A 72089-nucleotide genomic window follows, 5' to 3' on the forward strand; every position below is an offset into this window, starting at 1 on the left:
GAAGTACTGAGAGAAGAACAATACTTCATTTCTTCTTTTTAATCAAAATGTCATGTCCTTGAAAGGAATTCTCCTTTAAAAGTTGACAGTCCACTCTTAACTTGCTTTGGGATGTATTTAGATATATTTGGGGAAGTCTAGCACAAACTCAAAATTCTGGAAAGAAATAAACTCTCATTCTTAGTCTCTTTTCACTCAAAACAGCAAACTCACACAGCAACAATAGCTTAATCTTACTCAATTTCTAGGCATTTACTTCTAATCCTTGAAGAGCTCCTAAATTAGCATTATGTGTGCCATGTTAGATTACTTGATATCTTAAATAAGAAGATGGATGCCATATAAGGGCAGAGCCTATTGCTTAAATTATTTGAGCCTAGTATAATAAGTGTTGTATTACGATCATATTGGAGGTTCCTTAGTTAATCTAGGCACAATATGGGATAAACACTTCCGTGACTCTCTGATTTATATATTCAAATGGGGATTCTGTAGATTCTGTCACAAAAACAGACATGCAAGAGTACAGATTTGGAGCCAAGCCCCAAAAGGTGTTTGGGGCTCTAGGTATTGATCATGAAGCAAAACACAGTTCCTTGCATGTGGTCGGTGCTCTGTAAATTTATGTTAACTTAATGACTGGGTTGAGACCAGGCTATGAAGGCTATACCACAGTAAATTATGTGTCAATTGAAATTTTGTGAATCAAATACCATCTTTTTATTTTATTATTATTATTTTTTTGTGGTACGCGGGCCTCTCACTGTTGTGGCCTCTCCCGTTGCGGAGCACAGGCTCCGGACGCGCAAGCTCAGCGGCCATGGCTCACGGGCCCAGCCGCTTCGAGGCACGCGGGATCCTCCCGGACCGGGGCACGAACCTGCGTCCCCTGCATTGGCTGGCGGACACTCAACCAGTGTGCCACCAGGGAAGCCCGTAGATGTAGTTTTGATGTATTTGTGGGGAGGAAGGTGATCTCTACGTCTTACTCCTCCGCCATCCTGAAGCTACGTCTAATAGAGATTTTTGGCGTTTCTGCCTATAGACTTATTTTCAAGAATTTGTTTCTTTGAAGTATAATTTGTTTATGTTGGTAGAATCATTCAGAGTGATTCTCTGGCATCAGTATTTTTTAGTCATCATGTCACAGGTGAAACTAATACATGGCCAAGGCTGTGAATCATTTTTCAGGCCAGTGGTTCTCAGATTTTTTGTGCATCAGGATCACCTGGAAGACTTGTTAGATTGGTGAGCCGGACCCCTGGAATTTCTGATTTAGTGGCTCGGGGTGAAGCCCCCCAGATTTCTAACAATTTCGCAGGTGATGCTGCTGTTGCTGCTGCTGGTCCGGGAGCCATCCTTTGAGAACTTGTGATTTAGGTTATAGAGATCCCTTGTCCTGAAGGAGGCTTTTTGACTCCTGAGATCTAGGTAAACATCTGCTTAAGGTTATCAAAATTCCATGCCCATAATTTTGACAAATTCTGGGGTGGGATTTATGTGCTCATGTTCCCTCCTGTCTTCTCTTGCCTCCTGGGCTCTTCCTCACTTTCACATGATCAGTGTTACCTCAGCCTCTTCTTCTAGTTCATTTGTGAGCAAAACAGACTTCAGCAGAAATGTTTCAGGTACCCTAGGAAGGGCTTATAGCACTTTCACAAGTTCTTCCACTGGCTCCCCAGCAGCCTTCTCACCTTGAGGGGTCCAGCCTCTCTCCATTTTTCTGTCGTCTCTCTTCTCTCCACTGTCTTCCTTATTCACTTTTCAGGAGGAAGAAAAATCCATCCTTGTCTATGAAAATTGGCAGAACTATTACATGTTATTCTGCAGATTCTTTTCTCTTGCAAGAGTCTATCAACGTATTACCCCAGGGACTTCCGTGGTGGTCCAGTGGTTAAGAATCTGCCTTCCAATGCAGGGGATGCGGGTTTGATCCCTGGTCAGGGAACTACGATCCCACATGCCACGGGGCAACTAAGTCTGTGTGCCACAACTACTGAGCTTGCGCACCTCAACTAGAGCCCGCATGCCACAAACTACGGAGCCCATGCGCCACAAACTACAGAGCCCACGGGCTCTAGAGCTTGTGCACCACAAGTAGAGAAGAGAAAACCCTCTCGCCACAACTAGAGAGAAGCCCGCACAACACAACGAAGAGCCCGCATGCCACAACTAAGACCCGATGCAGCCAAAAATGAATAAAGATAAATAATAAATAAATAAATCTTTTTTTTTTTTTTTTTAAATAAAGGTATTATCCCAAACTAAGATGGTTCCCTTCTGGGAGTAACTCTGGTGCCAGATGTTAAGATAATGATTACTTTTACCTCATTATTATTAAATACACATCAAAATGATAACACTGTAACAATTATCTGGATTTATCTACTTTTACCATTTTTCTCAGAATCTCAGAATGAAACTCTGACATCTTTAAATCTTTGCCCCTGTCATGTTTACTTTTTTACTTTATTTTTATGGTCTGGAAATTGTATTAGGTGTGTTCATCGTGTGTGTTTCTGGAAGGTCCATTTGTAGCCTCAGCCTGGTTGGGAAGGCGGGACCAGTAGGTGAGGAGCGATAGGGTGGGGTTAGTGGATATGCAGGGCCAAGGTAAATTTGAGGGTTGAATTTTTGTAAACTTTGTAAAAAGCGCATTTCACAATCTATTCCAATAACCTTTTGTCCTCTTCCTTCTTTCCAGGGTTTGCTCATTGGCTAATTATTGTCATATTAGTTTGGAATGTGTGAAATTCAGTTTCTGCAAGAATGTCACCCTGGATGTGGTTAAAAAACTTTGTAAAAACTGTCAATGGTAAGACAATGTTGATTTCGCTCACTTGTGTCTCTTTCAGTCCCAAATGCCATTATGAAGTGAAGAGGAAACGTGATATTAGCTGTGCGTTGGTTTGTGCCTTTATAAATCCTTGTGGTTGTTTCCATTTTATTAACAGAGTTCTAGCAATCATTAAAAATTTCTCAGAAAATAGCTTCTGGTAACTTTATTTAAGACTAAACCAAGGTGACTCATAGCAGACCGCTGTGGCTTCCCCTCCCTTGGTCCTAGCTCCCACTTGCCTCCTTCCTGGGCTGCTCATGTTATATGGGGTGTGTAGGCTCGGCTGCTGCCCTGGAGGAACACAGTGGCTAGGATGGGGTTGGGCTCAGTAAATTTTGTAAACAAACAAATAAATGTACCTAGGCCCTGAATAAAAGACAAAAAAAAAAAAAAAAAAGACGAAACCAAGCTTTCATGACATCTCAGATGTACTTTGGAATTCATAGAAAAGTTCAGAAAAAATATTTGGAAAACTTAAATGAAATACCTTTCAGTTATTTTGGCCTCTGTCCTTGGAACACCATTTACGAGAATTATACAAGCTAAGGAAATAAAAAGGTTTCAGGAGTCACCAGAGTTGAAGCTACCATTTCAAGTGTTCCATATTTCAAGAATTATTTTATTAGTCCTAGTCTACTCTCTGAAATCTGAGCTCTTTGAATGAAATCTAAGAATTGTGTAATAATCTTTCATGAAATGGGGGAATCCATAGAACAAATAGGGGAATACATAGAACAAATACTTGTATATGGGGCCCTGGAACTTTTTAGGTTTCAAAACAAACAACATATTGGAATAGTCTGGAATATTGGAAATCCCTTTCGCCAATTGTAAATATCTTATAAAAATTAACTAATAATTTGTTTATTACTGGAAGATGTGAATTGAGAGCTTAAAAGACAATGAAATATACATTATTTTAAAAAATCATCTCTAAAGGTATTGCATTGTCAACAAATGTGTTGGTAGGCAAGAATTCTATCTCATTGTACGGTGCAAATGTGACCTCTTTTTCTTTTTATAAAGCTAACTTTTCATTTTATTCACTCATCTTCTATAACATTAAAGACTTACAAATTAAGGAATACATGTAACATTAGAAATTCTGATTCTGTATTTCTAATTACTACATTAGTAAAAGATGAGTATCTTAGTTCATTGCTAAGCTGAGGCTCTTGGGTATTGGTGAAAAGAGCCTTATTTGAATATCTCATCCTTTGAATTCTGAATTATATAATGCTTTCCAGAGGAATAGGAATGGTTTTAGAATTTTATAGATCTCTTTCTGACTGATCTTTCGTCTAATTTTGTACTTCTGGAAATAGGAGCTTTAATCTTTTTTGGTCTAAAAAAAGGGATTAATATTTTAATATCTTATATAGAATTGGGAACAACTTTCATGTCACACAGAAATGTATATTTCTCCATTATTTTGCATGAATATAAATGTATCTCTGATATAACAATGCACACACTGCATTCCCTAGAGCTAAAAGTAATTTTTGAGTATTTGAGATAAAATTCATAGGCTTCCCTAGGAAAAAATTCATTGTGGTCTTAGAACATGATCTGCCTACTGTTAGAATACAAGTTTTGGAAAAAGTTGAGTGTGTCCTGAGCAGCTCTAAAATAATTAGTAAATTGCTAACAAGGAAATATTGACATAATTATCATTCCAATATTACCGATATTAAAATGAACATAGCTTCCTAATAGCTGTTTATAATTATTTATAATTTATAAATTCTGCCTACTGTCAAAAAGGCTTTGGGACATTTTATGGTTAAACACACACACACACATACACACACACACACACACACACACACACATACATACAGCTGAGCAATTCACAATTATACTAAAAAAAAAATTTGATCAGAAACCAACTAGAGAAAGAGCAGAAATGGAACCAAGGTCAAACTGAGTCCCTCAGTTTAACACTAAACATAAGCTGAAATCACTGGCAGGGAAATAAGATGGGAAACATCATGAAACCTTGGTCCTTTTTGCCTTCTAAAAGGAGGCTTGGCAATTCTTCATTAAAGGGAAAATTAATACATTCTAAGCAGAATTTATCATAGGATTCTTCTAAATTGCTGAGGAACCGAAAAACTTAACAACCAGACAAAATTGCACAAGGTTCTGGTCGGTTGGTATTTTCTTATTTTAAAAAATGTTAAATAAGTTACCATTAATAAAATTTGTGCATTCTTCCTTTATCCTATCACCATTCCCTTGTGATGACTTTAATTCTTCTCCTGTAAGTTGAATTATTATGTTTTTATTGGGTTTGAAGAATTTTTAGAGGCACCGAAGCTACCAGCTGTACCATCACTTCTGACCTGTGCAAAATAAAAGCTTATGAAAGAGTCAAAGTATTTCACAACACGTCTGCCCTTACCTGCTAATGTTTTCAGGAAAATAGCATTTCTAGCAACAAAGACTTTGAAAATATACTTAGTTAAATATGCCCAGAAATTTTCCCAATTAAAATAAGATACAAGATTTTTTGAAGTAACCTTACTTTATTCAGTATTTTGAGTCATAGATTGATCAATAATACAGACATCACTTTAAGTTCTGCCAGCTGTAGATATAAATTATTTTAAAATTTAGATGGAGATAGGTAAGCAAGAGGTAACTGCACATGAAATTTTGACATCTCATACAAAAATAATGCATTTTGCATGCCAAACATCTCTGCCCTCTCCACCCCTCTAAATAATGATAAAGTTAAAAAGTACAGAATTTTAAGTGTTTGTATTTTCTTGCTTGCTTGTAATGCATTTAAATTTTTACCTGAGATTACTATGGTACATTGCAATCTACTTTTTTTCAGTCACTCAATGTATTATGAGACAAGAATAAGTTGGATAACTCTGAAAGGAATATTTTCTCTCTTATAACTCACAAATATTTAATTGTATACACTCTGGTTTTATATGTACTACAGTGTACTACAGCAATGTCAGATGTGTTGATTTCAGCAGGACTTGTGTCAGGGCATTGCAGTGTCTTCTAGGTAGCCCATGTATTCCATAGGGCCCTTTCACAAACTGCAGACAATGCCACACCCTTAGACTTGAGTTACTGTGGAGAATATTCCATGCCAAGGAAATAGTTGTGCACTGCCTTTAGCTGTTTCTGGATGCTAAAATAGAAAATAAATGCCTCCTATTTCTTTTTTCTCCTCTCTTTCCTCTAATTTTTCAAAGTAGCAAAGATAGATTATGTAATCTTTGCCTTCCCCTGAGTATATTTCTAGGGGTATTCAAAAGCATTCCTTAGTACCTTGTGAGGTACTTTAAATACTTAAAAAGACGAAAAGCAACCCAATAGGACTCCTTTAAGAATCTTTTTATAAGCTGAAGAGTCCTTTCAAAATGTGAGTGATTCCTCAATAGAACAGACTACAAAGTCCAGAAATAAACTCAAATACGTACAGGAATTTATTATATGCTAAAGGTGGTATTTAAATCCATGGCGAAGAGATTGTTGTATAAATGGTGTTGAGACAACTAGGCGGAAATTCAGAAAAAAATAAAGTTGAATCTACAACTCACACCTGACCCAAAATAAATTCCAGATGAATCAGAGTTTTAACATGAAAAATAAAGCTGTGAAAAAGACTAAAAAAGAAAAGAAAAAAGCATTCCTGTGGCCTGAGCTGACATAGTACATGCTAAGCAATGTCCTTGTAAGCGACAGGTCATAATGAAATTGTGGAAACTTTGGTCGGAAAAGCAGGATCCAACTCTTCCCCTAAGGCTGGGAAACGGTTTGGTTAGGGAGAAGTGAAAAAAGCTAAAGGATGTTTAGTATTTATATTTTGTCATGACAATAGGGAGCTATCAAGTTAGTCATGTAATCAAGTGTGGCATATTTGGGGGATAGGAGGAGCCCTGATGGAGACTAAAGCAGAAATGTTTGTATATACAGTATAAGGTGGGACCAGATTGAGAGGATTTTGGATGCCCAGATGAAGAGCTTCTCTTTTTACTGGGACACCTCTAGGGGTTGATGAGCTTGGGTGCAGGCTTTCTCAACCTCAGGACTACTGACATTTTTGACCAGATAATTTTTCTTGTTATGGGTGGCTGGGCCTGTGCATCATAGGATGTTTAGCAGCATCCCTGGCCTCTACCTACTAGATACTAGCATCTCCCCCTTTTCAAATTGTGACAACCAAAAATGTCTCCAGATATTGCCAAATGTCTCCTGGGGAACAAAATTACCACTGACTGAGAAACACTAAGCTCCAAAATGACAGAATAATTGGTGTTTAAGAAGGACTGTCCAGCTGTGGTTGTGTAGAACGAACAGCAGGTTGGCAGGACAGGAGCCTGAGAGAATGTGTTAGAGGCTAAGTATGGTATATTATTATAGTAAGGGCCTCCAATAAAGTACATCTCCCTGTATTCATGACCTTGTATAATCCCCTCCTCCATTGACTTAGAGCTTGGCCATGTGACTTCCTTTGATCCATGGAATAGCAACAAACATGACACAAGCTGAGGTTTGAAAAGCATTTGTGCATTGGTCCTAAACCTCTTGGAACACTGCCACCATGTGACAAAGCTGGTGGGAGCCTACTGAAGACACATGTCCAGCTAACAGCCAGCACCAACTTCCAGACGTATGGGTGAGGCGCTCTTAAGACCACACAGCCACAGTAAAGCTACCATGACTATATGATCCCAGGCAAGCCAGCAGAAAAACCACCTACCTGAGTCCTGCCCAAGTTGATGGCAGTGAGATTATGCAAATAAAATGGCTGCTATTTTAAATCACTAGGTGTTTGTTGTGTTGTTATGATAACTGTTGTGATAAATGGAGTAGATTAAAATCAGTGGAAATGAGAAGGTGTGTACACAGACTTTTGGAATAATCCATGTTTCTTGACGACTCCTCAGTGAAGGGGCTTATTGAAAGGACAAAGCAGGTCAAAGAATATAAGAATTTAGAATTGAGTGCAAAGGTCAGTGTGAGTTAAGGAAGGAAGTTGCAAGAGCAGTCTTCAAGAAAGCATTTCTGGCAAAGCAGTTAAAAATATTAACTTATCTATTTTGAAAAATACAGATATTTATTAATTGCTAACAGAATGATAATAATATTTCAAAGATTCAGTTTAATAAGTATATCTGAAAAGCTTTAAAGGCATTACCGAGGTAATAAGTGGCATTACCGAGGCCACTTTTTACTTTATATGGAAAAATCAGTCTTTAGAATAAACAGGAAAACACATAAACCCAAAATCAATAACAATTTTTATTGCACTAATAATAAAATTCATTCCAGTGTATTAGCTATCTACTTGAGCAGAACTATATTCACTTAGCAATTAGATTGCTAAGACCAGGGCTTCTTAATAGAATGCCTCTCATAATTGACTAGTTAAATTTACAGATGGCGAATATCAGTGGCATTTACAGCTTGACGGATGCTGTGAGTGTTGACCTTATTTATTGTACTATTCAAGAAGAAACAGTTCTTCGGATGTTTAGCATTTAGCTTCCTGTTTAAGAACATCAGCGTGAAGAAATGTGTCAGTCAAATCCTCTATTTTTATGACACTGAAAACAATAAAGTAATAAGCAATAGAGAGAATTCAGAATGAGAATAAATGGAATACAGAGCCATTACTAAAAGAAATGGAAATAAAAAAGTCTAAAAAGTGGAGGGAACTGATGTGATAAAGTAAAAATAACCCAAATGCATTTTCACAAGCTATGAGAATCACCAAAGGGAGCATAAGTCATAGGACAAAGTGAGGGTCTCTTGAAAATAAGACGAGATTTTTAAAAAAAAGAATAAAAATGGATGAATTTTAAAGATCTTATACCCATTAAGCAGCCAGTATTAAAGAAACAATAATAGCACTGTTGAAATTAAGATCAAAGGGTAACATACATCTGCACATATAATTTCCATAAGATTTGTTTAAAAGCTACCTCAGTCCTTGTTTAAATATTGCTGCCTGTCAAGGATTTTGGTTATTAATTTTCTCAGGTTTTGGAGACAAGAACTGTGAAAAATTATTTGGATTTGAGGATCTGGAAGATCTATGTGATTCCTAACGTGCATTAACTAGTTGGATCTTAATGTTGGACGGACATGCATTAAAGAAAACCAGTAAAATCAGAGAATGGGGGTCTTCTGGTAAATCTTGTATATACAGAAGTTTACCAATTTTCCGGAATCAGAAAAGAATAAAATACACATAACGTTAACCAATTTGGAATCCTACCCCTACTTTCCTTTCCCCTTTCTGTCCAGTTAGCTCTCTACGCTCCTGCCAGCTCTAGACTGACCCGAGTAAACACTGTTTACGCCGAAGAGCCTACTGCTTCACTCTCAGCTCCGGCCGGACCCCCCAACTCCAAGAGCCCCAAACTCAGGCTCCAGAGCTCCGCACGGGAAGCACAGCCGGGATCCCGGAGGCGTGGGAACCGGAGCTGGGCGCTCCTCCTCCCCGCCGGGAAGGCGCGTGCGGCCGCGCCGGGGTCTCAGTCGCGGGCGGGCATTTTTGCGCGGGGTCAGGGGCGCGCTGGCACCGCTCCAGGGCTGGCAGAACGCGAAGCGGCGTCGGAGCGCGCCGTCCCGACCCACCCAGGCGCCTCGCCCCGCCCGGAGGTTCCCGCCAGTAGTCAAACCAGCCCGACTCGCCGAATTTGCGGCGGCTCCCGGGGTTCAGCAGGTGGCTCCGGACTCCCCGCTGTCGCCACAGCCGGGGCGGACCGCGTGCCCAGTCGCGCCCCGGAGCCCCTTCGGTTGGCCCCACCAGGCGGGACGGAGGCGGACGGGGACCTGGAAGAGCTAGCCGGGCTGCGCTCCGTCTTCGTCGCCTGCGAACCGCTCAGGGAAGCTGGAGCGCGAGAAATTCAGCGCGCTGTGGGCGGAGCTGCGCGTGCTCCCGGCCGACGCCGAGGCCGGCTCCGGAGGCTGGAAGCCGACCGCGACTGCGCCTCACCTTTCAGGAGTTTGCGCTCGGCTTCCGCTGGGCGGGCCGCGGGGGACGGCGCCTTGGCTGGGGGCCGCGAGAACCAGACGGGGTCCGACCCCGGGGACAGCGAGGAGGACGAGGGCGACAAGGACGCGGCGGCGGCTCTGGCCGCCTCCTGGGACGCAGCGAGCCCTGGCTAGGCTTGGCAGGACTTCCAGGCACGACTGTGGGACGAGGCCAAGTTCATCCCCAGGTGCGTGTGTAGTTTGGAGGGCGGGAGGTGGCGGTGGTGTTTCCTGTCCTCCCAGGGGCGCTGCCATCTCTTCCTCTTACACTGCGGAGCGTGCAGCCCTCCTAGTCTCTATCTGAGTTCCTTTTTCTCCATTCACCGACTCGCTTTAACTTACCCAGGACGAGATGCCCTAGCGTTAAGGAAAGGGAATGCGTTCAGAGAGTTTGGGGAGAAAGTTTTACTTGCTCATATCTGAGCCCTGCAAAGGGCACTTTGTTAGTTATACAGGCCAAAGTGAAATCCGCAGCGTCCGGAGAATCTTCCCAGACACTGATTTAGGAGCGCTCCCACTTCTCAACGACTTGATTACGGCACCTTCTACTCCAGGCCTTCTACTCCAGGCCTGGATGCACCTGAGCGGCACCTGAGCCATGACCCGAGCTGTTAGCCAGTTTGGCTTTCTCTATAGCAGTTTTTGTACTCCCTGTTTTCCTGCTACTACATAGAAAACAAGACATTGTTGTGCATTTATATTGCTGCACACAAATATTCATTGATGCCTACAATTTTACAAGCTCATTTGTTTGATTTTCAGAATTAAACAGGGTCGTAGACTTTCTTATCTCTGATTGATGGAGAAATTTAGACCTAAAGACGTTAAGGGACTTGCCCAGTTAATAAAAGAGCAGCGTTTAATCCCAGATGTTGTAAACTGAGAGTGAAAACTCTCGCTTTTTATATCACAGAATAAAATGATAAAATCATGAAAAATAAACTCTCTACTCTTATGGCTCCGACAGAAATAACATAACATCAGGTTACTTAATTCTCAGGCGAAAGGGGATGGCTGCAGGTTTAGGGCATAGAGGGAAAGATAGCCGGGTTTTATTGAGATTAATTTCCATCTATCTCTGCCAGGAGTCTTGGTATGTCTTGAGCTATTTTCACTTCTTCCTCAGGCGCTACAGGCATGTTAATACTATAAAATGGTTTTCTGCTCTCTGGATTTCCGTTGAAATTTTATGGATCTCTGGCTGTCATTATTAGGAAGGTCTGAAAGGCATCATTTTGGTTGGCAGTTCACATATTTGAGACATGTGACTCAGAAAAGGAAATAGCCCTGGAAGGCAGCAGTGGCCTGGCTCACCCATTCACCGCTTAGACCTACAGGGCTGGGAGTCCTCACTTCCTCCTCCGGACAGCCTCTCCCCGCAGTTTGGAGAGTTCGAGAATACTGGGCATAGAAAGTGGCTCATTGCAGTACAAGATGGATTGTGTGGACAAAGTGTGTGTGATACCCATCTTTTCTATTATTTACAAATGAGTGAAAATGCAGTGTCTCCACCAAGGAAGTAGAAAAATTTAAACTTTGCTATAAGCCATATATACTTCGAATCATCTTTCATGTGTAACTTGGTTTAGGTCCAGCTAGTTAAAAAGGTAACAATATTAAGAATAAGGAAAGGTAAGCCCACACCACATTTTACACACACACACACACACACACACACACACACACACACACACTGAACTACTTTTCAGAGTTGTCAAGTCTCAGCAGCAAATATATGACACAACCTTTAAATGATCAAAATGACCTTCTTAGGATCAGCATACAAACCAGGACTTAATATCATTGGTGACATTATTATTATCACAATGCTTTTCCAACTCTTCAGAAGTTATTAAATTTAATAGCACCAATGTCATCTGGTAGACTTGTGTTCTAAGCCCCACCCCCATCTTCTGCGAGATTAACAGGTACAATATTTGCCTTCCTGTACTTGTTCAAGTGGAAAAGAAATAAACTGAGTTGCTTCATCTGATTGTTCACATGGCAGCCATCAGCTGTTTGGTAAATTGGGTTGCTTCTATTCCATGTCCTCATACAGCTGTTCACCTTCCCTTCCTCCCATTCAAATGTGATAAAAAATCTTTTGTTATTGACAGTGCTGTTGCCATTATTTCAGCCAAATTAATCCTGCAAACGTCAGAGTGCCTGTTTTGTGCCAGGCACTGTCTTATGTACTGTCCTAGGTCCCCGGAGACAAAGAGAAAGAGGAGACATAGTTCATGCCCTCAGGAAGTTCATAGGGTGGGTTAAACATTTCTCAAAACTTTCATCGAAGAAGTTGTAAAGGCAAGAGAGTAATTTGCAGGAAACACCGTGGATTGTGGGCATAGCCTGACAGACTGCCCACAAGCAGGAGCTTTCTTTGAAGTCTTGAGTTTTTATCTTAAAAAAAATCATGCATTTGTTCATTTTACTCTATAATATATTGGGGCTTGTTTTAATCTAAAATGTTATATTTCCTTTCAAGGGGAAAATTGTCTCTCTGGGAAGGTGTGCCATTTCATCTGGTGGCTTAGTTTCCCACCTGGCACTCCATCTTCCCCCATGTGACCCTGTCCCATGCCTATCCTAGGAGGATTCATGTACAGTTTGAGGAGAACAGATATCAGATAGTATAAGAATGTTTGGTTCCTGTAGAGGCAAAACGTGGTGGTGGTTTCCATTTCAAAGATCATTCAAAAAAAAATCAAACAAAAACAAACCCAAAAAACAAACAAACAAAAAAGATCATTCAAGCTCTTAGATCAAAATATTAAGCAAATTTGGGTTAAATTCCTCAGTTATCAATAATTGCGATATTAGAGAGAAAATAACATTGCATTGGGAAAGAATAAAAATGGTCTCTGGGATGTGTTAACACATTCTTAAGTTCGTTTTCTCTTATAATACTGAGGGACTCCTTTCCTTAAAGGCTGGGGACGGGAGTGTCCGAGTGACCTGTTGAGTTGGGCAGGTGTGAATGGTCCAGCGGGTCAGGATGGGCCGTCACCACTTCCTAGTAAGCTAGAACAAGGTCAGCCAGCAGGTGAAACCAGAATGGGCAAGGTGATGTAGCTGTGTAAGAGAATTCTGGAAGGAGGATTGTATCAGGCCAAGAAAAATCCATAACGTGGGGAGAGGATGTCTGGGGAGAAGCAGAGAGCAGACTTGTAATAACCTAGTCTAGCCAGTTTCTGGTGCCAGGGACATTCGCTTGGTGAAAGCAAGGTTTGTACCCAGTAAAATAAGTGTACTCAATAAATGTTTGCTGAATGAATCAAATAAGTCCGTGTTCTTTGATTCCTTGCTTCGTATACTGAGAATGCAGTTAGTTCATGCTGTGTGTGATCCCTTCATTTCTTTTGTTGGTTCCCTCCCTATACTTTCAAGTTCCTAGTGAGCGCTGGTGTGTTGTGAGATTGGCAAGGAGAGAAGGGTATAGGGTGTGTGTGTGTGTGTGTGTGTATGTATGTGTGTGTGCATGCACACGCACACGCACACATTGAGCATTTGACTGAGGCAAGGGCATAACAGGAATTCATCTCTCTCCTCTAATCAGAGCTGAAGCTTTTCAGAGTTTTCTCAGTTCCATTTGTAGTGATAGCGATTGTCATCTGTTGACTGATTCACGTTGATAAATTAACTTGGAACCCCGCATTCTTAGAAACAGAAACACAAGGGTCCAGCTGGCACTGGAACCACAATGGGTTTGTGCACGGGCACTGGTTGTGCCACAATAGCCAGACCAGGGACAGACCCAGGGTGGGTGCATCTAGTGTAACAGGGGTTAGTGTGATTGGTGACCTGCCAGACAGGGCTAGGGTGGGATTCATTCAGGTGCCAAAATTGGACCCATGCTGTCAGCTGTTTCACGTGATTTGCACCTTTTCTACACACACAATGTTGAAGAGGACTCTTTTGCTGAATAATTTAGAAGCAAGAAACTTAATGGAGAAGGAACCAAAACTACCCATGTGTGACCTGTATATGGGTTGTCAAAATGGTTTACTTCAGCATGTCTGTACAACTATAAAGATGATGACTAAAATAGAGAGGAAAAGAGCAACAGTTGAACACCAGTCCCACTTCACTAGATTTTTTAAAACACATAGCTGCAAGTACACAGAGGCGTGGTTTCAGCATCGGTCAGCGTTTCCTTTACATTTCCCTTTCTTGGGTTCCACTTTAGGGCTTTTCCCTCTAATCATCTTCTTTTGCAATAGTGTAGTTGCTTCATAAACCCACTTTACCTACATGATGTGGTGCTTTGCAAGATGAGAACGGAAGAGAGGAGAGGTGGACGCAAAGAGAGAAATAAACACAGAGAGTGACCTGGAGACACAGAGGGAGAGGGACAGGGTGAGAGGGGGCAGAAGACAAGCAGACGGATGGAGAGACACTGACTGATTGATTAGATAGTGCCTCAGTTTCCCTTCTCTTCCCACTCAATGAGAATGGCCCCGAGGCAGCTTGAGATGCGAGAGTTAAATCAGCTCTTCTCTGGTTGATCTCAGCTCTTGAGTATCTTCCAAATGTGAGCATCTGGGTGCTTTGGACTGTGTTTGTAGTGTTTGAAGATAAATATTTTTTTTTCACTCGTATGGCCAGTAATATCTTGTGCTCTCCAAGGAGATAAAGATTTGTTTCAGCCTTGAGGCATGATGGTGGGTTGAGCCTCGGTCCTGGGAGAGTGTTTGTTTTTTTTTTTAATACAGTATTTATTTATTTAAAAAGTGTATTTATTTAAATTTATTTATTTTTGACTGCATTGCATCTTTGTTGCTGCGCTCGGGCTTTCTCTAGTTGCGGCAAGAGGGAGCTAATCTTCGTTGTGATGCACAGACTTCTCCTTGTGGTGGCTTCTCATTGTCATGGCTTCTGTTGTTGCAGAGCACAGGCTCTAGAGCACAGGCTCAGTAGCTGTGGCACGCGGGCTCAGTAGTTGTGGCTCATGGGCTCTAGAGCGCAGGCTCAGTAGTTGTGGTGCTCCGTGGCATGTGGGATCTTCCCGGGCCAGGGCTTGAACCCCTGTTCCCTGCATTGGCAGGCAGATTCTTAACCACTGCACCACCGAGTGTTTTTGACTGTGTGTAATGCTTTCCTTTGGCCCTGGCTTTGGGGCCTATCAGTGTGCTAGCCACAGGCTTTCCAGAGATTCTTTGCCTTTTATGCATTCAGAACTGGAGATATATAGAGACAGATGCATAAAGATCTATCTATCTATCTATATCTTTATCTGTATCTCTCTCTCTATATCTTTATTTTCTAATTGTTGCTGGCTTGTTGCTTTTTGTTTTTTCCCTTCAATATATCCTCTGTCACAATTATGTGTGTCGTTACTGCTGAGTGGGAGAAGCCTACCTGTCTATGAAAACCACAGCCTACCTTGAACCTTCCAAACCTTGCGCCTGGGCCTGGCAGGAATCTGTGTGGCTTAGTTTTTCTGAGCTCTGCTTGCTGGTGGTGACCCCTTCTCGTTCTGATATTTGAGTTTCATCTCAAGATAGTAATTTCTTTTTGGCCTCCTGGCCCCAGAAAGGTATTCTGGCCTGCTCTGACCCTCAGATCTCACTGTTTGTTCTGAGCTTTGCTGTCAGATTTTGATGAGAGCTTGTTTACTCTGCCTTATGGTGTGGACAAAAAAAGAAAAGCTTAGGGGCTTCCCTGGTGGCGCAGTGGTTGAGAGTCCGCCTGCCAATGCAGGGGCACGGGTTCGTGCCCCGGTCCGGGAAGATCCCACATGCCGCGGAGCGGCTGGACCCGTGAGCCATGGCCACTGAGCATGCGCGTCCGGAGCCTGTGCTTCGCAACGGGAGAGGCCACGGCAGTGAGAGGCCTGCGTACCGCAAAAAAAAAAAAAAAAAAAAAAAAAAGAGAGAAAGGCTTAAAATGAGGTATCATTGGAAGACTATGCTCTAAGAGTCACAGACTCTTCTCTGGCTTGGCTTTTAACCTGAAGTTTTCATTTACTCCTATCCTGAATCACTGTTCAAATTCACAGTCGTACTACTCCTGTCACTTTGAGCATGTAAACATCTTTACCTGTTTCTTAGTTACTTCCCAGGTTACATGATCTTATTTCATTTGTAAAATGGAAGTAGTTGAAACAGGCTAATGTGCTGTGAATGGAAGCTTAGAGGCTGATGGCGGAGAGAGCTTTTAGATGATGGGGAAGGTTAGGATGCTGTAGTGATTCAGATGTCTGCTTTCTTCTCCTAAGAGGGTATATACAATATACCTTCTTCTTCATGTGTAGCTTGGTAAAGCTTAGGTAGGGCCTGACTGCGGTATATTGCTGGAAGGAAGAAATGGGAAGAGATTATTTATCATGGTACTCGGGCTTCTCCTATCTGACTATTAGTCTCATACTGTGTTGTAAAATGGGAAGTAAACACCGTTTCCCAGAGGAAAGTTGTAATGGTGGAATGACACATATGATTTCATTGAAATTAGTTCTTCAAAAAAACAGTTTCATGGGACTTCCCTGGTGGTCCAGTGGTTAAGACTCCGTGCTTCCAGTGCAGGGGGCAGGGTTCAATTCCTGGTTGGGGAACTAAGATCCGACATGCCGCACGGCCCAGCCAAAAATTTAAAAAACAAACAAAAAAACAAGAAAAACAGTTTCATTGCTTCAACTGGTAAGTGTTTGGCGTCTTCCAAATTATAATTGCTTTTGTCAGAGTAATTATAAAAAGAGGAAAGTGAATTTAAACTTTAAGGCCTTCATTTGTATGTCTTACAAAGATATATAGATGCAGTAGCTCAGACATGTTTCTTTAATTCCCTCAGTGTTCATGTGCCTGCCAGTGTCCCAGGCACTAGAGTGACCCTGACCTTCAAGAAGCTTATTGTTTCACCTTTTAAAATATCTAGGAGTTTCTAACACCTGAAGGACCTGGGATGCAGTATAATAAATGGAAAAATACCTCTGGTCACATCCTCGGACTATGGACATTTCATGTCAAGAATGTTTCTCCAATCAGGGGCCCTTTGGGTCTTGTATGCTTGGGAGTCTTAGAAGACTAAACATTTTTGTTTTCATTTTATGTTATCATTATATGATAATATAAAACAAATTATTTGGAGCACATTTGCAATCACCTGGATGACACTTGCATGACAGATTTGGCTACAGCATTTCAAAACCTGCCTCTTTGTTTCAGACTGGTTATGTGGCACCCACAGCCCCACTTGTCATGGGCTGATGAGGAAGGCACAGCAGTGGGCTTAGTAAGTGATGTGTCCATGTAAAATGAAACTGATTGACAACATAGGGTGTTGGAGTCTCTGTGTTCTCAATGGAAAAGTGATGGGGAATGGGGTTTTGATCTTGTAAATGTAACTGAAAAGTGCAGCACACAAGCTGTGTGTCAGTGCCTACTGACATTAGCTGTGGGGATGTAGTTTCAGTGGAAGTGCATCCCTTGTTGGATTAAATGAATGTTGTTAATTATCATTCCATTGATTTTCAAACGTGTGTTGGGCACATTAATGTTTTGGAACTATAAGTATAATTAGTTTATATCTGTTTATGTTTGTTCATAGTTCGTAACATGATATAGACAATATTTACGTCAACTCTGCAATCCATAGGGGATATTTTCTTTAATAAGGTCTACATGTTAGTCAAGTGTGAGAAATACTGTTCTAAAAGGACTTGAACTCCTCAAGAACTATAAAAGATTGAAAACATTAGTTTCTCCATTTTTCATTACTTATTGATCTTGTCCATCATTTAAATTGAGGGCAAAAATATTGTGGAAGAAGTTCATCTTAAATCGGTCCCAGTCTTAAGGATCATGTTTGTCATTTGCCCACAGAAGAAACTCTTCGTGCTTTTTTCCTATGTCATTCATTTTAATTACTTCATTTAAAAAAGATATCTTTTTGTATCAACATGTGCCTGGGACTGTGCTAGGAACTGGGTGCTTAAAAATCATACCCAGTCGAAAATCAAAGTTTCTTGGCCAGCTGCTCTCTCTCCAGAGGCACCAGTGAGTGTAATGAATGGGAAGAATCATGAGGTGGATGGTCTGGGTCCAGGTCTCACTGGGGGTTGGAAATCAAGCACACCTACTAAATTCAGGCAGTATTTTTCTCTCTTCAGTAGAGACATTATCTCCACTTATCTTGTGTGGTGATGATACAGTTTCAACGAGAGAGACTCTAGGTCCTGGTCAGATTATCTTCAGATTCCCATCTTCACCATCCCGTGGGCTGTGACTGATGTCACGGAGAGGGGCTCACAAACTCAGAGGCCTCCGCGGCCAGGCAGGTAGCACTGACCGGATAGAATGGAGTTGGGGCCCAGTAGCAGCCTCTGCTTTATCTGCTGGGGGGACGGACAGATGCTGACAGGCAGGATATAGGCCCAGTGTTGCCAGCGATGCCAGCTTATAAAGGGTGGGGAAACATCCAGCTTTTAAGTAGAAATTTCTAATTTTGCATACTCCGTGAGGTGGGAAAGATACCATTTCCAGTTTGCAACCCCTGTTTCCTACCTGTGAATATGCCCTGGTAAATTCAAGTGTCAGTTGTGATCCTGCTTTGAAGATCGGTGAACATGTGGTTCCATGGTGCCCTTAGACCTTTAATCATGTTACTTCTTCCCCTTTCAAGTTTGTGGGATCATATTTTGACCCAAAGATAGTCTATCTTTACTCTCTTTTTTGCTCTTGGATATTCTTATCATTTCAGAGTTACCTTGTTCAGGCTCAACAGGTGGTGCTGTACAATATTTTCTACTTCCAGGTGATGCTGCCCTGATAGGTGTGTCCTTGGGGGAGGAGGGCTGTTGTCTGAAAGCACTGAGATATCCAGAACACCTTTTCCCCTGATGTCTTTCCTTCTCTTCATTTGAAGCTGGAAGTACTTGTCTGTCACAGTTTTAAGACAGGTAAAAAAATCAATGGGAATGGAATGATTTCCGATCAAAAATAAGGGAATTTAGTGATGAGAGGTCATATTTTCTGGTACCACAATGGTGTTTCCTTTCATTGCTGGAATATTTTGTCCTTCAGGCAAAAAAATTTTTGAGGAGATGAAAAGATGCTCAACATCACTAATCATCAGAGGAATACAGATCAAAACCACAGTGAAATATTGCCTCATACCTGTTATGATGGCTGTTATTAAAAACACAGAAGGTAATAAGTGCTAGTTAGAATGTGGAGAAATTGGGAACCTGTACACTGTTGGTGGGAATGTCAAGTGGTGCAGCCACTATGGAAAACAGTATGCAGGTTCCTCCAAAAAATTGAAAATAGAACTACCATATGATCCAGCAGTCCCACTTCTGCATGTATATCCAAAAGGATTGAAATCAGGATCTTGAAGAGATATCTGCACTCCCATGATCATTGCAACACTATTCACAATAGCTAAGAATTGGAAATGGCTGAAGTGTCCATTGACAGATGAATGAATAAAGAAAACGGGGTGTATACATACAGTGGAATATCACTCAGCTTTAAAAAAAAGAAGGAACTTCTGCAGTATGTGACAACATGGGTGAACCTTGAGAACATTATGCTAAGTGAAATAAACCAGTCACAGAAGGACCAATAACGTATAATTCCACTTACATGAGGTATCAAAATAGCCAACTCTTAGAAAGTAGCATGGTGGTTGGCAGGGGTTGGGGGATTGGGAAATGAAGAGTCGCTGTTCCGTGGGTTAGAGAGTTTCAGTCGTTCAACGTGAACAAGCTCTAGAGATCTGCTCTGCAACAGTGTGCATGTAGGTGACAGTACCGCACACTTACAAGTTTGTCAAGAAGGTCGATTTCATGTTATATGTTTCTTAACCACAAGAAAAGAAAAACTATGGAAATATGAAATTTCCTTTTATATAGATAAGAAATTTGGATAGCTACAAAAGCTCTGTGTCTTGTAATTTTTGTCAGCCCCAAATACAGGCTCCGTCAAGAGTTTCCCCTTAAATGTACTCATACTTGTCCTTTTCAGGTGACCAGGCAGAAATACTCCAGTTAAAGAGATTCTGAGAGCTCCATCCCCGCCCCCTGCCACCGCCCCACACTGGTAGCAACCACTCTCTTCAATTTCATTTTTTTTTTCATTTCAATTTTTAAAAATTTTGGGGGGACATTCTGGGGAATGTTCAGCCATGATACCCTCTTGTGATCATTTACAACTACACAGTTATGGAGCACGCTCAAGTGGCCATTTTGTCATAATGGTATCTCTGAGCTAGAGTGTTTTTGTTTGCTTGTTTGTTTTAATGTCTGGCTAGAAAACAAAAAAGTGCAAGTGAGTTATTCGTTTTGAAACCTGAATGCAGTGGTGGAAGTCTCCCCTGCTGTGAGCCACCTGTGGCTGCCTGGTCCCGAGGTGGAGGGTCAGGGGGGTTGAGGCAGCACGTGCTGGCTTCTTGCCCATCTCCTTAGGCGTGGTGGCCGCACGGTTCATCCCCTGATGTGACACAGTCACGTTGTAATTCTTGCTCTTATAGAGCAGAGTTACAGTCTGCTCTGGCTGAGGCAGAAGAATTTCTGAGGAGTCAACTGACATTTGCTTAGAAAATCCGTGTTTTAGGACATTTGTATGTCATGTTTTCTGACAGACATGCCGTAAACTAGTGTTAGTGTTGGTGATGCAAATCTTTTTCTTTTCCTCCTTGGGGATCTGTTGACATAGCCTGTACTTCAGTCTGGCAGACATGAGTAGCTTGGGGATGTTAATGAATGAATTATAGCGCATGCATTTTTGCTCTAACGTAGTATGTGCATTCCAGAAAAACCTAATATTCTGCAAACACACACAAGACATATATAAAAAAAAGTAGGAATGGGGCCGACCTCTCCCTATCTGTACAGCTTTGCAACCAGAATACTCAAAAACAGTAGCAATCCTAATAAGATATAAGCACAATAAAAAAACCCTACGTTACATTCTTAATAGACAGAGACATGCAGCAGTCCAGAATACCAGTCCAGGATAAACTGTAGATGTTTTAAACAGTGAAAATATAGGATTTTGCGGTTTATTTATTTATCTTTTTACGGTGAAGGTAACTTGATGGATGGAGGTATATGGGTTGTGGCTGCCAAGTTACGGGAACAAGGACAAAATGAACAAACACAAAGCATGTGGAATGTCTGTGTCAGGAAGAAGTCCCTGGGGAGTGGGCACTGTGCCTAGCACTGAGTTCACTTGCAGCTGGCTGCCTTCAGTGGCGGTAATAGGCTTGCGTTGGGTGGCTGTTACTTGGGCGCAGAGCACTGACATGCTGGGAAATGCAACTTCCACTTCTGCATCTCTCACCTATTGACCTAGGGGACGAGCTAATTGATGCTCTAGGAACATGTACTCTGTCTGAGCAGTCCTAGTCTTGAGTACAAATTCATGGGAGGCTAAAGGAAGGCACCGAGCTAGAAATGAGCGTTAGATTGATTCCATGTGTACAGATCTGGAGGTTTTATATTGGTCTAAAAAGATAATGTATTGCCTCTCTCCTAAAAGATTTCAGTGAATAAGCTGTCTTTGGACTAATAAAATCTGTCCAGAGAAGTCCTCTGATCTAGTAGACAGGCTGTTACAATCCTAATGAGCCCTGTGAGAATTAAAATGTTATATTATGTGAGCATTTGGGCCCTTAAAAAGTGACCTATTCTGTTGATTGATATTTAAAATTAAAGTTCTCATTCAGCAGCTGAATAAGAATTCAGTTCTTCTTGAGTTCAACTTATTCAACCAAGTAAGCTGAATAATCTTACTCAACTCTTTTCAGCAGTGCTAACATATATTCACTGTGAAGCTGGTGTATTTGTTTATGTGATTAATAACTCCAGTGAAAGTACAATGACATAACCCATTATGTTAGGGTTCTCCAGAGAAACAGAACCAGTAAGATGTGTGTGTGTGTGTGTGTGTGTGATTGTATAGAGGCGGAGGCTGGGGGTGGATTTATTTTAAGGAATTAGCTCACACAATTGTGGAGGCTGGCAAGTCTGAAATCTGCAGGCTGGGCCGGTAGGCGGAGACTCAGGGAAGGCAGCGGGCTGGCAAAATTCTTCCTTGGGGATGATCAGTTTTCATTTAAAGGTCTTCAGCTCACTGGAAGAGGCCTGCCCACATCATGGAGGGTAATCTGCTTTATTAAGCTCATGTACAAAAGACCTTCACAGCACCGTCCAGACACGTACAACCAAATACGTAAGCACTGCAGCCTAGCCAGGTCGACACGTAAAATTAACCATTGCAGCTACTAAATAAAATGTTTTTCAGATACTCTATTTTCGAGATTCCCTATGTTATGGGAATGTTTTGGAGAGATCAGAGAGCATTTCTTTCTTTTTTTTTTATTGCTTCCATCTTATAAAATACACACCAGAAAATTTTCAAATATTTATTTGAATCTGGGAAAAATCCCTATACATATGTTATATTCCCCTTGTACCCCTTCCAAATGCCTAAACACTTCAAAACCACATACCAAGTTTCTGGGGAGGCTTTAAAGTTACTAACATTTTTCTCTCTGCCAGGAAAAGGCTTGCCCTATCTGTATTCATGGCTCTGAGATGCCCTGGGAGAAGAGGGCTTACTCACCCTGGTGTCTACCCCTCCATTCTCACCCTACAACCTCACTCTTCATGAAAATATTCGTAACTGCAAACTGAGCCCCTCATGGAAGAGACATCTTGGATCTAAGCAGCCTCTGAGCCATCTGGCAAGTCACACCAGCACTTTACATTGCTGCACTTTCCCAGGCAAACTAACTGCTTGCCTGCTCACTTCCTTTCTTTCTTTCCCTTCTTCTCCCTCCCTCCCTCCTGTAAGTGCTATGGGAAAGGCACTATGCTAACAAGTCCAAAGGTGAAGTTTTAATGAGAAACGGAGCAAAACTCCCTAGAGTAGGAGCAGGTTTTTACTTTACTGTCTCCAACTACTAGTTTTTGTCCCTGAGTTGGTAGAGCTAATAGGGATGCAATTTGAGAGGCATTGGGAAGCCAAGAGTGTTCCACCAGATATGGGTCCTAAAACTTCCATGCTCGTATTCCCGGGATGAGGCATCCCTCAGCACCCAGGAGCTTGGCAGGCACAGGTTTTAAATCACGTCTTTGCTCAGGCTCTGCAGCTCGAGGCCTCACTCAAGCAGCATTGGCCACACCTGGGAGTTTTTCTAGACATGCAGGCTCTAGGTCCCACCACAGACCTACTGAGGCATCTGCATTTTAACAGGATCCCTGGGAGATTTGTGTGTGTATTAAACACTGCTGAGGAAATGAGAAACGGGGAGGGTGTGGTGTGTGACCATGCTTGGTCGGGAGTTGCTTTTCTAAAGATAGAAAAGCCCCAGAAAGAGAATGTGGAACTGAGGGAGGAAAGATAAACATTGTGTGCTTCAAATTTTGCCTGGGGTTGCCTCTGGTTACTTGAAATCTGAATTGTGAAGTGTTCATGATTGGATTTACCACGAAGACAAGAAATTTATACTTCATCAAGTATACTGTGTAATATTTTGTGAATGTGTTCTTCAGAGACAAATACACATACAGAAAAGGGCACAGAGCTTGGTGTACAGCTTGCTGAATCTTTCCCGATGGAATGCTCGCATATTCAGCATCCAGGTCAGGAAACAGCATGTTACTTAGAAGCTCCCGTGCTCCCTTCCAACCAATCACTACCGCCCCTCCCTGACCCCCCCAGGCACGATCTCTTGCCTGCTCTTTTCCTTACTCCATGGGTTTGGCTTCTTGCAATCAACATTATGCTTGTGAGCTTGTTGTTGTAGATCTGTCATTTCCATTGCTGTAGAGTATTCACTGTGTGAAGCTGTCACAATTCATTTATCCATTTTACTATTAATGGCCATTTGGGTACTTTCTACCTTGTGGCTGTCACGTAGAGTGCTGCCATGGGCAGTCTGTCACATGTCTTTTGGTAAGCATATGGAGTCCCCCAGTACCTTGCTTTTAATACCTGTTTGCAAAATACCTTCAGCTTTCCTTGCTAACTCAGGGTCATCATTATGAAGCCGAGTTTCATCCTGGACTGTAGTATAGTGATATCCTCAGGATTTGCGGGATGGTAGTTCAGCTTGGCTTTTTGAGTTCCTGTGTGCATTTTCTGTTTTTGCTGTCAGGCTGCCAGGTTACAATTTACTATTGTTGGTTCTTTCTTCCTTCCTTCCTGAGTACCTTCGTTTGCTGAAGACTCAGAAAGCAAAATGATCAGATATACTAGAATTGAGTGTTAAACCCCCTCGAATGTAGTCCTGTGCCAAGGAGGGGTGTCTCACAGGGTGCTGTTCATCCTTTCCTGACTTTCAGTCTTCTTTTGGATTCTTCATGGTGCCAGATATGTGAGTTTCAGATGACTGGAGTGCTGCCATCATTTTGAAATTGGTATTTTTTGCAGTTTTATTCCTTTTCTGTTTTTATGTATATTTTAACTCCTTTCCCCCTTTTGTTCATTTTGAACGTTCCCCAAAGCAGACACTGTAGTTCTAAATTATCTTTGTAGAAATTATGTCATTTAGAAAGGTAAACACAAAACATGGATATATAATATTATGAATACATGTGAGAAGTAGGCGTCTAGCCAAGAGTGGGCATAGTCTTATGCTGATATGAAGCCATAAGTAAGATATGGGCTTGCACCTGTGTCTTCAGCCCCCAGCCCAATGGTTGGTCATTGAGATTATCTTTAATGCTTTTTCTTTTTGAGTCTTGGGAAAATGCTACAAAAACTGTACATGGAGGTAAACAGATACTACTGCTTTGTGGGTTCTCCTTGTCCACTCAAGCAGATTATTGTAATAACTTTATTATGGCTCCTTCTTTAGTACCACTTGCATTTAAAGAAGCCATTCAGCATGTATTTCTGTTTTGTTTAGTAGCTTTTAAGCCAGTTGTACTGCCCAAAAGGGATGTTATCCACACAGGTGAGAGAGGGTAGCTCATACCTCAGGGAACCAGAACTGGAAACCAGTGAAGTTTTGGGATGAAAAATGTAAATTGAGATAAATGTAAATGCACAGCTGACTGAAATTGCTTTTTCCTTATCTGATGAGTCAGTGAGTTAAGTGGTGACTCAATTAAGAGAAGACTGACTTTTTTTGTTGTTATTAATTAATTAATTTATGTATTTGGTTGCACCGGGTCTTGGTTGTGGCATGCAAACTATTAGCTGCGGTATGCATGTGGGATCTAGTTCCCTGACCAGGGATCAAACCTGGGCCCTCTGCATTGGAAGCGTGGAGTCTTAACCACTGCGCAACCAGGGAAGTCCCAAAGACTGACTTTTCTTTTCTTGGATCTCCTGAGGGGTTGAGGTCAGATTCCTTCAGGAGATAGTGTTTGCAGATCTGAAGGTTGTTTGCTCTTTTAGTGGGCTGTACCTCTGGGAGCACAAAAGTGGACTAGTTTTCAGGGCAAATGATCCTGGTATAGTGTGAAAAAGATTTTAATAAGATTTTTGGCTACCTTCTTTTTTTCTGTTGTTGTTTTTTTGTTTTTTTTTTTTGTTTTGCGGTACGTGGGCCTCTCACTGCTGCGGCCTCTCCCGTTGCGGAGCACAGGCTCCGGACACGCAGGCCCAGCGGCCATGGCTCACGGGCCCAGCCGCTCCGCGGCATGTGGGATCCTCCCGGACTGGGGCACGAACCCGCGTCCCCTGCATCGGCAGGCGGACTCTCAACCACTGCGCCACCAGGGAAGCCCCAGCTACCTTCTTTTTAAAAGCACATTCCAGAAAATCACCCTTCGGTTCTTTAGAAAATCAAGTGAAAAAGTAATTAAAATTTCCTGCAGGTTTCTGGGGAAGCAATGAAGTGGAGAGTATCTCAGGAAACTTCTACCTTGTGGAAAATACACCCCAGGCATCATTGAATGAGATGATGTCTCAAAGGGTTTTAACTGTTGAAATGTTGACATTGAAGATGTCAACAACATTTTGTTTTAAAGGGGAAATGTGTTGAAGAAAATTTGTAAGAAAATCTCTATAATTTTGCTTTAGTTTGATATTTTTTGGTCTATCTGCATAAAACAGAAGACTGGAAAACGATTATTGGTTTATCTTTGTGTTTGAAGGTTAGGTAGCAGGGTAGGTAGGTAAAAATCAATGATTTTTCAATTAAAAGTAGATCAAAGACTTCTTTTTGTGATATGTTTTTTGTATAGTAACTAAACAAACTCTACATGTGTACAGATAGTTTTAAGATAGTTCAAAGACATCATAGAAAAGAAATTCTCATTTAATTACATGATTTTTCAGAGCAAACTCTTGTAACCTTTGAGAAAGACTTTTAAGAAGGCCAGAGCAGGTTGTACACAATCTCCAACAGATTTTCTTGCCAGTATCATATATACTCAAGTGTAAGGTCAAGATTTAACTGTTGAAGAAAATTCGGCTATAGCGTATGCACCCAACAGTTATTCTTCCACAATATCAATAATAATATAGTTAAATATCAATCATTCAATGGTTAGTAGTAGGTGTTCAATATATATTAAATATGAATTCAAGAAATACATTTGCTGCTGAGTGAACAGATAGAATGCACTTATATCCCAGAATATTCTAATTTTAGGAGAGGAAATGAGCTCTTTACTGGTACTCATGATTCTATGGTACATTAAGACGTCATTGGGAGATTTAGAAAAACAAGCAAGTCCTTACCTTCTGTAGAAGCTGGTGGTGGGTAATCTATGTTATGCAGGATTTTAAGTCCGTTTTCATCTACATAATCATGTGACTTAATTTGTGGGGACTTACATACATATAATAATGTTTATAAACTTAAACATAAATATTCTTTTATTAAAAATGCATCCTAGTTTGTTATTGAAATATATTTAGGATTCACGACATTGTTTTCGCCATTCAGCCAGAGTTCCGATTTCAGTAACCTCGACCCATAAAAACACAAATCTGAGGTGGAAGAAAACGAAGGGATCTCTGCATATCAGAAATATTAGTTACAGATCCCTGCAGGACAGACAGTTTCTCCAGCTGATAAATTTTTAGTCTTTTCAGCTTTCTTAGTGTAGGTTATATAGGAAATATTGGGCACCTCCCCCATTCGAAACAATGTAAAAGGAGAAGAAGGAAAAATAAAGGAAGGAGAAGGCAACCAGCAGGTTGAAGTGGAGCGTATGCTCTTGCCTGTAGATTTCAGATGCAATGTGTTGTGCTTTCTAGAATCTCTCCTTTCTCACTGTGTTCAGAAGGGGATTGACCCTTTTCAGCTTGTCAATCAGATTTCCCATCGTTTGTCTCCTTCCTGACCCTGTGCCTGGCAAGGGTCCCCTGCTCCTTCCTCACCACTGTGTTCTTTACCCTCCCTGCGGCAGAGTCCTTCACCTGCCTCAGATCCAGTACAAAATGCTGCCTTCTTCACTTCACCTCCCACTGTGTCCTTCTTCCCTGGGGTCCGACCTCATTTATTCATTAATGCAGGATCTGTTGCCAGTCAGATCTCTGGGTGCTGCAGGGGGTATGGAGACTGATAGGGTAACTGGGAAGATAAACATCCACAGAAAACTCAGTACACAGAGCTTCAGATAAAATGTGGCAGGGGAAGGGATTTCTTGTTGAATCAGTCAGGGCAGGCAGGCAGGCCTCATGGAACAGGTGACTTTTGGGAGAGCCTTGACTGATGCGCAGGGTTTGATTTCTAGATAGGAAATGCAAAGAGTTTTGGTTTTGATCAGAGACTGATATTAAAATATACTTTGAGGGGCTTCCCTGGTGGCGCAGTGGTTGAGAGTCCGCCTGCTGATGCAGGGGACACGGGGTCGTGCCCCGGTCCGGGAAGATCCCACATGCTGCAGAGCGGCTGGGCCTGTGAGCCACGGCCGCTGAGCCTGCGCGTCCGGAGCCTGTGCTCCGCAACAGGAGAGGCCACAACAGTGAGAGGCCCGCGTACCGCAAAAAAAAAAAAAAAAAAAAAAAAAAAATATATATATATATATACTTTGACTAGGGAGGGATAAAGCTATTTCCCAACTCTTCAGTCTCAGAAATTGAAAAAAAAAATAGTTAAGGGATGGGATGATGTGAAGTCAACCAAGATAACATATTTGTCTCCTCTGTTGAAAATTTATGTATTATGTGTTGGGTGCTGTGCAAAATATTTGAGGACAGTGAGAACATAAGAGGGTGTAGAAGATGGGACATTTGAAGGAAATGAGATAGGAGAGTAGAGTGGCCATAGAAATCGTTCTCCAAACCAGAATTTTCTTGTGAATAAAATGAGCGGAACTAATTTGACAGTGTCTTTGAAGAGTAGAAATGTTTTATTTTGATGAAGTCCAATTTGTCCATTTTTTCTTTCACAAATCATGCTTTTGGTGTTTAAGAAATCTTTGCCTACCCCAAGTTTGCAAAGATTTTTTTCTATAAGTTTTATTGTTTTAAGTTTCACATTTAGGATCCATTTTGCAAGGTATGGATCAAAGTTCATTTTTTTGCATGTGTATATCTAATTGTTTCAGCCCATTTGTTGAAAAGACTATCTCTGCTGGATTGCTTTTGCATTTTGTCCAAAATCAGTTTCCTGTATTCATGTTGGGTTTATTTCTGAGCTCTCTGCTCTGTTACATTGATTGTCTATCTTTATGCCAGTGTTACATTGTCTTGATGACCATTGCTTTATGATAAGTCTTAAAATCAGGTAGTGTTAGTTCTTCAACTTTTTTATTTCTCAAAGTTGTCCTGGCTATTTTAAGTCCTCTAATTTCCATAGAATCATGTTGTCAGTTTCTAAAAAAACCCCAAAAAACAACAACCCCCAAAACTAAAAAACAAAACCTGCTGGGTTTTTTTCTTTTTAATATTTATTTATTTATTATTTATTTATTTAGGCTGTGCCAGGTCTTAGTTGCGGCATGCATGTGGAATCTAGTTCCCTGGCCAGGGATCGAACCTGGGCCCCCTGCATTGGGAGCTTGGAGTCCTACCCACTGGACTACCAGGGAAGTCCCCTGCTGGGGGTTTGCTTGGACTTCAACTGCATCTAAAGATCAATTGGGGAAGAATTGGCATCTTAATAATAATAAATAATGAACAAACCTGGTATATTCTCCCTTTATTTAGGCCTTGTTACACTCAATTCCAGTAGTTATAAACTTAAAACTTTATTTGAATACTGCACATAGGATATAAATTTCCATAATGTGTTAAGAGAAAAAAAATTCCAAGGTATCTGGACTCATGAGAGCTTCAGCCCCTGACCTCCTGGGGTGCCCTTCTGCCATTCTCTGCACCAGGGGTGACACATATGAGAAATACCAGCCTAAGGGGCGGCACGTGCATAGAAATTTGCAGGTGATGTGATTTGAATTTAGATAAGGTGTAAGCTCTTGGAAAAACAGTAAACCCACCAGGACTTCCTGAGTCCTGATGACATGATAGGATTCAGGCAAGCACTGGGGCCCTTGGCTGTGCCAGTAGCTTTTAATTAAACACAGCAGTAATTAATTAGCTAGTTAATTGATGTGTTACAGCCCTCTTATCACAATTGAGTAGTGGTCATAGAGGTGTCACCCCAGGTGACGTGTATAAGTAGGTTGCGCGATTCCTCAATTCTTTCACTCTTGTAGGTTTCCATTGTGGAGGTACTGGGCATCTAAAGTTTGGTTACTTCCCTTATCTCTTCTCACCATCTCTGTAGGAGACTTGGGATCAGCCTTTTTGACACAAAATGTTTCTCACCCACAGGATGTTGAAGAACCTATTTAAGTGAACAAAATCTTTTTTTTTTTTTTTCTTTCAGGAAAAATGCAAAGCTGAGGAAGCCCTCAGTGACCTCAGACTTCAGCGTGAAACAGAAGTGGGAGATCTACAGTGACAATAAAGAAACTCAGAAAGGTAGGTATGTGGCAGCTGGACTTTGAGGGATACCTTCAGTATCTCAGTGTGTCTAAATTATTAGCAACTAAAAATATATGGAATCATATTGAAGCAGCAGATGGATCAGATTTCAGAATCAAATTGGACTCCTTGGCAAAAAAAATATTTTTTTCTAAGGCCCCTAATTTCTTTTTCTGTTTCTAAGGGCAGCTTATCTTTTGCATAGATCTAATAAATATTTCTGATCCCCTGAAAACCTCAGTTTTCTTTCCTTGGTCTTTACCAACCAAGGGCCCTCAAGTCCCGGGTCTGCTTATGACAGTAGGGAAATGGTCTTTCCTTGTCATGCAGCCCTACACCCAGCTTACTACAAGGTACATGTATTCAGTGAATGTTTATTAAATGAAATGAATATTTCTCTTCTCTGTGGAGAGTTCCAGATCTAGAGGATCCCTGATGAGCAAGAAGTAGGAGAGAACCTGCTGAAGTGAAAGCAAAGGTGTAGATTGGTTTTGGCCTTTGCTGTATTTGGTTTCTAAAATGAGTAGGGTCTGTTTCACTCTGCTGTGCTGGTAGATGTTTAATAACAACAGGCTCTGGAGAGGGGAGGAAGGGAAGGAGGGATTTGTAGCATTTGACGATTTCCATGGTATAAATACTCCTGCCGTTACCCATTTCAAGCTCCCAAGTCAACATCACTGAATACAGAGTTTGGGAAGAGATGCTTAAAATAAATAGCCTCTCACCTGCTGGTACACATTGTCTCCAGCACAGTACTGGATTCACCTCCTGCATGTGGATGGTCTCCATAACTAATGGAATTATCTTAGCTAAAATGAAAACGGGTGCTTAAAAAATAATCATCCATGAAAGTGGCATTGTGCAATTTGGGCACACCACTTTGCTTCTCTGATTGTTCATATGATAACCTTTAGTGCTTCTTCCAGTATTTGTATTGAATGAGATTGACAGTTAACTGCATTTTGTGGGTTATTGCTATTTAAACCTCTGGAATTATTAAGAATTCTCCCCATATCCTTTTTGGAAAATTATTATCAATGTCAACCTTATATTTGATTTCCACAGGTCATTAGACCATACATATTAAGCTTTTATTACAGAATTTGAATGGACCAATCCTTTGCTTTATGCTAGAGTCACAGATTCTCCTAGCCACTGTCTTTACTTATTTCCATGTCATCCCAAATCTTAGACTAAGAGAATGTTTGCAAAAGGAGACAGAGTTTCTTGCCCTGATACAGCATATGATGAAGACCAAACAGGCCCTGAACAGTGAGAGTCAGTAGTGACGAGACCTGAGTCCTTATCAAGACCTGCCAATTTCTGCCTGTAATACATGGGACAATTGACTTCCTCATTTTGATCATTAGCTTCTCATCTGTAAATGGGGATTAATAATAAACTGTCCTGTCTAACCCTAATAACTAACATTTTATTGATTTTGTAGTTTATGAAGCTCTTTTTCATAATTAAAAAAAATTCAATTCTCAAACTTTCTCTGAGGAAAGTGCAAATTCCCCACTTCTATGGATGGGAACAATGAGTTCCAGGTTTAATAACTTGTTCAAAGTCACTCAGCTAATAAGCAATGGGTTGTCTTTCTGTCTTTACACGGGTGGTGCTTTCGCGTTTATACCAGACTTCCTGCCTGCCTCTTAGGGTTGTCCTGTAAGAGAGTAGGAGATGATTTATGGGAGAGCATGTTAAAGGCTGTAAAGAACTATACAGAAGTTTACCAATTTAGTATAATTGTCAACACCTTATGCCACTGGTTCTGAGAAACTCATTTCTTTCTCTCCAGTTATTATTCCTATGCCACTCAAAAGAGAAGGTTCCCAGCTTTGTGGTCAGATGAATCCCTTTTATGTACTGCCAGTTCCAAGTTTTGCTACCTCTTAATTGGTTTTGTGTTTGGTTCATGACTTTCTTGTAAAATTGCTTATTTCTCTTGGATTCTCTGGTTGAGTTTTTCGTTTCTTGTAAAAAGAAACTCTGCCATCTTCATGATATCACTGATACCTTGCAACTTACTTATTCTTTGCAGTGCATGGAATTTGTTTTTTCCTCCTTGAAAGTACTAATTTTGGAGTCCAGGAAATTTGTATTCTTATTGGACTGATTGCTTTTTAAACTTGCTACCCAGATGTCATCTTGGAATTTCAGATCATTTTAGGTAGCTGTTGTAGCAAGTAGATCTGTTTACCTCAGGGCATCTCCTCTGAGAGATGGTCTTCCTTGGAGCTCTGTGTGTGAAGCTGGCTGTCAGACAGGGGACCCCGATTACTAGGTGCATGGGGTATGGATGTTTAGAGAGAAGCCTTAGCTTTCCTTTTGGGAATCATTCAGTTATTTTTAAAAAGACAAACCCTGTCTTGTTGCATTTGGAATCAGCTCTGGCTTATCTGCTCTTCTTTCCTAGAGTAAGAGCAGCTATGGGCTTGAGAGGCAGTGTGCCTTAGTATACAATTTTAATCTCTATTTTCAGCCCCCCTTCTCACTCTCTGGGGTTCTGCATGACCAGCTGTCTCTTCTTTGTTCTACAGTAGGACCTTAAACACACATCTTCTGGACCTCCTTTTCCTCAACTCTCTTCCCTTTGTCAGCATATTACCATCCAGTTTCCTTTTTCCAGCAATGTGTTTAAATCACTTTACTGCTGATGGGCCCCTCTTCCATTCTTTTAATTTTTTTAAATAGATCTTTATTGGAGTGTAATTGCTTCACAGTACTGTGTTAGTTTCTGTTGTGCACCAGAGTGAATCAGCCATATGCATACACATGTCCCCTTATCCCCTTCCTTTTGAGCCTCCCTCCCACCCTCCCTATCCCACCCCTCTAGGTGGTCACAAAGCATTGAGCTGATCTCCCTGTGCTGTGCTGCTGCTTCCCACTAGCTAACTATTTTACATTCCGTAGTGTATATATGTCCATGCTACTCTCTCACTTGCCCCAGCTTCCCCTTCCTACACCATGTCTTTTAACTTTTATTGGCTTATTTCCTTTGAAATTTCATATTAATGAGGTCTCAAAAGGGAAAGAAGACAAATTCATGTATTCTGTCCACCGTATTGAACTGCAAGCCTCCAATGATTATTTTCTTCCTTCCTTTTTGTTTTTAAGAAACAATTAAACTTAAAACCTTTTGCACAGCAAAGGAAACCATAAACAAAACGAAAAGACAACTTACTGAATGGGAGAAAATATTTGCAAATAGTATGACTCATAAAGGGTTAATATCCAACATATATAAACAGCTCATATAACTCAACATCAAAAAAACAAACAACCTGAGTAAAAAATGGGCAGAAGAACTGAATAGACATTTTTCCAAAGAGGAAATGTAGACGGTCAACAGGCCCATGAAAAGATGCTCAACATTGGTAATCATCAGGGAAATGCAAATCAAAACCACAATGAGATATCACCTGTCAGAATGGCTGTCATCAAAAAGACCACAAATAACAAATGTTGGTGAGGATGTAGAGAAAAGGGAACCCTCATACATTGTTGGTGGGAATGTAAATTGGTGCAGCCATTCTGGAAAACTGTATGGAGGTTTCTCAAAAAACTAAAACTACCGTATGACCCAGCAAATTCCACTCCTGGGTATATATCAGAAAAAAACAAAAACACTAATTCGAAAAGATACATGCACCCAGTGTTCACAGCAGCATTACTTACAATTGCCAAGATATGGAAACAACCTAAGTGTCCATCAAAGAAGGAAGGATAAAGAAGATGTGGTCTATATATACAATGGAATACTACTCAGCCATAAAAACGAATAAAATTTTGCTATTTGCAGCAACATGGATGGATTTGGAGGGCATTATGCTAAGTGAAATAAGTCATACAGAGAAAGACAAATACTATATGATATCACTTATATGTAGAATCCAAAAAATACAACAAACTAGTGGGTATAACAAAAAGAAGCAGACTCACAGATATAAAGAACAAACTAGTGGTTACCAGTGGGGAGAAGGAAGTGGGGAGGGGCAATATAGGGATAGGAGATTAAAAGGTACAAACTATTAGGCATAAAATAAGCTATAAGGATATGTTGTACAACATGGAGAATATCGCCAGTATTTTACAATAACTATAAATGGAGTATAACCTTTAAAAATTGTGAATCACTATATTGCATACCTGTCATTTATATAATATATATCAACTATACTTCAATAACAATTTTTAAAAAAAACTTAAAATCATCTTGTAAATTTAATTTTATTGCTTTTGTGGCCTTACTGGATTTTATCTTGTATATTTGTTTTAGTTTCGTCGTTTTTCTAAGAACTCTAGCAAAAATATAACTTATTTTATATTTTTACATATTGTAATGAAAGTACTCTTTGGGCAGATAAGAATAGTTTACTTTTATTTTATTTTATTTTTTCATAAATTTATTTACTTATTTATTTTTGGCTAGGTTGGGTCTTTGTTGCTGCACACAGGCTTTCTCTAGTTGCGGCAAGCAGGGACCACTCTTCGTTGCAGTGCATGGGCTTCTCATTGCGGTGGCTTCTCTTGTTGCGGAGCACGGGCTGTAGGTGCTCGGGCTTCAGTAGCTGTGGCACGCAGGCTCAGCAGTGGTGGCTCACAGGCTGTAGAGCGCAGGCTCAGTAGCTGTGGCGCACAGGCTTAGTTGCTCTGCGGCACGTGGGATCTTTCTGGACCAGGGCTCAAACCCACGTCCCCTGCATTGGCAGGCGGACTCTTAACCATTGAGCCACCAGGGAAGCCCTTGGCATCCCTTTTCAGTAGAGATATTATCCAGAAATGGATACGCTGTTCAGAATATGGTCAGACCACATTAGAGTAGAAAGGTTCACATGTTCTGTATACATTTTCTCAATACAACTTAAGATTGCATTTGCATCCTGGGCGTTCTAATTCTTTTTGTATCAGGATATAAAGATGGTGATTTTTAGAAAATAGCTTCATTTATTAAACGTTTGATTTAAATGTCTTTATCTTAATTGATTGTTGCATAGAATGAACTGATATTGCTCTGAGGATTTTATTTCACCTGATGCTTAATCATGGAATACATTGTGGCTCTTGGGAAGAATGAGATTATCGGTCTTCTTGATTCTATTGCTGTCTGATTCCACTGCTGTGTCATCTTGAGTATCATCAGCCCTTAGGTAGCGGTCCTCTCCTTTGTCACCCGGTCATCCCACTCTCCCTACATGGGTGAGGACTGCAGCTCGCTGGCCCTTTGTGATCCCATGCGGAGGATGAATTGTGATGTTGACAGCCTGCCCGAGAACAGCTTGTCTACCCTGAAAGATTCCGAGTATGACTCGGAGGTGGAGTACAAGCAGCAGAGGAGATTCTGAAGGTTGCAGAACTTGCAGGAGAGCTTTGGGGGTGATACTTCAGACACAGATGTGAGCCCCGAAATCACTGCTCTCCTAGGCCTGATCTTCGGTAGAAATACATATATCACCCTATTTGACCTTTATCTGTCATGGGCATTGTTTTAAAGGTCATACATGTGAAACACAGGAGAATGTTTTTCTCTACTAAGTCAGGGAAAACTCTCACAGGTTTCCTTTTGAGGCCACTTTGTTCCATAACAGCGTTGACTGTAGATTCAGGTGCATATTTTTCTTCTTTTTACTTCATGACGTATATGTGTAATGAAAGACTTTGCTTTATAATGGCTGACTTTTTAATAAAAAAACAGGTTCCTGATATAAGGGATGAAGGTGGCTCAGAAGGTGTGGCTTCCATCCTGGATTAGAAGCCCGAGGGGTCTGCTAGTGAAGGCCACGTTGTTATTAGCTCCTAAGAAAGCCCATCTCGGCCCTTTCACCACAGGCAGGTGGCTTTGGGGGCACTTTTATTCATGAACACTTCATTTTTGTGCCATATAACTTACTAGGAAGAAAGCTGGCACTACCTTTGTCATCTACTGTGGCTTTCTTTCCCTAGACGGACATGGTGGATGGTAACCATAAATCCTACGGCTTGCTGAAGTCTTTCGAGATTGTGCTGGCCGGGGTTGCTGCAGTGGGGAAGCCAAGTTTCCTCATGAGACTTTGCAAGGATGAATTTTGCGGGAGTACAAGTGCCACCCTGGGTATGGTTCCTTTTTCAGTGGATAATGGGAAAAAGACCTTCTTTAGCTTGATTCTGTTTTCTTTAGGGATTATATACACAGATACATGGATCTCTCCCTTTCTCTCTCTCTGTACAATACATATATATATAGGTAGGTGTGTGTGTTCGTCCTTGTCTATAGTCCTCCTCTGTTTTGGCTAAGGCCTAAATTTGGGAAAGGAAGACTAACAAAGGACTTAGGTATTTACTTACCCAGTGAAATCAACCAAACCAAGTTTAGAGCCAGAAATGACAGATTCATTTATGCAGCAAGCATTTCCTGAGTCCTGCTGTGAGTCACATACTGTTGTAGGAGTACAGGCACGCAGTACACAAAATCGACGAAGTCCCAGCCTGAAAGGAAGTTACATCCAAAGGAAGGAAATGGATGAAAAGCAAATTGAAAGAATGAGGTTTGGGAGAGGTGCACTTTTACACAAGGTGCCCAGGGAAAGCCTTTCTGATCAGGTGTCATTGGATGTTGATAAAGTGATCTTACTGATGGCCTTTTTGCCATTATGTTAAAAATCATGGCTGGGTGTATGTTCCCTCTCCTCCTTCACAACAGAATATATGAACAGAACAAGGAAAAGGTAGTGTCATGGTTTCTCAAATTTGCATAATAATCAGAAAAAGGACTTGAAAATATGCAAATTATAATTTATTTTTCTTCATCTAAAGAGTTATTTTGATAACCAGAAACGTTAGAACAGATTGACTACCCTCTTCACAAGGGGTGTCTTTTTTTTTTTAACATCTTTATGGAGTATAATTGCTTTACAATGGTGTGTTAGTTTCTGCTTTATAACAGAGTAAATCAGCTATACATATACATATATCCCCATAGCTCCTCCCTCTTGCGTCTCCCTCCCACCCTCCCTAACCCACCCCTCTAGGTGGTCACAAAGCACTGAGCTGATCTTCCTGTGCTATGCTGCTGCTTCCCACTAGCTATCTATTTTACATTTGGTGGTGTATATATGTCCATGCCAATTTCTTCATCCCAGCTTACCCTTCCCACTCCCCATGTCCTCAAGTCCATTCTCTACGTCTGCGTCTTTATTCCTGTCCTGCCCCTAGGTTCTTCAGACCATTTTTTTTCTTTTTTATATTCCATATATATGTGTTACCATACGGTATTTGTTTTTCCTCTTTCTGACTTACTTCACTCTGTATGACAGACCCTGGGTCCATCCACCTCACTACAAATAACTCAATTTCGTTCTTTTTATGGCAGGGTAATATTCCATTGTATATATGTGCCACATCTTCTTTATCCATTCATCTGTTGATGACACTTAGGTTACTTCCATATCCTGGCTATTGTAAATAGAGCTGCAATGAACATTGTGGTATGTGACTCTTTTTCAATTATGGATTTCTCAGGATATATTCCCAGTAGTGGAATTGTTGGGTCATATGGTAGTTCTACTTTTAGTTTTTTAAGGAACCTCTATACAGTTCTCCATAGTGGCTGTATCAATTTACATTCCCACCAACAGTGCAAGAGGATTCCCTTTTCTCCACACCCTCTCTAGCATTTATTGTCTCTAGATTTTTTGATGATGGCCATTCTCACTGGTATGAGGTGATACCTCATTGTAGTTTTGATCTGTATTTCTCTGATGATTAGTGATGTTGAGCATTCTTTCATGTGTTTATTGGCAATCTGTATATCTTCTTTAGAGATATGTCTAGTTCTTCTGCCCATTTTTGGATTGGGCTGTTTGTTTTTGTCATATTGAGCTGCATGAGTTCCTTGTAAATTTTGGAGATTAATCCTTTGTCAGTTGCTTCATTTGCAAATATTTTCTCCCATTCTGTGGGTTGTCTTTTTGTCTTGTTTATGGTTTCCTTTGCTGTGCAAAAGCTTTGAAGTTTCATTAGGTCCCATTTGTTTATTTTTGTTTTTATTTCCATTTCTCTAAGAGGTGGGTCAAAAAGGATCTTGCTGTGATTTATGTCATAGAGTGTTCTGCCTATGTTTTTCTCTAAGAGTTTGATAGTGTCTGGCCTTACATTTAGGTCTTTAATCCATTTTGAGTTTATTTTTGTGTATGGTGTTAGGGAGTGTTCTAGTTTCATTCTTTTACATGTAACTGTCCAGTTTTCCCAGCACTACTTATTGGAGAGGCTGTCTTTTCTCCATTGTATATTCTTGCCTCCTTTATAAAAATAAGGTGACCATATGTGTGTGGGTTTATCTCTGGGCTTTCTATCCTGTTCCATTGATCTGTATTTCTGTTTTTGTGCCAGTACCATACTGTCTTGATTACTGTAGCTTTGTAGTATAGTCTGAAGTCCAGGAGCAGGATTCCTCCAGCTCTGTTTTTCTTTCTCAAGATTGCTTTGGCTATTTGGGGTCTTTTGTGTTTCCATACAGATTGTGAAATTTTTTCTAGTTCTGTGAAATATGCCATTAGTAGTCTGATAGAGATTGCATTGCATCTGTAGGTGGCTTTGGGTGGTATAGTCATTTTCACAATGTTGATTCTTCCAATCCAAGAGTATGGTATATCTCTCCATCTGTTTGTATCATCTTTAATTTCTTTCATCAGTGTCTTACAGTTTTCTGCATACAGGTCTTTTGTCTCCTTATGTAGGTTTATTCCTAGGTATTTTATTCTTTTTGTTGCAGTGGTAAATGGGAGTGTTCCTTAATTTCTCTTTCAGATTTTGCATCATTAGTGTATAGGAATGCCAGAGATTTCTGTGCATTAATTTTGTATCCTGCTACTTTACCAAATTCATTGATTAGCTCTAGTAGTTTTCTGATATAGCATCTTTAGGATTCTCTATGTGTTGTATCATGTCATCTGCAAGCAGTGACAGCTTTACTTCTTCTTTTCTGATTTGGATTCCTTTTATTTCTTTTTCTTCTCTGATTGCTGTGGCTAAAGATTCCAAAACTATGTTGAATAATAGTGGTGAGAGTAGACAACCTTGTCTTATTCCCGATCTTAGAGGAAATGGTTTCAGTTTTTCACCATTGAGAATGATGTTGGCTGTGGGTTTGTCATATATGGCCTTTATTATGCTGAGGTAAGTTCTCTCTATGCCTACTTTCTGGAGAGTTTTTATCATAAATGGGTGTTGAATTTTGTCGAAAGCTTTTTCTGCATCTATTGAGACGATCATATGGTTTTTCTCCTTCAATTTGTTAACATGGTTTATGACATTGATTGATTTGCATATATTGAAGAATCCTTGCATTCCTGGGATAAACCCCACTTGTTCATGGTGTATGATCCTTTTATTGTGCTGTTGGATTCTGTTTGCTAGTATTTTGTTGAGGATTTTGCATCTGTGTTCATCAGTGATATTGGCCTGTAGTTTTCTTTCTTTGTGACATCTTTGTCTGGTTTTGGTATCAGGGCGATGGTGGCCTCAAAGAATGAGTTTGGGAGTGTTCCTCCCTCTGCTATATTTTGGAAGAGTTTGAGAAGGATAAGTGTTAGGTCTTCTCTAAATGTTTGATAGACTTCACCTGTGAAGCCATCTGGTCCTGGGCTTTTGTTTGTTGGAAGATTTTTAATCACAGTTTCAATTTCGGTGCTTGTGATTGGTCTGTTCTTATTTTCTATTTCTTCCTGTTTCAGTCTCAGAAGGTTGTGCTTTTCTAAGAATTTTTCCATTTCTTCCAGGTTGTCCATTTTATTGGCATAAAGTTGATTGTAGTAATCTCTCATGATCCTTTGTATTTCTGCAGTGTGACTTCTCCTTTTTCATTTCTATTTTTTTTGAATTTTATTTAATTTATTTTTTTATACAGGAGGTTCTTATTAGTTATCCATTTTTTACATATTAGTGTATATATGTCAATCCCAATCTCCCAATTCATCATTTATGATTTCTTTCCTTCTGATAACTTTGGGGAATTTTTGTTCTTCTTTCTCTAATTGCTTTAGGTGTAAGGTTAGGTTGTTTGTTTGAACTGTTTCTTGTTTCCTGAGGTAAGATTGTATCACTGTAAACTTCCCTTTAGAACTGCTTTTGCTGCATCCCATAGTTTTTGGGTCATTGTGTTTACATTGTAATTTGTTTCTAGGTATTTTTTGATTTCCTCTTGATTTCTTCAGTGATCTCTTGGTTATTTAGTAATGTATTGTTTAGCCTCCATCTGTTTGTATTTTTTACAGATTTTTCCCTGTAATTGATATCTAGTTTCATAGTGTTGTGGTCAGAAGAGATACTTGATACAATTTCAATTTTCTTAAATTTACCAAGGCTTGATTTGTGACCCAAGACATGATCTATCCTGGAGTGTGTTCTATGAGCACTTGAGAAGAAAGTGTATTCTGTTGTTTTTGGATGGAATGTCCTATAAATATCAATTAAGTCCATCTTGTTTAATGTATCATTTAAAGCTTGTGTTTCCTTATTTATTTTCATTTTGGGTGATCTGTCCATGGGTGAAAGTGGGGTGTTAAAGTCCCCTACTATGATTGTGTTACTGTCGATTTCTTCTTTTATGGCTGTTAGTATTTGCCTTATGTATTGAGGTGCTCCTATGTTGGGTGCATAAATATTTACAATTGTTATATCTTATTCTTGGATCGATCCCTTGATCATTATGTAATGTCCTTCTCTGTCTCTTATAATAGTCTTTATTTTAAAGTCTATTTTGTCTGATATGAGAATTGATACTCCAGCTTTCTTTTGATTTCCATTTGCATGGAATATCTTTTTCCATCTTGTCACTTTCAGTCTGTATGTGTCCCTAGGTCTGAAGTGGGTCTCTTGTAGACAGCATATATATGGGTCTTGTTTTTGTATCCATTCAGCAAGCCTGTGTCTTTTGGTTGGAGCATTTAATCCATTTACATTTAAGGTAGTTATTGATATGTATGTTCCTTTTACCATTTTATTAATTGTTTTGGGTTTTTTTATTGTAGGTCTTTTCCTTCTCTTGTGTTTCCTGCCTAGAAGTTGCTTTAGTACTTGTTGTAAAGCTGGTTTGGTGGTGCTGAATTCTCTTAGTCTTTGCTTGTCTGTAAAGTTTTTAATTTCTTTGTCGAATCTGAATGAGATCCTTGCTGGGTAGATTAATCTTGGTTGTAGGTTTTTCTCTTTCATCACTTTAAATATTTCCTGCCACTCCCTTCTGGCTTGCAGAGTTTCTGCTGAAAGATGGGCTGTTAACCTTATGGGGATTTCCTTGTATGTTATTTGTTGCTTTTCCCTTGCTGCTTTTAGTATTTATTTGTGTGTATTTAATTTTTGATAGTTTGATTGATATGTGTCTTGGAGTGTTTCTCCTTGGATTTATCCTGTATGGAACTCTCTGTGCTTCCTCGACTTGATTGACTATTTCCTTTCCTGTATTAGGGAAGTTTTCAAGTATAATCTCTTCAAATATTTTCTCATCCCCTTTCTTTTTCTCTTGTTCTTCTGTGACCCCTATAATTTGAATGTTGGTGCATTTAATGTTGTCGCAGAGGTCTCTGAGACTATCCTGAATTCTTTTCATTCTTTTTTCTTCTTTCTGCTCTCTGGTAGTTATTTCCACTATTGTATCTTCCAGGTCACTTATCCATTCTTCTGCCTCAGTTATTCTGCTATTGATTCCTTCTAGAGAGTTTTTAATTTATTTATTGTGTTGTTCATCATTGTTTGTTTGCTCTTTAGTTCTTCTAGTTCTTTGTTAGATGTTTCTTGTTTTTTTTCCATTCTATTTCTGAGATTTTGGGTCATCTTTACTGTCAGTACTCTGAATTCTTTTGCAGGTAGACTGCCTATTTCCTCTTCATTTGTTTGGTCTTGTGGATTTTTGTCTTGCTCCGTCATCTGCTGTGTGTTTCTCTGTCTTCTCATTTTGCTTAACTTACTGTGTTTGGGGTCTCCTTTTCGCAGGCTGCAGGTTTGCAGTTCCCATTGTTTTTGTTGTCTGCCCCCAGTGGCTAAGGTTGTTTCAGTGGGTTGTGTAGGCCTCCTTGTGGAGGAGACTAGTGTCTGTGTTCTGGTGGATGAGGCTGGATCTTGTCTTTCCAGTGGGCAGGACCGCATCCGGTGTTGTGTTTTGGGGTGTCTGTGACCTTATTATGATTTTATGGAGCCTCTCTGCTAATGGGTGGGGTTGTGTTTCTGTCTTGCTACTTGTTTGGCATAAGGTTTCCAGCACTGGAGCTTGCTGGTCTTTGAGTGGACCTGGGTCTTAGCTTTGAGTTGGAGATCTCTGGGAGACCTTTTGCCGTTTGATGTTATGTGGAGCCAGGAGGTCCCTGTTGGACCAATGTCCTGAACTCGGCTGTCCCACCTCAGAGGCACAGCCCTGACACCCGGCCAGAGCACCAAGACCCTGTCAGCTGCATGGCTTGGTCAGCCATCCTGTCACGGAGTTGCCTGAAGGCCGGGCATTCTGTCGGGGGCTCCTCTCCTCAGGTCCCGGAGACACCTGAGGGGTGGCCTCCTGTCAGGGACTTCAAGGTCAGTTGCAGTCACCTGAGGTCCGGGCTCGGGTGTGAGTCATGTGGGGCGTTGGGCGCTCGCCTTCTCTGCTCCTGCACGCAGCATTCGGCTGGCATCTGAGCAGGTTATGGCTTCCACCCAGGTTTACATCTGGGCCCCATGCTTACGACTGGGGGGGTTTACATCTGAGGGTTTACTTCTGGAACCCAGTTTTACATCTGGGCCCGGTTTACCACTTGGGGGGTTTACACAGTGGGTGTCTTTGTAAATTTGTGGTTCTCTGTTATACCCTTCAAGATAACAAATTTGAAAGTTCACTTCAGTTTGATTCATAAAAATACCACAATATTTGGTTCGGTTGCTAGAGAGCATACCCTGTATACATACACAGAGTATACCTGCATATATACATATATACATAGACATTTATGTGCATGCACACACACAGATATAACTGAGTCCATCTAATTACATGGGCAAATAGAACATAGATTTTCCTTTTGTCTATAGATCAAATCCTTCCCCAAGTCAGCCAACCTGCGGATGTGCATCTGTGCACATGTCTGTGGTCTGACTTATAATTAATTTGTGAAGGTTACTCCTCTTGAAGGCCAGATTCATTTCTCTCTACCTCGCTGAACTTTGGCTTACTGGCCCTTGTCTCATCCAAATAAGGCTTGAAAGTAAAAACCGATGGAATTATTTACATCATGTTCTCTATGTCCTCGTATATTTTTTTCAGAAGTTGATTTTCAATTGAAAACTCTCGTCGTGGATGGAGAACTAACAGCCCTGCAGCACTGGGATACGGCTGGGCAGGAGAGGCAAGTGCTTTCCATAATGCTTTGAATTCTGCTGAGTTTTGCACAGACAAGCCATTTAAAAAATATGTGTGGTTGACATGGCCCTATTTAAGGTCCTGTAAAGTGCTGCACCTGGTTTAGAGTTAGGACATGTGGGTGGAGGTGTGCTCTTCCTCTGGTGAGCACCCCGTACCCTGTGTGTGTGCCCTGTGGTGTTGCACATGGGTAGTTCTTCTCCCACCCACGCACAGTATTCCCTACCCACCACCCCCAAAATAATTTTTCTCTGATGTGCCTCTTCTTCCATCCTTCTCTGTACCTCCACATGGGATCTGGTAGCTTGCTACTGAGGCTGAAATTTTTAGAACTTATGCTCTCAAGCTATGCTCTGAGGCTTGTAGACATTCTTGGGATTGTTTGGTGGAGAAAATGATTTGCTTTTCTAAATCAGCAGCCCAGACTCTTATGTTGTTACCATTCACCAAGTCATTTTAGTCCTCGGGGATGGCTATTTCGCAGTAATAGGCTGCTATTAGATTCTTCTCAATTGGGGGTTATTTTAGAAGATGAGAAGAAAGTGAGCATCAAAGAGTTGAAGAATGAGGCAGCCCCAAACTGACTGACTGATTAGAACTGTTACTTATCTGCTTTTCTCTCTTCCAGATTCAGAAGTATTGCTTAAGTCTTACTTCAGAAGAGCAGATGGTGTTTTGCTGCTGTATGATGTTACATGTGAGAAAAGCTTTCTCAACGTACGAGAATGGGAAGGTACAGTTGAGGTAAGAAGTGAAAACAGAGAGACAAGAGTTACACAGGAGAGTCACAGGCTGTCTTGGAAAATGCACTTTCTCTTCTTTGTCAAAACGAACTTGATTAGAAGCCACTGATCCAGGCCATCAGGAAGAACTGGATGTGGCATCTGGCAGTACTGGTCTCTTCCTTAGTAGCTGGGCAAGTTCCCACTGAGCCAAGGACACTACTAAAGTGAGCTTCTGGGGAAAAAAGATAACTTCTGTGTTTTCTTATAGATAAAATCAGAACCCCATGGGCAGTGAATGAAAATTCAGGCAGCCCAAGAAGGAGCAGCAGCTCTCACAAACAAGGGGGTGATGGGGCTGGGTGTGTAGTGTGATTGGAGGTATAATAGGGCCTCCATGTGTGCTAGAGGCATAGGTGAGATACCACCTGGGTGTGAGCTTGTGCCAGGTCCCAATTCTATAGCATAGAGACCTGTGTTCTCGACCTTATTCTTTCTGGTAGTGATTTGGGTGATTTACGTGTCTCAAAGTACCACTGAAATAACCAGTTGGTATTTTAAACATGTGTGGCAACTATCTGTGCTTTGTTTTGCTCCAGTAAGATGATGTCTTTCATCTGAGGAGCTTTCATATCCTTTGGTTTCATGGTAAATACTTTTTAAAGTAGGAAATGATTTTGACCATGGTTAGTGTGCTACCAACAGTCATTAATAACCGTGACACTACAGTTCAAGCCATGGTTTAGCATGCTCTCCCGGAGAAAAACAAAACAAAACTGGTGGCTAATACAATTTTTCAAGTAAGTCTATTATCTATAACTTTTAACAGGCTTTAAGTGCAGTGGTGGCTGAACAGAGAACTGATTGCTGTCTCATCTCTGGTTAGCCTCTAGATTCTTCAGTTGGGCCTATTTCATACCCTGTAAATCACCAGAATGAGTGTTTTCTTTCTAACTAGAGAAGTGATTTAAGAAATGACTGGTTGAAATTGCAATAAGACTTAGACAATGATAAATAAACATGCATTTTGTTCAACTGAAATATCACGACTTAAAATTATTATAAACACAATGACAGCATGTTGACATTTATATAATATTTTATTTCACAAAATTTCCCACATGTTATATTCATCTCTGTAATATCTGAGAAAGGAAGTAAGAAATGTAATATTATTCTCACTTTTTATGAGAAACCTAAGGCATAGAAAGTGTATGACACTGGTTTTTGGTTATTTAGGGGTTAGGAGTAGAAGGGGAAATGGGACCTCCTGATTCAACATCGGTTGCTCCTTTGATTAAGCACCAGAGTGTGCAGCAAATTAAGAAAAAAAAATCTTTTGATGTCAAGAAAGGATCTCCAAGGTAGTTAGTGCGTAGAGGAGAGGCATCTACTCAAGGGAACAGCTGACCTCCCTGGGATAGACCAGTGAGTTCGGAGAATCCGGAGAGAATGGATAATCCCAGCTCACTCATACCTACAGATATTTAAGATCTGTAGCAAAACATTTTATTGTTGGAACTGTTGGATTTGGTCTTCATTTTAAGACTTTGGATTATATTCAAGAAAAGGAGACACAAAAGGCAGGGTCGGCCATAGGGTTGAAATAGCCCTTAGTGACCAGCTGTGGCCTGTGCCAGGGGCCCCGTGGCCAAAATTTGCTAAATAAGCACCTACATATGATAAGTGACCTTTTTAGCTATTCGTATTACCTTTCATATGGTCTAAAAAGGAAGAAAACTGTATTCAAGATGAATTCTTGAATTCGTTATGTAGAAAAAATTAGATGCCACTTGGCATTTGACTTTTCACTTATCACAGTGAACCTTTGCCATGGCTTACCTTTTCTAATTTGAGGAAATTGTATTGGGATGATTTATATGACCACTATAAATATGGGTAGAAACTAATGGTGAGATCGTTGGGATAAGCCAGAGGGTTGAGAAGCAGTACAATGTCAGTGGTGAATGGACCCTCTGAATTAATAATTAATACACTTCGATTGAAAATCACTGGGTTACAAAATCTTATAATAAAATGAAGACCATTTACTTACCTGTCATAAATCATTTATTGTTTGAATATTTACAGTATTCAAACAATATTGATCTCTTTTACACGTTCAAAAATATTTCTGAAATACCTGCTTTGTGTGTGTACTGGTCTCGTGCTTGCAATATATCCATTAATAAAACAGAGCCCTACCCTTATGGAGCTTCTGCTCCAGTGGGGGAGGCATAACACACAACAAACTTAAATAAAATAAGTAGAATGATAGAAAGTGATAAATGTTATGAAAACAAAAAGAGGGCTGGATAACGGGCCTTACGGTGAGGCAGGGGGCTGCAGGTAGTGTGGTCAGGGTAGCCACACCAGAAGGTGATATTTGAGTCAGGACTTGAAGGAGGTGCCAGTATGTTCCTGTATGACTTTGGGAAGGTCATTTAGACGCTCAGACCCTTGGCTTACTTAAGCGAATATATATATAAATAAATATATATATATATATATATATATTTTAAGTAGTCCTTTTTTTTTAATTTTTAAAATTTATTTATGGCTGCGTTGGGTCTTCGTTTCTGTGCGAGGGCTTTCTCTAGTTGCGATGAGCGGGGGCGGCTCCCCATCGCGGTGCGCGGGCCTCTCACTATCGCGGCCTCTCTTGTTGCGGATTACAGGCTTCAGATGCGCAGGCTCAGTAGTTATGGTTCACAGGCCCAGTTGCTCCGCGGCATGTGGGATCCTCCCAGACCAGGGCTCGAACCCGTGTCCCCTGCATTGGCAGGCAGATTCTCAACCACTGCGTCACCAGGGAAGCCCTTAAGCAAATATTTGATTCATGGCTTCCACGTGATGCCCCCTTGGATCCTGAGCAGTTCCCCACCGAACGCAATTACTTAACACCTTAATGGGTGGGGTGTCCAGTTTTAGGGAAAGCCTTTCATTTCCTTCTCTCCTTCGCTTTTACTTCACTCTGGTACGTTCAGTTGGAGGAAAATGGTCTGAAAAGAAAGGAAGTCGAATACAGTTTCCTTGTTCCTGAGGCTCATTTCTTGATGCTGTATCAGGAGTGACACTGAAGTGGATGAACACCTGGATGTCTTTAGGCACCGCAAAGGGTCATTCCCCACGTCTCAGTCAGGGCTGCTGTCTCTCTTGTTCAGGATCCAGAGCAAGGGTTGTCTGCTTGTCCTCCCTTCTCATCCTGCCTGCTGAAGGGGGATGTGCCCTTGCTGATCCCTTCATTTTACAGATAGGGAAGGTGAGGCAGAACCAGGAACAGACTTGCCTGACTTCACGCAGCCAGTGAGCAGCCACGTGGTGGGATTGGTGGGGTCTCAAGCTTAACCCTGCCTCTCAGCGCTTCCGCTGCGCTCGCCAGCTCCCCTGTGAGTGTCGGGGCTGTGTGACAGCGTGCTGTGCTGATTTGGGGGCATTAATCTTAAGAGTCTGTTACGTTGAGTGATCGCTCAGTGACTCCTCGCAAGAAAAATGTTGACCTTTAGGGCCCTTGTATTTTGCTTTTGCTATAAACCAGAGAGCAGTGAGTGTGGAATTTTCAGACTCCATTTTTTTTTTTTTTTTTTTTTTTTGCGGTACGCGGGCCTCTCACTGTTGTGGCCTCTCCCCGTTGCAGAGCACAGGCTCCGGACGCGCAGGCTCAGCGGCCATGGCTCACGGGCCCAGCCGCTCCGCGGCACGTGGGATCTTCCCGGACCGGGGCACGACCCCGTGTCCCCCGCATCGGCAGGCGGACTCTCAACCACTGCGCCACCAGGCAAGCCCCAGACTCCATTTTTGTCCCATTGTGGCTGAGGGAATTCTTGTGTGTTTTATACCCGAGGTAATGAAGTTGATTTGTAATCACCACTGTTTGGAGTGAAAGTTGTGGAAAATTATGTGGGCACCACAGCCGAGTAGAGTTTTGTGGTCACGCCTCTTGAGTTTTTTTGGTTTGTATAGTGGCAAGGGTGATGGAATCAGTTTGGACCACCCTGGCCTTGGTCCTTCCAAGGTCTTATTTAACCTCTCTGAATTTCAGTTTTCTCACCTGGCAACGGGAGAAAGTTTGGCTCCTTTTAGAGATAGTTTGAGGTTTGAAGATATTGTGTATACATCACGCGGCACATAAGGGGCATTTGGAAATGGTAGCTCTTGTTGTCATCATCCTCATAACTTGTCCAGTGTGTGACGTGTGCACAGTTTTTCCTTTTCTTCGTGGTAGGCTGCAGCCCATGAGAGCACTCCTATCGTGTTGGTAGGAAACAAGGGTGATCTTCATGACGCTGCTAAAGCAGAGGGACAAAAACACGTCCCAAGGTACCTTGGAGAAAATGGTAAGAGTGAGAGTGGGTCCACGCTGGAAGGGGTCTTCCACTTTTGTCAACCTTAGCTGAAGAGGTTGTTTGACGGACCTCCACTCAGTTTGATGGGTCTTCTGTCCTTATACAGGCAGAACTCCCAGTGCCCCCGCCCCCATGCCTGTCTGCCCCATAACCGTTAGTAACTGCACCAAGAATTAAATCCCTTAGAGAAGTAAGAGCATCACGTGATCGTTTTCCCCCACCGAGTGTCAGTGACAAAGAGGAGGCAAAATTATCCCGTCTTCCTCCTCACTCTTCCCCAGCTCCTGGAACCCTTCTCTAGTCCTGGAACTTGGGTAAAAGGAAAAGCATGGGTGTCCTATTTTGAAAACATGGGTTTGGTTCCAGAGGGTCCCTGTGCCAACGGGCAGCAGGTGGTGCTGTGTGTCATCTGGGTGAAGGGGTGAAGGGAATTGGAAGACTTGTTCTTTTCTGTAAGGTTTGTATTCAGTTGGAATAGTGTAAAATTATTTTTGGTTATGCATTTGTATAGTGGTTGGACCCTGTTTCTGTCCAGATTGTTATTGTGGGTAATGTTTATTCTCTCGTTATTATCATTGTATCAGAAGGGTGCATGGCCCTCTTGTGCCTTGTCTTACCCAAACAAGGAACCAGATGCTCCTTGGGTTAAATAAGAGGTTCTTACCATAACAGTCTGACCTGATGTTGCTATCGTTGCTGTCTGTCCTCAGTACCATGAAAGGACTGCTCTGTAGCGTATACATGTTAACTTTAAAAAGAAGTTTCAAGCTCACTATCTTAAAAAAATATTATTTATTTATTTATTTGGCTGCATCGTGTGTTCGTCGTGGCACACGGGATCTTTAGTTGCGGCATGCAGGATCTTTTAGTTGTGGCATGCGGGGTCTTTAGTTGCGACTTGCAAACTCTTAGTTGTGGCATGTGGGATCTAGTTCCCTGACCAGGGATTGAACCTGGACCCCCTGCATTGGGAGCTTGGAGTCTTAGCCACTGGACCATCAGGGAAGTCCCAACCTCACTATTTTAAGTTGGAATTATTACTTGTTTTAAATTTTAGAACTTTGAACCAAATATGATAAACATCAAAACTAGGCAATGAAATACAGAAGAGATTGATTCAACACATATTTAACTGTATCCACCATGTGAAAAGCACTCCATTGTGAGCTGAGCAAAGGGTAGAGAACAAAGCAGACTGTCCTTGCCCTCACGTAGTTTACTGTCTGGGGCAGATAGATATTAAACTCATGTAATCCACGTGTCCCTCTAGAGATTTCAGAATTCCTGGCTGCAGGCCAGTTTTATTCCTTCTTCACGATTTCTCAGATTTCCCGAGGTTTGCTTCCTTATTATGCGTCTCTTGACCTCCACCCTCCTGCATCCTCAAAGGCAGTCTCTATTTCACCCTATAACATCCTGGCTGTGCCAGGTAGCAGCACTACCCATTTCTACTAGAAATACATTCATTTTTTTTTTAAGCTTTTCTGTGGATTTGGGGGCTCACGGGTAAAGGTTTCACAGTAGTCTTTGCCTGTTGTTCGGTTCTTCCCTTTCTCTCCGCTCCGGAGCACCCATCACATCCTGCCCGTATCCCACACAGATCTGTGTCGCCCACACCCAGCCCCACAGCACACACAGTTCTCCTTTCCCAAGGGAAATTGTCTCCAGCTTGTTAGACAAAGACACACAAAAATAACTTGGTCAATTACAGCTGTGGCAAGTGCTATACTGGGAAAATACATATGTCAAGAGGTTTTATAATAGGAAAACCTAATATCGACTTTTCAGAGTTAGAAAACACAACTTCAAGGGAGGATTACCTAAAAATCTAGAAGGTAAGTAAAAGTCAGCCTGGTGTAGGGGGTTAGTGGGGTAGGGGATGACTTAGTAGTGGGAACAGTAGATGCATATGTCCTGAGGTGGGAGGGAATTTGGAGCATTGGGGAAATAGAGGGACGGCCAGGGTAACTTGAGCATTGTGAGTGAGGGAGAGTGGTGACAGGTAAAACTGGGGAGTTGGCTGGGGCCACATACAAGCTAAGCCTTGTTGGCCAGGTAAGCATTTCAGTATTACTTGAGAGGGATGGGGGAAAGCATTAAAGGGTTTGAAGAAGGAGAGTGGTATGATCGATGATTATATGCATAACCACTGGGGGGTTGAAAAATAGAGGACTAAAAATGTCCATAGGTTTTAGTGACAGAGAGGCTGTTGAATCTTGATAGGAAGAGATGATAGGGTGAAGGGGAATGTGTGTTAGCTTCTGGCCAAAAGGAGACATACTTTATTTATTTATTTATTTTTTATACAGCAGGTTCTTATTTATCCATTTTATACATATTAATGTATATATGTCAATCCCAACCTCCCAATTCATGACATACTTTAGATGGACATTTAATTCCTGAGTGGTTACCTTAAGCTATCATTTTTCTCTCTCTCAAATTATTTGATAGAGAACACTTGGTAGCACGTGTGACTCTTGGAAATAAGAACCTTAAAACATGAAATTTTGTATTACGGGTTTTTTTTTGGGGGGGATGCAAAATAAAAATCCTCTGACTAGGAGTTGTTCCTGGAATAACTAGGCTCAAACCTGTTTTTTTTTAAAGTACTGAAACTTTGAATTCAATTTCTTAGCTATTAGTTTTAGCATACTCAAAAGGGGAGTATTTTTATTTTATTTTATTGGTTTTAAAAGCTAACATTCCAGGAAACCTAATTAAAGCCTTCATTTAATGGTGTATTTATATTTTTTACAGACCTATGGGGCGTTATTTTGTAAAACAAACGCCAAAGATGGTTCGAATATAGTGGAAGCTGTTCTCCATCTCTCCTGGTAAAGTTTTGCCTTACATTTCGAAAACTGGATGCAGGATTGAATTTTCACTTAGCTGTTGTGTGTGCCAGATTTCTTGACCATAACATGAATCTACATTGGAAAACACTGTCTTGTCTTTCAGTAGTGGTTGGAGAAACAAACATGGTTTTTATAAAAACTGGTAATGATGCTTGTTCACTGTGAACTTTGGCAAAATACCTTTACTGACAAACAAAGGAGATGTATCCGAGGTGTTGTTGATGTTTCTGCAAAATGTCACCACAAAGCTAATAGTTGACGGGTATGAATCACTTCCAGGAACCAGGTTTTAAACACAGGAGACTATTATGAATATAGCTGTCTATTATGACATTTTCCAAGGTAAAGGGGAAAGAAAACTCAACAAAGCAAATTGTATATCATGCCAGTTGGAAGCACTTTGTTTAAATTATTACCCAGGTAATTATTAAGCTAAGTCAATGGTGTTAACAATAAATAATACTGTGGGATGTGGATTAGAATGAAAATTGCATCACTGAAGACCTTGGATTTAACTGTACTTTAATCGTTGCAGCATTCTTAGGAAATAAGAATGTTTTCTGTTAGATTTATTTCTTCTGCCTAGTTTTCTGCCACAAATGAAAAGATGATTCTTTGCTGGTCTAAAGGGATTAAATATCCAAAAAAAAAAAAAAAAAATAGAGTAAAAAAACGTGTATCAACAAAATCCAGGCCAATGATACTTTAATTGCTGACAAAGCAAAAACTTAACTTTAGGCGTGTAGTTCTTTTCCTGATCATTTGTGAGATTCTGGTTTTATAAGAATCTTAACTTTAGTGCAATAAGGGGCTCGGTGCTACCTTAGCTTCAGGCAGGGGGTGCCGCATTGCTGTCCTGGATGAGCAGGAAAGGATGCTGCAGGTCAGTCCCTCCGCATGGCTGCTGGCTTCTGCCCAGCACGTTGGAGGAGTGTAGTGTCAGGAGGCTCAAAGTCTGATCTTAAATCTACCCCGAACAGCTGAAGAGCCTTGACTAAGTCCCTGTCTTCCTTTAGGCATTTCTAATCTGTACCACGAGGGTGCTGAAGAAAATGATCCCTAAGGCCCTTCCAGTCCTGACAGTCTATGATTCTATATGTAACAGCCCGGACTCCACTGAGTAACATAATCACTGTTTAACAGTGAATTGTCTTGTGGGGTCATATTACAGTTAAATGACTCCAAAGTGCCACCGTCACACCCAGATTGCAGAATTGATTCTCTTTTTATAATTGATTCTCTATGTTACAAGGATAGGAGAGCTGGAGGCCGCTTGTGCTCTTCCCGTGTGCTCCTGCCAGAGAGTTGGCTCAGCCCGGCACCACCCTGTTTACAGTGTAGCTTCCACTCAGGTTTGTGTTTCTTTGGGAACACAAAACACCTGGGTGCAGAAGCGTTTGATAACAAGGTCACTTCTTGTGAACCACTTATCAAGGAGTTTTTTAAATGGTTGTTATTGTATTGTGGCCTGGCTTGAGTCCTCTGAGTTCTGTTAACAATGTGTTAAATATGAAAATTAGAAATAAACAAACATGTAAAGACTTTAATTTGCTTTATACTGTGCCATCAGATTTGCTTGTCAAAGTACCCAAGTCTTAAGTGAAAATGGCATAGTTTCCACAGGTAAAACTACCATTTAAAAAAGTGTTACACACCATACACAAAAATAAACTCCAAATGGATTAAAGACCTAAATGTAAGGCCAGACACTATCAAACTCTTAGAGGAAAACATAGGCAGAACACTCTATGACATAAATCACAGCAAAGTCCTTTTTGACCCACCTCCTAGAGAAATGGAAATAAAAACAAAAATAAACAAATGGGACCTAATGAAACTTCAAAACTTTTGCACAGCAAAGGAAACCATAAACAAGACGAAAAGACAACCCTCAGAATGGGAGAAAATATTTGCAAATGAAGCAACTGACAAAGGATTAATCTCAAAAATATACAAGCAACTCATGCAGCTCAATATCAAAAAAACAAACAACCCAATCCAAAAATGGGCAGAAGACCTAAATAGACATTTCTCCAAAGAAGATATACAGATTGCCAACAAACACATGAAAGAATGCTCAACATCATTAATCATTAGAGAAATGCAAATCAAAACTACAATGACATATCATCTCACACCAGTCAGAATGGCCATCATCAAAAAATCTACAAACAATAAATGCTGGAGAGGGTGTGGAGAAAAGGGAACCCTCTCGTGCTGTTGGTGGGAATGTAAATTGATACAGCCACTGTGGAGAACTGTATGGAGGTTCCTTAAAAGACTAAAAGTAGAACTACCATATGACCCAGCCATCCCACTACTGGGCATATACCCTGAGAAAACCATAATTGAAAAAGAGACATGTACCACAGTGTTCACTGCAGCAGTATTTAGAATAGCCAGGACATGGAAGCAACCTAAATGTCCATCGACAGATGAATGGATGAAGAAGATGTGGCACATATATACAATGGAATATTACTCAGCCATTAAAAAAGAAAGAAATTGAGTTATTTGTAGTGAGGTGGATGGACCTAGAGTCTGTCATACAGAGTGAAGCAAGAAAGAGAAAAACAAATACCGTATGCTAACACGAATATATGGAATCTAAAAAAATGGTACTGCTGAACCTAGTGGCAGGGCAGGAATAAAGTTGCAGACGTAGAGAATGGACTTGAGGACACAGGGAGAGGGAAGGGTAAGCTGGGACAAAGTGAGAGAGTGGCATGGACATATATACACTACCAAATGTAAAATGGATGGCTAGTGGGAAGCTGCTGCATAGCACAGGGAGATCAGCTCAGTGCTTTGTGATGACCTAGAGGGGTGGGATAAGGAGGGTGGGAGGGAGGCTCAAGAGGGAGGGGATATGGGAATATATGTGTACGTCCAGCTGATTCACTTTGTCGTACAGCAGAAACTAACACAACGTTGTAAAGCAATTATACTCCAATAAAGATGTGAAAAAAAATAAAGTGTTACAGCCTTTAGAATGTTATATATAATGCAAAACATGTAAGTTCTTGATTTAGATTTCATAAGATATTTCCCGGCATGGTCCCTTTCATTCCATGTCATGTCATAAAACTTGAACTAGAAGAGTTTATGGATTTGCACTGTCTGAAACAAAATTTGTTTTCGAAGGGAGGCCATAAATGTTTGGTTAACAACCTGAACTCCTCTGCTTTTTCTTGGAAAACCTCTCAATCCCAGGAAAAGTTTCTCCTAGAAATGCACTTTCCCTGTAGGGCTGATAGGAAATTCATCCCAACCATTGTCTATTGGTAAATACATTTGCCGTCACTAGAGCCACAGGCTTTAAACATTCAAGTTCAACAGGCATTAAATCAATCAATGGCCTGAAATTTGAGAAAAACACAAAAAGTTCAGGCTGATGTATCAGCGCCATTGCTGAGCCCACTGGGTGTAAACTTGTCCATAAGATTGAGTCATTCAAAATGCAGTTGTGAAGCACATGGTAGTTTTTGGTGAGGTAATTTAATTTTCCCAGCCTTAAACCTGTTTGAGTTGTATGAAATCGTATCTTCCTGATTTCCTTAAAGTGGGATGTGCCTGCACTTTTGGTAGATTAAAGAAGCTGAAGTCCAGGTGAACAATATGGGTACCTGTTTTTTTTCCCTTAATATTTGCTTTCAGGTTCAATAATACCTGCATAATTATGAGTGCTCAGCATCAAAGCCGTGTAGGGATATCAGGGTATGTAAGATAGGCCATACAATTTAATATTAGAGGAAAAAAAGAAAACAAAATATATGACGAGGCAGCCATATGATATGTAGCTAATAGAGGCTGTTGGACCTCCCAGAAGGGAGCGATGTGAGTTGTCTTGTGAGGATGCTGTGAGTACTATACCCATTGTACAGATAAGAAAATTGGGAATTAGAATGCTTAATCAGCTTGCTCAAAGTGACACAGCTACTAAGAGTAAAATTGGGACTTTTCACTACTCTGAATCTCTGGCTTGCCTTTTGAATGCTGGTAATCTCAGGATTCTGTTCTGCACTCTCTTCCTCTTTCCTTTCTCTCTCTGCCTAATGTCTTCCACCCCCATGGTTTCTAGAACTATGTCTAGCTGATGACTTCCAATTTCTGTATTTTTAATCCTCATCTTTTAAAAAAATTCCATGACCATATTCCCATCCACTAACAAATGGGAATTCCATAGGCATGACTGCCCCAACATGTCCAAATTCTAATGTGTTACTTTTTCTTTAAAATTGTTCCTCATTCTACATTTCCTGTCTCAGGAAACTACCAACCAGAATCAGTCTTGACTCCTTCCTCTCTTTCTCCATCACCTACCTCTAGTGGGTTCTGGGGCCCTGTTGATTAGGTGGCCTCTCTGTAATCTTTCTTGAATCTGTCCGTATTCTCTCTCTCTCTCTCTCTCTCTCTCTCTCTCTCTCTCTCTGTTTTGCTTCAGGCCTCAGAATTTCCTATTCCAGGTAGTGCAGGAGGCACCTCAGTTTCTGCCTCAGAGTTTCTCCAGCATCAGTTCATCCCCCACCCTGTAAACAGGGTAATCTTTATAAATAAAAATCCAATTAAGACTTTCTTTCTTGCTGTAGGTAGGTGTCCCTCAGAGCCCAACCTCACCTACCTTTGTTTGCATCTCTTATCTTGCTTCCCAAATGAAAGATAATCTATCCACACAGCAAACTTTGCTTCCAGTTGTGGCCAAGTTCTTTCATGCCTGTTCGCCTCATGCATGCTGTTTCCTGCACCTGGGATCTCCCTTCCTCATTACATGAAGGTGAATTCCTATCCCATCAAGAGGTCGCTCCACTGTCAAAGTCTCCCTGAAGCTCAGTCTCCACAAAGCTGCCTTCCCCTCGCCCCAGCACAACTGTGGTGCACCTTTTGTGTTCCTGCAAACGCTGTGCTTGTGTGTTAGCAGCTCTCTTGGGACCTGGTAACAATTTATTTAGAAGACATCTGTCTCTCTCTCAAAACTCACTAGTTGAGGATCCCAGAGCTTGGCATAAATCATACATTTACTGAATGACCAAATGGTCGAGATTTGGCATTTGGAAGTTGTACTAGTTTTCTATCGTCACCGTAACAAATTCCCACTAGCCTTGTGGTTTAAGCAATAAAAATGTATTATCTTACAGTTCTGGAGGTTAGAAGTCTGAACTGAGTCTTATAGGGTTTATGGATTGAACTGTGTATCTTCCTTCTTTTCCTGAGTCTCTGATTCCTTAGCTGTGAAGTGAGGACAGTGATGCTCACCTGTCCCCTGTCAGGATTTTGTGCGAGCAGGTGTGAGTGTTATTTGTATTAAATAAGGAATATGTGAAGACACGTAACATAGCATTTATTAACTGGCCTTCAGCAAGAACTAGTTCCCCTTTTGTTTCCTACTCACAGTGTAGTGGTTTTCAAAGGTTAGCAGGTATCAGCTCCTTCTGGGGCTGTGCTGACCGGTTTGGTGGCCACTAGCTGCCTGAAGCATGGCTGATCCAAGCTGAGATGTGCTGGATATATTAAATAAATACTGGGTTTTGAAGACAGTATAAACATTGTAAAATACCTCATTAATATTTTTATTGGTTATATGCTGAAATGATAGTATTTTTGCAATACTGAGTTAAATAAAATATATTAATAAAATTTCACTTGTCTCTTTACATTTTTTAATGTGGCTGCTAAAAATTTTAAATTACATATATGGATTACATTACATTCTATTCCTATTGAACAGCGTCGCCGTGCCGGGAATATGCCAGTTCCCAGGATCTACTGCTCTGTAAGAAACCACCCAAAATGTAATTGCTTAGAAGAGCACCACTTTTTATTTTCTGAAATTACCAGAATTGACTGGATCTCACTTGGAGAGTCCTCAGCTTCTCTCCCTTGGGTGTCTCATGTGTTTGCAGTCAGATGGACACAGACTGTGGCGCGTCTGCACGTCTGTGGCCAGGATGCTCCTCCCTGTGGATCTCAGCCCCCGGGACCTCTCTTACCTCTCTCCCGCGAAGAACCCTGGGCTGCTTAAATTGCAGCTCAGAGCGGCCAGGCCTGATTAATGCCTGGCTGAGAAATCTCAACACACCATTTCCTCGCCATTCTACTGGTCTGAGCAGTCACAGAGGCGGTGCTGACCAGGGGGCAGCCGCACAAGCTTCGCCACCACAGGGAGGCAGACTTCTTTGGGACCATCTTGGGGACGAGCTGTCACACTCTCCTCACCCACAGAGACTGCCATTCAGCTTGTCTAAGGGTGTATTTCCCAAGCATCCCCAGGGATAGACTTCCTAGGGGGCTTTCATAAGATCATGGAGGTCTTAGGTCCGGTGCTGCCTCTAGAAGTTAATTCTAAAAGAAATTTAGGAAGAGGCAAAAGGAAGACTTCTTTTTTCCTGGATTTTAACCATCTGTTGTTATCTCCATGATCGTGTATAACTACCGAATGGTTATAAAGTCATCATTGCTTTTGTGCATTAGCTGGGGGCGGGAGCCAGGTTCCAGAATCCTAAGGCGTGAGCTGTGCGTGTGGCAGACTATAAGCCATGTGAAACCACAGGAGAGAGCAAGAGTAGTCTGTGTGTGCGTGTGTGTGCCCACATGTGTATGCACCTGGGCATGTGTGTCTGTGCACACGTGTGTATGCACCTGGGTATGTGTGTGTGTTCATGCATGAGTGTGTGACCTGGTGCTTAGAATGCAGGTGCTGGAGCCCAACTGCTGTGCCACTTCTCCAGCTGTGTGACCGAAGGGAAATTTCTTAACTTCTTTTTTTGTCTTCGTTTCCTCACATATAAAATGGGGCACAGGGCTTCCCTGGGGGCGCAGTGGTTAAGAATCCGCCTGCCAATGCAGGGGACATGTGTTCGAGCCCTGGTCCGGGAAGATCCCACATGCCGCGGAGCAACTAAGCCTGTGCTCCGCAGCAAGAGAAGCCACGGCAATGAGAAGCCTGCGCACCGCAAACGAAGAGTGCCCCCGCTCGCCACAACGAAGACCCAACACAGCCAAAAATCATTAAAAAAAAATTAAAAAAAATAAAATGGGGAACAATAAAATCACATAGTTGTGAGAATTAAATAAGTCAACAGCTGCAAGGCATTTAGAACACTGGCTGGCTGGTGCATAGCAAGTGCTCAGTAGAGCCGTTTTATTTCTATGAGCTGTTTACGGTTCCGTTTTATACCTCAGTAATCTCCTTTCTCTCTCTGTCTATATGTCTCTCTTTCTCTCTCCAGGGAAGTGAAGAAAAGAACTGGTGAGGATGACAGCAAATCCATTTCCAGTCTGAGTGGGACCAGTTCCAAAAAGTCAGCCCAGATGAATTGTTGCAATGGTTAAATCCCAAACATTCTTGGCCCATGAGGCCTTCATTTCCAGAGTACTGAATGTATGTGACTTGTTTGCTTCTTACATAGCATAGTGGTGCATCCTACGGACACTGTCGTGTGGAGAATTACAGTGTGTGGAATCTGAGAGATGCTCTGGGGTCCCTCCAGAACCTCAGCTCTTGTTTGCTATGTTTCAGTGAATGATTTGGGCCCCCTGGTTAAATGTACCTGTCTTGTCCTCACAAAGTCTTACCAGATAACATATAGGTTTTTAAAGTGGTAAAAAATCACATGCTCAGATCAAAGCTATAGAAGAAATTCACCGACATAATTAGATTCATATGGTGGCTGATTTTGTAGATAACCTATAACATTTACTTCCAATATTCAATACTAGAAAACTAGGAAAAGGGGGTTACCATCCTAGCTGTGCTGTAAACTAGCCTTGTAGTCTTGGACGTGTCACCAGCCCACATTAGATCCGTTTCCTTGTCTGTAAACAAGCAGCTTTGCCTTTCAGGCCTTGGCCCTCTCAGCTCTGTAGGTCTTTAAGCAGTGGGAAGGAGAGCGAGATGGCCCACAGTTAATAAGGACTCGGGTCATTCATGCTTTTTAAATATTTGAGTATTGATTCTTCTCACTTCATATACAAGAACAGAATTTAATTGAGGAAAAAAATGGTAATGTTTTAAGCTCCAGTGGAGACAGGAATATCTATTTTTTTATGTATAAAAAAAGAAAACATTTTTGCAACAGAAATAGTTTGTATATAGAAGAGAGTATTTTATAATCTCAGAATACTTATAAAGCCCATGGTTTGAATTAAGTGTTAAAAGTTCTAATGAAGGGCTTCCCTGGTGGCATAGTGGTTAAGAATCTGCCTGCCAATGCAGGGGACACGGGTTCAAGCCCTGGTCCGGGAAGATCCCACATGCCGAGGAGCAGCTAAGCCAGTGTGCCGCAACTACTGAGCCTTTGCTCTAGAGCCCGCGAGCCACAACTACTGAAGCCCATGCTCCTAGAGCCCATGCTCCGCAACAAGGGAAGCCACCGCAATGAGAAGCCCGCACACCACAACGAAGAGTAGCCCCCGCTCGCCGCAACTAGAGAAAGCCCGCATGCAGCAACGAAGACCCAACACAGCCAAAAATAAATGAATAAATAAATTAAAAAAATTCTAATGAAAACTTACAAAGCCACTTGCTACTGAAAATACAAAGTACAGGAAAGTTGTCATGTTTCACTTAAAAAAAAAAAAAAACAACAGCAAGTGACTGCCAGGGGCTGGTGAAGGGAGGAACAGGGAGTGAGTTCTAATGGGTGTGTGGTTTCTTTGGGGGATGATGAGAATGTTGTGGAATTGTGATAATGTTGCACAACTTTGTGAATATACTAAAACCCACTAAATTGTGTATTTTAAATGGTGACATTTTTGGTATGTGAATTATATCTCATTAAAAAAGCACACTAGTACTTAGAACGATTTACCATTTTGCCAAGTGAAAATACCCATGCTCGAACCTCCCTGTGATTTAAAAGCATAATCTCCAGTATAACTCAAATCTCCTAACTCCCTGGTTGCCAGCATTCAGTTTCTTAAATAATGAACGGGGAAAGAAACGTTACGTGTAGTTTTGGAAAATCATCTCTTTTGAAGCGGATTGTGGTTAGGAGAGAGGTAAGTCAGAGTCCTTTGTCTGAGGAGACTAGTGAGTTACTCTCACCCGCAGCCTGGTGGGTCTTGCCCTCCTAGAAGCTGTGCTGCCACCCAGATTCCCCAGTGAAATGTCTCCAACAGCTAAATGAGTCAACACCTGACCCCAGGGTGGGTCAGTGAGGCCTGGTGTTTTAGGTTTGGCTTTTGAGTTTCAGTGGCCTTCGCCACAACCAGAGACTTGAACTTACCTTGTGATAGGGCTAGGCCCCAAGTAGCTTGCTGAAAAAACTGAAATAATAGCTCTTATTTATTGTACTACATCATCTAAAAACATCCCTTTTTGTTGAATTAAAATAATTCCATGTAGCAGTTTTTCTCCTGTTTATGATGTTTATGATCAGACCTTAAATTCCCCAAGCTTTATTGTTATTATTTTTAATGCATATTGACCAGATATGTAACACACATAGATTATAAATAGCCACAGTGTTGTTTAGCTTTTCAAGGTGTGCCTTCTCTCTACCTACTAGATCTATTTTTTTTTTTTTTTTTAACTGGAAAGTTGGTTGTGTCTTCAGCAACTCTACTGTGGATTCCTGTTTCCTGTTTTTTGGTCCCAGAAAAAAAAGTTTACATTCTTGACCAAAAGGAATGCCTTGCTGGTGGGGAATGTCAAACTGAACCGGGGAGGGAGTGGTGGTTATTTTTGTGCCATGGTCAGACAAAAGTTCTGCCACCGCTGTTTGCCTAGGTGCCATCTACAGAGCCCAGGTTAGAATGGACCCGACACCTATGTGTTGACTTATGGTACTCATGTTTAGGTGTTTGGTGCAATTGCACAAAACTGTGTTAGTATACATGTTATTGTGTTGTCTTTATTTTCCCCCAAAGTGTCTATATTTGTCTTACAATATGTATATAAGAATGTACCTTTGATATAGAAATATCATCTTGATCTTTGCTTCTGGGTCGTACGGCCGGTACACCCAAATTGATTAGATTACATAGGTGCCTCTGGTACACAAAGCCATCATCTGTAGCTCTTTGAACCTGGATAAATATTTTTGCAACAGAGTCCAAATTAGAAACTTAAAGCTCCAGTTAGCAATCTTATTTAAAGAAAAGCTACTTACATCTCTTTCCATTGCCTTGCTAGGAAATCAAGATTATTATCAACATTTGATTTCGTGAAGGTGTTCTCAAATTTAAAGAATATTTTTGGTAAGAAAATGTATCTAATTTTTTTAAACAGATTTAATTTGATACATTTGCGTAGTTCTGTGCAAGTAACTCATCTTGGCTCAATTTTTCCTTTGAGAGCTTTTAAAATCAGTTATGCTACACTCTTTTTTATGTATCCTGACACACTGGATAATATTTTAGTTTCATCATGGAAAAGAAAGTTGGATGTGGAGGCAGCTTTCACTGCTAACTTTAGCCTCATGCATTTTCATAATTTATTTTTTCTACTTGCTGCTTTATATGACATATGTGACATTTGATTATTTAATACTAAATGTGATTTGCATAAAGCCAAACTGCACAATCCTCTTGCTGAAGATAAAATCAAGGTTAAAGATAAAGATTTATTTTCATATTTGTACAGTGAATGGCTTCAGAGTGATGGTCTTTGTGGGCTTTTATAGTATATGTGTGTAAGAAATTTCATATGTATATATTAAGTAGGCCTCTGAGTATTGAATAATGATTTTATGATTTTGATTTACATGGTTTACATTTTCATAGTATCAGCTCTATTTCTCCTATACTGTTTATTTCTCTTCAAACCATTAATAATTATCCCATAAAGTATGATTTTTATAGCAATACCAATGTCTAAGGAGCTACAGATATTTCCTGCATTGTAATTCAATGAAGCACGCTTTCTTTGGCTTTCTGGATGTTCCCTTCAGCTTTGCTGCAGGTATCCCTGAAGTAGTTTTAGTTCTAGGATGTGTCTACATGAAACTGTGCAGTTGGCAGCTGGCTGGGGGGAGAAAAGAATGAACACGTGGTGTGCGGTCTGTGGCACAGCCTTGTCATCTCGGCCAGTTGACCAGCTTGGGGTGTCATGGCCAGGAATAGTGAGGCTTTCATAGGATGCGCTCTGGCCAGCCTTATGACCTCAGGGATTAGTTCCTTTCTCTGACCCGCCCCCCACCCCCCACCCCATACACATCTAGCTAACTCCTGCTCATCCTTCTGCCTTAGCTTAAGCATCACTTCCTTCAGGAAGTTTCCCCTCTCGACTTCAAACCAGGATGAGGCTGTCTGCTCTCACTTATGTAGCATCCTTTCTACTGGTCAGCATTCTTATTGCCCTCATACTTGTTCAACTAGACATATGCCCTGAGCTTTATCCCTATTGTCTGCTGCTGCTTCAAAGAATTGACTAAGGCAGGATTTGTGGAATTTCTGCAGGCACACATTGACAGAGATACACACATACACAATGGTCAAGGACAGTATAAATAAGAGGTAGCATGTATTAGTGGCCACTGGTCTGAGCTCTGCAGCCAGCCTGCCTGGTTTGAACCTGGCCTCATGTATCTACTAGTAGGTAACTGTGAGCAAGGGTTGTAACCCAGCTTCTTCATTGGTAAAATAGGGGTGATAACAGCACCTTCCTTGTGGAGTTGTTATGAGCACTAAATGAGTTACTATATGGAAAAGGCTTGGAATAGTACCTGGCACTTTGATCACTCAATTAAAAATGAAAAAGTTTTGAGGCACAATTGATTGCATTGGTCTTGTTCAGGACCCTGGATACTACCATCAGTGTGTGATAAAATGCCCAAAATTTACCAGATTACCTGGGGGATGGGGCATTGTAGAGGATTCACTTTGACATAAGTTCACTGACCTCCCACATTTCTTGGTATTTTGATGGATACATAGTTGGGGTATCATATAAGATAGAATATTGTGTAGAGTGGATTAAAAGACAAGGAAATCACTGAGAAAAAAATGAGGGCCTGGAAGTTAGAATGGAAAGTTGTGAATGGAGTCTTTATAAGTGTAGGATCTCCATTTATTAAGGGCTTATTAGATGAAGTAGTTGAAGGGGTTAAGAAAATACCAGAGCTCTGTCTGGGATTTTTGAATCTAAATGGCAGTAAAAGTGGTGGTGGCTATTTCTAACTGAATTGAAACTAACCTTTATAGTAGGACAAGTAACCTGTTGACAAGGATCTCCAGTGAATATATGCAAAAATCCTCAAGATGGGAATGAATCCCCAGCAAAGCATATTGTTTTGCAAGCCTTAAAATAAAAATAACATCTCTTCTTTCCAGATCTAGACATTAAGATATGTCTTCATAGATGAAAATGGAAAATAGGCACAAATGCTTCAACTTGAAATTACAGGGTAAGATCAATTTTCAAGTGCAAATTCTAGGAATAATTACCCAGTTAAAAATTTTCTTTTCTGCATCTGTGTATCAGATTTATTTGTGAATTTATATCTCTTCAATTTCTGCAGAGTGGGAATTTAGTTGTAAGGCCCTTTAACTTGTGACCTTGCAGGCTGGCAGTGCACAAGCCACGTTTCATGGCATTTGACATATATTTTTGTAGAGTCCCACACTGTTCTTAGGATTTTGGACTTATGAACATTTTTCAATCCCAGTTTTCTGGCACATCTCCCACTTGCTGTGCAGCAGGGTAGAACTCAGGAGCTGGATTAAGATCTCTTCATGGGGAGTCATGAGTAGTTCCAGTGTGGTTTTAGGAGTGAAGTTAATGTTCTTTAATTTACCACAAATATCGTCTCTTCCTGATCAGTCATTCTAGAAATAGATACTTTATCTCTTAGATAAAACCCCAAAACTTCTTACCATGATCTCTCAGCCCCTTGGTGATCTCCCTTCTAACTGTTCCCTCACTAATTCAGTTGCATTTATTGAGGCTGATCATGTCCTGGGTATGATTCTAGACACTGGGGATGTGGAGTGGGTAAGACAGACGCTCAAACATATTACATTATAGTAGGGGTTGACCACAAACACGTAATTTTTTTCCCATCCAAGATAGAAATGTGGATTTTTATCCGTAGACTCAATGAGTCCATGGCCCCAAATAAGAACCCCTACCCTGGGTGAGAAGTTTCAAACATAGTATATTCAGATGAGAATTCCAATGTAGTAATCAAAACTCCAAGCTTGATTTAGAGATGTTAGTCCTTTCCGTGCTCCAATTCAGTCTGGAAGCCTACTGTGGGAAGGAGAGCTTGGTCCCCCTGCTCTGTCCTGTACCCCTGATCTACACTTACTGCTAATACATGCCCCTTGAGGCTCCAAGCAAGGGGAGCCTGGTACTAAAAACCATAGATGCTGTTTTATATGCTGGCAAGCTAAATCTCACAGAAGAAAAAGATGTATGTGGCCAATAGTTCAAGAGCATCAAGTGTGCTGAAGTTTAAGAATAAAATGTGACCTTTGCAGGAATGTGTTATAATCTTATAACTGCAGCTCTGAAACTAGCCTGATTTAATCATCCCTCTTATAGCCATGAACGTGGGCTGAGGAAGTAAGGAAGGTACAAAGACTGAGGAAAATTGGGTTAAGAATCAGAAATATTGAATGTTTTCTGGGATGAGACAGTATATCATTTTTCTTCTATCTAAAACTCCATTGAAACTAGAGTCAAATGGATATTTCTTTTAAAGGTACAAACCCACAAAGACAGAAGACAATAGCAACAAAATTATGAAACTGGAGAGCAGATGAAAAATTTGGAAATGAGTTAACAACTTAAGAAAGCTGAATCCTAAGCCAGTAGTGGGGGAAAGATGAGAGGAATCTAGATTTACACTGAAGATTTTCCAGAAGGCTCAGGAATTGGTGGAAGCAGGTACCTCTGGAACTGGGGGTATAAGGGAAGGTGGGGGAAAAGCATTTTGAGAAGCAGCTCTATCCTTAAGTATTGTTCTCCCAGGCTGTGCCACTATTACTCTGACCAAAGTCTGGAGATGTATTTTCTGGAGTGAAAGAGAGGGATGCTAGATTGGGGGCTATGCTGGGCACAGTTGAGTATACTGGTACAATTCAAAAAGCAGGGAAATTAAGTAACAACATCTGAGTGCTCAGTGCTAAAAGCTAATAATACCCACTCGGCTTTCAGGATACTGTTGCCTTTATCTTCCAGAGATTGAAAGACTTTTCCCTGGAGTACTGACCAGCTAAGAGGTAAGACCTCTCCCCAAGAAATGCACCCTGCTCACAGCACCCTACAGTAAAGTTGCCAAGTTGCTCCCATCACTCAGAGCTTTCAATCAGGATTTTAGCTCCCCTGAACAATCGAAGGATCACTGGATTTTTGTGGAAGGCTCTAACGTGGAAAATGGAGACCAAATAAACAGAAAAATATCAATGTGGGGGGAATAGAGCTTATGGAGGGAAAAAAAAGCTATCATTAATATATTTAGAGAGGTAGACAAAACTATCACAGCCATGAAACAAGAACAAGGTACTATCAATAAGGAACATTCACAGAGCAAAAATAAGCTCTTAGAAATTAAAAACGGGGCAGAGTCAAGATGGTCGTGTGGAAAGACACCGAGTTAATGTCTCCCTACAACTAGGGCACCTGCCGGCCACTGGTGAGGGACCCTGACGCCCAAAGAGACGGGAGGAACCCCCAAGTGAACCACCGGGGGTTGGGCCAAAGCTCCTGTGGTGGGGGCTCTCTGTTGGAACCACTGGACTTAACAGAGAACCTCAGACCCCAGGGAATATTCATCGGAGTGAGGTCTCACGGAGGTCCTCATATCAGCCTCAAGACCCAGCTCTACCCAACAGCCTACAAACTCCAGTGTTGGAAGCCTCAGGCCAAACAACCAGTAAGACAGGAAGACAATCCCACTCATTTTAAAAAAAAAATGGCAAGAAAATATGTCACAGATGAAGGAGCAGGGTAAAAACCTACAATACCAAATAAGAGGAAATAGGCAATCTACCTGAAAAAGAATTTAGCGTAATGATCGTAAAGATGATCCAGAATCTCAGAAATAGAATGGAGGCACAGATTGAGAAAATACAAGAAATGTTTAAAAAAGATCTAGAAGAACTAAAGAACAAACAGAGATGAACAGCACAATAACTGAAATGAAAAGTACACGAGAAGGAATCAATAACAGAATAACTGAGGCAGAAGAACGAATAAGTGAGCTGGAAGACAAAATGATGGAAATAACTGCCGAGGAGCAGAATAAAGAGAAAAGAATTGAAGACAATCTCAGAGACTTCTGGGATAACACTAAACACAGCAACATTTGAATTATAGGGGTCCCAGAAGAAGAAGAGAAAAAGAAAGGATCTGAGAAAATATTTGAAGAGACTATAGTGGAAAACTTCCCTAACATGGGAAGGGAAATAGTCACCCAAGTCCAGGAAGCATAGAAAGTCCCATACAGGATAAACCCTAGGAATAACACACCAAGACACATATTAATCAAACTAACAAAAATTAAATTCAAAGAAAAAAGAGCAGCAAGGGAAAAACAAAAAATAACATATAAAGGAATCCCCATAAGGTTATCAGCTGATTTTTCAGCAGAAACTCTGCAGGCCAGAAGGGAGTGGCAGGATATACTTGAAGTGATGAAAGAGAAAACCCTACAACCAAGATTACCCAGCAAAGATCTCATTCAGATTCGACGGAAAAATCAAAAGCTTTTCAGACAAGCAAAAGCTAAGAGAATTCAGTACCACCAAACCAGCTTTACAACAAATGCTAAAGAAACTTCTCTAGGTGGGAAACACAAGAGAAGAACAAGACCCACAAAAACAAACCCAAAACAATTAAGAAAATGGTAATAGGAACATACATATCAACAATAACCTTGAATGTAAATGGATTAAATGCCCCAACCAAAAGACACAGACTGGCTGAATGGATACAAAAACAAGACCCATATATATGCTGTCTACAAGAGACCCACTTCAGACCTAGGGACACATACAGACTGAAGGTGAAGGGATAGAAAGAGATATTCCATGCATATGGAAATCAAAAGAAAGCTGGAGTAGCAATACTCGTACCTGATAAAATAGACTTTAAAATAAAGACTATTACAAGAGACAAAGAAGGACACTACCTAATGATCAAAGGATCAATCCAAGAAGAAGATAATAACAATTATAAACCTTTATGCACCCAACATAGGAGCACCTCAATACATAAGGCAAATGATAACAGCCATAAAAGGGGAAATTGACAGTAACACAATCATAGTAGGGGAGATTAACATGCCACTTACACCAATGGACAGATCATCCAAACAGAAAATAAATAAGGAAACACGAGCTTTAAATGACACAATAGACCAGATAGATTTAATTGATATTTATAGAACATTCCACCCAAAAGTGGCAGAATACACTTTCTTCTCAAATGCATACAGAACATTCTCCAGGATAGATCACATCTTGGGTCACAAATCAAGCCTCAGAAAACTTAAGAAAATTGAAATCATATCAAGCATCTTTTCTGACCACAGCACTATGAGATTGGAAATCAATTACAAGAAAAAAACTGTAAAAAACACAAATACATGGAGGCTAGACAGTGGGCTACTAAATAACCAAGAGATCACTGAAGAAATCGAAGAAGAAATTAAAAAAATACATAGAAAGAAATGACAATGAAAACATGATGACCCAAAACCTATGGGATGCAGCAAAAGCAGTTCTAAGAGGGAAGTTTATAGCAATTCAATCTCACCTCAAGAAACAAGAAAAATTTCAAATAAACAATCTAACCCTACACTTAAAACAACTAGAGAAAGAAGAACAAAGAAAACCCAAAGTCAATAGAAGGAAAGAAATCATAAAAATCAGAGCAGAAATAAATGAAATAGAAACGAAGAAAACGTAGTAAAGATCAATAAAACTAAAAGCTGGTTCTTTGAGAAGATAAACAAAATTGATAAACCCTTAGCCAGACTCATCAAGAAAAAAAGGGAGAGGACGCAAATCAATAAAATTAGAAATGAAAAAGGAGAAATCACAACTGACACAGAAATACAAAGGATAATAAGAGACTACTATAAACAACTATATGCCAATAAAATGGACAACCACGAAGAAATGGACAAATTGTTGGAAAGGTACAATTTTCCAAGAACCAGGAAGAATTAGAAAATATAAACAGACCTATCACAAGTAATGAAATTGAAACTGTGATTAGAAAATCTTCAAACAAACAAAAGTCCAGGACTAGATGGCTTCACAGGTGAATTCTATCAAACATTTAGAGAAGAGCTAACACCCATCCTTCTCAAACTCTTCCAAAAAATTGCAGAGGGAGAAACACTCCTAACTTCATTCTACAAAGCCACCATAACCCTGATACCAAAATCAGAAAAAGATAGCACAAAAAAAGAAAATTATAGACCAATATCACTGATGAACATAGATGCAAAAATCCTGAACAAAATACTAGCAAACAGAATCCAACAAACGTTAAAAGGATCATATACCATAATCAAGTGGGATTTATCCCAAGGATGCAAGAATTCTTCAATATATGCAAATCCATCGATGTGATACACCACATTAACAAATTAAGGAATAAAAACCATATGATCATCTCAATAGATGCAGAAAAAGCTTTGACAAAATTCAACACCCATTTATGATAAAAACTCTGCAGAAAATGGACATAGAGGGAAGCTACTTCAACATAATAAAGGCCGTTTATGACAAACCCACAGCAAGCATCATACTCAATTGTGAAAAACTGATAACATTTCCACTAAGATCAGGAACAAGACAAGGATGTCCACTCTCGCCACTCTTATTCAACATAGTTTTGGAAGTCCTAGCCATGGCAGTCAGAGAAGGCAAAGGAATACAAATTGGAAAAGAAGAAGTAAAACTGTCACTCTTTGTGGATGACATGATACTATACATAGAAAACCCTATAGATGCCACCAGAAAACTACTAATCAGTGAACTTGGTAAGGTTGCAGGATACAAAATTAATGCAGAGAAATCTCTTGCATTCCTATACACCAACAATGAAAAATCAGAAAGAGAAATTAAGGAAACACTTCCATTTACCATTGCAACAAAAAGAATAAAATACCAAGGAATAAACCTGCCTAAGGAGGTGAAAGACTTGTACTCAGAAAACTATAAAACATTGATGAAAGAAATCAAAGATGACATAAACAGATTGAGAAATATACCATGTTCTTGGATTGGAAGAATCAATATTGTGAAAATCACTATACTACCCAAAGCAATCTACAGATTCAATGCAATCTCTATCAAACTACCAATGGCATTCTTCACAGAATTAGAACAAAAAATTTTACAATTTGTATGGAAACACAAACGACCCCAAATAACCAAAGTGATCTTAAGGAAGAAAAATGGAGTTGGAGGATCATGCGCCCCGACTTCAAACTATACCACAAAGCTACAGTTATCAAGACAGTATGGTACTGGCACAAAAACAGAAATATAGATCCACAGTACAGTCTAGAATGCCCAGAGGTAACCCCACGCACATATGGTCACCTAGTTTACGACAAGGGAGGCAAGAACATACAATGGAGAAAGGACAGCCTCTTCAATAAGTGGTGCTGGGAAAACTGGACAGCTACATGTAAAAGAATGAAATTAGACACTACCTAACACCATACACAAAAATAAACTACAAGTGGATTAAAGACCTAAATGTAAGACCAGACACTATAAAACTCTTAGAGGAAAACATAGGAAAAACACTCTTTGACATAAACCACAGCAAGATCTTTTTTGATCCACCTCCTGGAGTAACGGAAATAAAAACAAAAACAAATGGGACTTAAAAGCTTTTGCACAGCAAAGGAAACCATAAACAAGACAAAAGACAGCGCTTAGAATGGGAGAAAATATTTGCAAATGAAACAACAACAAAGGATTAATCTCCAAAATACACAAACAGCTCATGGAACTCAATATCAAAAAAACAAATAACCCAATCCAAAAATGGGTGAAACACCTAAATAGACATTTCACCAAGGAAGACATACAGATGGCCAAGAAGCACATGAAAAGATGCTCAACATCACTAATTATTAGAGAAATGCAAATCAGAACTACAATGAGGTATCACCTCATGCCGGTCAGAATGGCTATTATCAAAAAGTCTAGAAACAATGCTGGAAAGGGTGTGGTGAAAAGGGAACCCTCCTGCACTGTTGGTGGGAATGTAAATCGATACAACCACTATGGAGAACAGTATGGAGCTTCCTTAAAACACTAAAAATAGAACTACCATATGACCCAGCAATCCCACTACTGGGCATATACCCTGAGAAAACCGTAATTCAAAAAGAGTCATGTACCACAATGTTCATTGCAGCACTGTTTACAATAGCCGGGATGTGGAAGCAACCTAAGTGTCCATCGACAGGTGAATGGATAAAGAAGATGTGGCACATATATACAATGCAATATTACTCAGCCATAAAAGGAAAGAAATTGAGTTATTTGTAGTGAGGTGGATGGACCTAGAGTCTGTCATACAGAGTAAAGTAAGTCAGAAAGAGAAAAACAAATACTGTATTCTAACACACATATATGGAATCTTAAAAAAATAAAAATGGTACTGATGAACCTTGTTTTGGGGCAGGAATAAAGATGTAGACATAGAGAATGGACCTGAGGACATGGGCTGGGAGGGGGAATCTGGGGCGAAGTGACAGTAGCATGGACATATATACACTACCGAATGTAAAATAGTTAGCTAGTGGGAAGCAGCAGCACAGCACAGGGAGATCATCTTGGTGCTTTGCGATGACCTAGTGCGGTGCGATAGGGAGGATGGGAGGGAGGCTCAAGAGGGAGGGGATATGGGGATATGTGTATGCATATGGCTGATTCACTTTGGTGTACAACAGAAACTAACAGTATTGTGAAGCAATTATACTCCAATAAAGATCTATTAAAAAAAAAGGAAAATATGACAGCAAAGTTAAAAAAGTAAACAATACAGAGTTTGGAAGACAGATTTGAGGAGTCTTCCAGAAAGAAAAGCACAAAGAAAGAAACCAGGAGAGGAAGGAAGGCCAACATCCAAGAATAGCTGTTCTGGAAGGCAACAACAGAGAAAGCAGGATGACAAAATAAGACAAATTTCCAGAGCTGAAAGACATGAGTTGCTAGATTGAAAGAGCCTATCTAGAACCCAGAAGAATGGATGAAAATAGAGTATACCGTCATTAGGACCCTATGTCTAGGGAAAAAATTGTCCAAGTTTCCAGAGAGAAGAAGCAAGAAAATCAGGAAACAAGAATTAGAATGGCTGTGCACATTTCAGCAGAAACACTAGAAGCAAAAGGCAATGAAGCAAAGCTTTCAAACTTCTGAAAGAAAATTCTTACTAAACTTTAATTCTGTACCTAGCCAAACTATCAAGAAAATGTCAATAATAATGACATTTTCAAGATATTCAAGGTCTCCAAAAACCTTCTCTTTCATATACTCTATGCACTTTTAAAAGAAGCTCTTGGAGAACTTGTTCCAACAAAGGAAGAGTAAGTGACATGGAATATAGGAAATAAGAGATTCAGCACAGGAATGGTATGAAGTTCAAGTCCCAGAGAGACACTGAAGGGAGAGCCCAGGATGAGAGACTTTGCAGTTGCAGAAGGATACTGGTCCTGATTGGAACAGTGTGACATAAGAAAGCTGTCATCCAAATATAGCGAACACTGCTGAATGTTATACATGAAAATTGTTAAGAGAGTAAACCCTAAAAGTTCTCATCACAAGAAAAATTTTTTTCTGTTTCTTTAATTTTGTATCTAAATGAGATGATAGATGTTCACTAAACTTACCGTGATAATCCTTTCATGATGCATGTAAGTCAAATCATTATGCTGTGCACCTTAAAACTATACAGTGATGTATGTCAATTGTATCTCAGTAATACTGAAAGGAAAAAAAAGAATTCAAAAAAAGAATAAAAAGTCCATTAAAAAAATCACCAAGTGCCATTATAGCATCTTTTTATCTGAGGACAGAATGCTGTAGTGAGCCTGACCCTAGTTCTCATCTGTGCTCTCCTGTCCTTGCCTCCACGTGCTGATGAAGTTCCTGCTTCCTTCCCTTCATGCTGTTTGGATTAGCTGTTCATTCTGCCTCATTG

At 40.7% G+C, this 72089-nt stretch overlaps 1 pseudogene across 1 annotated transcript; it reads left to right on the forward strand.

The window, feature by feature from the left end:
- Nucleotides 1-8248: 8248 nt before the first annotated feature.
- LOC309963794 (ras and EF-hand domain-containing protein-like) lies at nt 8249-59951 on the forward strand (annotated as a pseudogene). The gene is made up of 12 exons (XR_014327196.1): nt 8249-8287; nt 9119-10038; nt 29588-29682; nt 31345-31397; nt 34839-35084; nt 35384-35517; nt 35632-35779; nt 42950-43031; nt 43674-43789; nt 47993-48110; nt 50874-50950; nt 58198-59951. The product of XR_014327196.1 is annotated as a ras and EF-hand domain-containing protein-like (transcript).
- Nucleotides 59952-72089: the final 12138 nt, after the last annotated feature.

The sequence above is a fragment of the Leucopleurus acutus genome, assembly GCF_964270905.1.
Source record: "Leucopleurus acutus genome assembly, chromosome: 7".
Taxonomy (NCBI): Eukaryota; Metazoa; Chordata; class Mammalia; order Artiodactyla; family Delphinidae; genus Leucopleurus; species Leucopleurus acutus.